The sequence below is a fragment of the Microcebus murinus genome, unplaced genomic scaffold (genome assembly GCF_040939455.1).
Source record: "Microcebus murinus isolate Inina unplaced genomic scaffold, M.murinus_Inina_mat1.0 scaf007_hap2_Mmur4.0, whole genome shotgun sequence".
Classification (NCBI taxonomy): Eukaryota; Metazoa; Chordata; class Mammalia; order Primates; family Cheirogaleidae; genus Microcebus; species Microcebus murinus.
This window is the reverse complement of record NW_027438953.1, coordinates 1-65,975: the sequence shown is the minus strand read 5'-3', so window position 1 is coordinate 65,975 and position 65,975 is coordinate 1. Positions and strand designations below refer to the sequence as shown.

Here is a 65,975-nt window from a genome sequence, read left to right as displayed (position 1 = left end):
CCCAAGAACCCGGTAGCAGGGCGGCCGCAGCGTCTCGCGCCACCCAACCGTCCGCCGGCCGGCGGCCGTCGCTAAGTGGCCTGCGGGGGACGTGCCCCCACTGTGGGGCGGGCGCCCAGCCTGGTGTCTTCTCTGAGGCCCCGTGGCTGCTTTCCCCCCCCCCGCAAGGGGAGAGCCGCGGAGGTGGGGACCGCCTCCTCGTGGGGACGTACACCCAGCTCTCCACGTCGGATTCCGGGGCTCTCTGTCCTGCCAGAAGGCCCAGCTGGCCTGCGGGTCCTTAGAGTGGCAAAAACATCCGAAAACTGAGATTGAGGGTCCGGTGGTTGTCTGCACTTTTGTGCTGGGCACCCCAGGGAGGCCCGGGGGCTGGCTGGAAAACGCGGTCTGTTGGGCAGGGGGGGGTTTGGAGGAGCAACTGATGCCCTTTGCACTTTGGGTAGCAAGTGTCTGAGGTGTCTCTGAGCCCTGCGCCATGTCGGGGGTGGGGGGTGGGAGGTCGGGGGGGTGGAGGAGCAGGAGGAGGAGGAGGAGGAGGTGGGAAGGGCCGTGGCCTGCAGTCGTCTTCCCGGGGTGGCTTCTTCCACAGGCTGCTTGGCCTGGGCTCCCTGCACCTGGGCCTTTGGAGGACTGGCCCTGTGCTTGCCAACGCTTCCCCTGCAGGGACCCAGAGCTGGGAGGTTGCATCTCTCAGCCCTGGGTCGGGCAGAGCCCCAGCGGGCCATGCCCACAACCTCTCTCAGCACGGGTCCCCCAGAAGGCCCCTTTGGGACCAGGATTCTCTTGCGGGTGACTCTTTAAGGTCTGGCCCCTGGATGGAGGGGCACCAGGAGTAGAGGAGCAGGAAGGGGAAGGGGGTGGCCATGCGAGGGGACACTTTCAGGCCAAGTCCCAGCTTCAGCCTGATCCTCCTGGGAACCCCGGGGTGTACGTCACACCTCCTGGTTGTCCCGCTCTGAGACAAGGAGCCGGGCTTCGCATTCCCCCAGCAGCCAGTCGTGGGCTGAGGACACCTGGGGCGTTGGGAACTCCCTGGCTTCTCCTTGGCTTAACATCTGGAGCTGCTTGTGAATCGTGCCGCCACACACACCCGAGTGCAGGTGTCTTCTGCACAGACTGCGGGCCTCGCTCTTCTGAATGCCGCTAGCTCGCCACCCACCCACGGGTGAACCTGGTCAGGGTACTTTCTCTCGGGGGCAGACTCTGATCCTGGCGGGCTACCGGTGTTTCTGTTTGCTCGTTTCTTTCTTCCATTTCGGGAAAGGCTTCCTTACTGGGTGTGGAAATCTCCTATGCCTTTCCTCGCCTATTCTGTCAGCTTTAAAATTCTCTTTCAGTTGCCACCCTCACAGATGGATTAGGAAACTCTTTCCGGTGCACTCATTAGTGAAATGACCTCAATGAAGCTGGAATCCAATATCTAATCGCCGATTTTTAGCGAGTCCACACGCCAGGGTGGTCGGGGTCCAATGCAGCCCCGGCCAGGCCCAGGCCCCTTGGACTGGGCCACAGGAGGACACAGAGGAGGGTCCCGGCCCCCCCGGTCGCGTTGCCGGCAGTTCTCCAAGGGCTTGGGCGTTTTCCAGAGGTAGGAGATGGAGGGGACTGATTTCTTCAGCGCCCCACAAACCACGCCACCCCACCCATGGGACACATCCCTAGAGAGAGAGAGAGACGCCCCTACACTCGCTCCCCTCCCCCATGCGCTGTGCCCCAGCCCGGGCCCGGGGGAATAGGCGGCAGCCCACCCACAGGGTGGGGGGCCCAGCTGAAAGGGGTTGTCAGGGAGGGCGGCCCCTGCCTGGGGTCAAAGGGCGGGCGATCCGCGCGTGCGCAATCGGCGGCGGCGGCGGCGGCGGGGGCGGCCACGAGCTGGGGGTGGGGGGCGGGTAGGTGAAGGAGGCCAGGCGAGGAGAGGAAGGGGGCTGGAAGGTCTCCACCTTGGCGAGTCCAGCCGTGGAGGCGCATCTTGTGTGAGTGTGAGTGTGTGTGTGTGTGTGTGTGTGTATAGAGAGACAGCCCCCCACCCCGGCCCACCGCTCCCTGCCCGCCCCGCCCCGCCCCGCCTGTCACCCCCGTCCCTCGGAGCCCGCCGGACCCGGCCGGTGAACTCAACAGGCCCGGCCCGGCGCGGGTCAGCGCCGGCGCGGGGCCTGGGGCGGGAGGAGGCGGCGGGGAAGCGCAGAGAGGCTCGGCTTCATGAGCGGGGCAGGGGCGCCCTCCGCCGTCTAGGGCCACACCACCCTGAACGCGCCCGACCTCGTCTGGTCTCGGAAGCTAAGCAGGGTCGGGCCTGGTTAGTACTTGGATGGGAGACCGCCTGGGAATACCGGGTGCCTTAGGCTTCTTCTTTTTTTTTTTTTTTTGTTTTGCCTCTTGTTCTGTCCCCTCTCTGGGAGCGAGGCGGCGGCCCGGGGTGGGGGTCACCCCCACCCTCAGCGCCCGCCGCGGTGCCTGGCGCCCCAGCCCGCACCGTGGGGCCTCCTCTTGTCCCAAGCCGCGACACCGCCGTCACGCGGCAGCATGCGTGGCTTCTGGACTGTCAGGTCTCAGACCAAAGGTCTGCTCTGTGGGAACCGACACGCTGGAGGAAACCTTGAGAGTCTGAGAGGGGAGGGAGTTCCAGAAGAAGGCCAGGATGTCATTTTGAGGGAGTATGTGACCAGAACTCGTCCCGTTGCTTTTGGGGTTCTATGGGCTACACGTAGGAATCTTTGGTGGTGGCACCTGATGTTGGGGGATCCGGAGTCACACCCAGACCTGCTCCACAGGCCTCCTTTTACTTTTCTCTTCGGATTCATTATTTTTAAAAAGTGTCTCTTATCTCTATGATTGCATTTTCTTTTCTCTCTCTTTTCAAGCAGATGATGGGAGTCCAAGTATTAAGGTGACATGTGTTGCCCGTGCCCCCCTCCCCCCTGTGTTCTTATTCATTTACCTCTGATGTCGTTCCAGCGTATTGTGGGGGTACCAATGTTAAGGTCGGGTACGTTGCCCTCTCCCAGCCTCCCCCCTCGGGTCAGAGCCTCAAGTGCGCCCATGCCCCAGTCGGTGCGCACCCACCCCATTCCTAATGGAGGTGTATGCCCATCCCCTCCCCCCACCCGCCCGACACCCACCCGATGAAGGTGATTCCTCTGTGTCCACTTAGGTGTCCATCGGTTCGTACCCATTTGCTGGTGAGCGCGAGCACGTGGTGCTCGTGTGTCCATTCTTGGGCTACCTGGCTTACTGGAACGGGTTCCAGCTCTGGCCAGGAGAACCACGAGAGGTGCCCTCTCACCGCTGCTCCTCCTAGCTGAATAGCACTCCGTGGTGTCCACGCGCCACATTTCATTTACGCACTCGTGGGTCGATGGGCACTCGGGTCGCTTCCAGGTCTTTGCGATTGTGACTTGTGCCCTGACTCTAACCCTAACCCTTACCCAGCCCGTCTCCTCCTCGGCCCCTGCCTGACTGACTCCTTCCCGCCCGGCCTGTCACCTGTCACCGTCCTCTGCCCCTGCCTGACACGCTCCTCCCCGCCCGGGCCGTCACCGTCCTCGGCCCCTGCCTGACGGGGCTCCTCCGTCGCCTGGGCCTTCCAAGGGCTTGGTGTGGACGCTGGTTCCAGGACGCCCTCCCAAGAACCCGGTAGCAGGGCGGCCGCAGCGTCTCGCGCCACCCAACCGTCCGCCGGCCGGCGGCCGTCGCTAAGTGGCCTGCGGGGGACGTGCCCCCACTGTGGGGCGGGCGCCCAGCCTGGTGTCTTCTCTGAGGCCCCGTGGCTGCTTTCCCCCCCCCCGCAAGGGGAGAGCCGCGGAGGTGGGGACCGCCTCCTCGTGGGGACGTACACCCAGCTCTCCACGTCGGATTCCGGGGCTCTCTGTCCTGCCAGAAGGCCCAGCTGGCCTGCGGGTCCTTAGAGTGGCAAAAACATCCGAAAACTGAGATTGAGGGTCCGGTGGTTGTCTGCACTTTTGTGCTGGGCACCCCAGGGAGGCCCGGGGGCTGGCTGGAAAACGCGGTCTGTTGGGCAGGGGGGGGTTTGGAGGAGCAACTGATGCCCTTTGCACTTTGGGTAGCAAGTGTCTGAGGTGTCTCTGAGCCCTGCGCCATGTCGGGGGTGGGGGGTGGGAGGTCGGGGGGGTGGAGGAGCAGGAGGAGGAGGAGGAGGAGGTGGGAAGGGCCGTGGCCTGCAGTCGTCTTCCCGGGGTGGCTTCTTCCACAGGCTGCTTGGCCTGGGCTCCCTGCACCTGGGCCTTTGGAGGACTGGCCCTGTGCTTGCCAACGCTTCCCCTGCAGGGACCCAGAGCTGGGAGGTTGCATCTCTCAGCCCTGGGTCGGGCAGAGCCCCAGCGGGCCATGCCCACAACCTCTCTCAGCACGGGTCCCCCAGAAGGCCCCTTTGGGACCAGGATTCTCTTGCGGGTGACTCTTTAAGGTCTGGCCCCTGGATGGAGGGGCACCAGGAGTAGAGGAGCAGGAAGGGGAAGGGGGTGGCCATGCGAGGGGACACTTTCAGGCCAAGTCCCAGCTTCAGCCTGATCCTCCTGGGAACCCCGGGGTGTACGTCACACCTCCTGGTTGTCCCGCTCTGAGACAAGGAGCCGGGCTTCGCATTCCCCCAGCAGCCAGTCGTGGGCTGAGGACACCTGGGGCGTTGGGAACTCCCTGGCTTCTCCTTGGCTTAACATCTGGAGCTGCTTGTGAATCGTGCCGCCACACACACCCGAGTGCAGGTGTCTTCTGCACAGACTGCGGGCCTCGCTCTTCTGAATGCCGCTAGCTCGCCACCCACCCACGGGTGAACCTGGTCAGGGTACTTTCTCTCGGGGGCAGACTCTGATCCTGGCGGGCTACCGGTGTTTCTGTTTGCTCGTTTCTTTCTTCCATTTCGGGAAAGGCTTCCTTACTGGGTGTGGAAATCTCCTATGCCTTTCCTCGCCTATTCTGTCAGCTTTAAAATTCTCTTTCAGTTGCCACCCTCACAGATGGATTAGGAAACTCTTTCCGGTGCACTCATTAGTGAAATGACCTCAATGAAGCTGGAATCCAATATCTAATCGCCGATTTTTAGCGAGTCCACACGCCAGGGTGGTCGGGGTCCAATGCAGCCCCGGCCAGGCCCAGGCCCCTTGGACTGGGCCACAGGAGGACACAGAGGAGGGTCCCGGCCCCCCCGGTCGCGTTGCCGGCAGTTCTCCAAGGGCTTGGGCGTTTTCCAGAGGTAGGAGATGGAGGGGACTGATTTCTTCAGCGCCCCACAAACCACGCCACCCCACCCATGGGACACATCCCTAGAGAGAGAGAGAGACGCCCCTACACTCGCTCCCCTCCCCCATGCGCTGTGCCCCAGCCCGGGCCCGGGGGAATAGGCGGCAGCCCACCCACAGGGTGGGGGGCCCAGCTGAAAGGGGTTGTCAGGGAGGGCGGCCCCTGCCTGGGGTCAAAGGGCGGGCGATCCGCGCGTGCGCAATCGGCGGCGGCGGCGGCGGCGGGGGCGGCCACGAGCTGGGGGTGGGGGGCGGGTAGGTGAAGGAGGCCAGGCGAGGAGAGGAAGGGGGCTGGAAGGTCTCCACCTTGGCGAGTCCAGCCGTGGAGGCGCATCTTGTGTGAGTGTGAGTGTGTGTGTGTGTGTGTGTGTGTATAGAGAGACAGCCCCCCACCCCGGCCCACCGCTCCCTGCCCGCCCCGCCCCGCCCCGCCTGTCACCCCCGTCCCTCGGAGCCCGCCGGACCCGGCCGGTGAACTCAACAGGCCCGGCCCGGCGCGGGTCAGCGCCGGCGCGGGGCCTGGGGCGGGAGGAGGCGGCGGGGAAGCGCAGAGAGGCTCGGCTTCATGAGCGGGGCAGGGGCGCCCTCCGCCGTCTAGGGCCACACCACCCTGAACGCGCCCGACCTCGTCTGGTCTCGGAAGCTAAGCAGGGTCGGGCCTGGTTAGTACTTGGATGGGAGACCGCCTGGGAATACCGGGTGCCTTAGGCTTCTTCTTTTTTTTTTTTTTTTGTTTTGCCTCTTGTTCTGTCCCCTCTCTGGGAGCGAGGCGGCGGCCCGGGGTGGGGGTCACCCCCACCCTCAGCGCCCGCCGCGGTGCCTGGCGCCCCAGCCCGCACCGTGGGGCCTCCTCTTGTCCCAAGCCGCGACACCGCCGTCACGCGGCAGCATGCGTGGCTTCTGGACTGTCAGGTCTCAGACCAAAGGTCTGCTCTGTGGGAACCGACACGCTGGAGGAAACCTTGAGAGTCTGAGAGGGGAGGGAGTTCCAGAAGAAGGCCAGGATGTCATTTTGAGGGAGTATGTGACCAGAACTCGTCCCGTTGCTTTTGGGGTTCTATGGGCTACACGTAGGAATCTTTGGTGGTGGCACCTGATGTTGGGGGATCCGGAGTCACACCCAGACCTGCTCCACAGGCCTCCTTTTACTTTTCTCTTCGGATTCATTATTTTTAAAAAGTGTCTCTTATCTCTATGATTGCATTTTCTTTTCTCTCTCTTTTCAAGCAGATGATGGGAGTCCAAGTATTAAGGTGACATGTGTTGCCCGTGCCCCCCTCCCCCCTGTGTTCTTATTCATTTACCTCTGATGTCGTTCCAGCGTATTGTGGGGGTACCAATGTTAAGGTCGGGTACGTTGCCCTCTCCCAGCCTCCCCCCTCGGGTCAGAGCCTCAAGTGCGCCCATGCCCCAGTCGGTGCGCACCCACCCCATTCCTAATGGAGGTGTATGCCCATCCCCTCCCCCCACCCGCCCGACACCCACCCGATGAAGGTGATTCCTCTGTGTCCACTTAGGTGTCCATCGGTTCGTACCCATTTGCTGGTGAGCGCGAGCACGTGGTGCTCGTGTGTCCATTCTTGGGCTACCTGGCTTACTGGAACGGGTTCCAGCTCTGGCCAGGAGAACCACGAGAGGTGCCCTCTCACCGCTGCTCCTCCTAGCTGAATAGCACTCCGTGGTGTCCACGCGCCACATTTCATTTACGCACTCGTGGGTCGATGGGCACTCGGGTCGCTTCCAGGTCTTTGCGATTGTGACTTGTGCCCTGACTCTAACCCTAACCCTTACCCAGCCCGTCTCCTCCTCGGCCCCTGCCTGACTGACTCCTTCCCGCCCGGCCTGTCACCTGTCACCGTCCTCTGCCCCTGCCTGACACGCTCCTCCCCGCCCGGGCCGTCACCGTCCTCGGCCCCTGCCTGACGGGGCTCCTCCGTCGCCTGGGCCTTCCAAGGGCTTGGTGTGGACGCTGGTTCCAGGACGCCCTCCCAAGAACCCGGTAGCAGGGCGGCCGCAGCGTCTCGCGCCACCCAACCGTCCGCCGGCCGGCGGCCGTCGCTAAGTGGCCTGCGGGGGACGTGCCCCCACTGTGGGGCGGGCGCCCAGCCTGGTGTCTTCTCTGAGGCCCCGTGGCTGCTTTCCCCCCCCCCGCAAGGGGAGAGCCGCGGAGGTGGGGACCGCCTCCTCGTGGGGACGTACACCCAGCTCTCCACGTCGGATTCCGGGGCTCTCTGTCCTGCCAGAAGGCCCAGCTGGCCTGCGGGTCCTTAGAGTGGCAAAAACATCCGAAAACTGAGATTGAGGGTCCGGTGGTTGTCTGCACTTTTGTGCTGGGCACCCCAGGGAGGCCCGGGGGCTGGCTGGACAACGCGGTCTGTTGGGCAGGGGGGGGTTTGGAGGAGCAACTGATGCCCTTTGCACTTTGGGTAGCAAGTGTCTGAGGTGTCTCTGAGCCCTGCGCCATGTCGGGGGTGGGGGGTGGGAGGTCGGGGGGGTGGAGGAGCAGGAGGAGGAGGAGGAGGAGGTGGGAAGGGCCGTGGCCTGCAGTCGTCTTCCCGGGGTGGCTTCTTCCACAGGCTGCTTGGCCTGGGCTCCCTGCACCTGGGCCTTTGGAGGACTGGCCCTGTGCTTGCCAACGCTTCCCCTGCAGGGACCCAGAGCTGGGAGGTTGCATCTCTCAGCCCTGGGTCGGGCAGAGCCCCAGCGGGCCATGCCCACAACCTCTCTCAGCACGGGTCCCCCAGAAGGCCCCTTTGGGACCAGGATTCTCTTGCGGGTGACTCTTTAAGGTCTGGCCCCTGGATGGAGGGGCACCAGGAGTAGAGGAGCAGGAAGGGGAAGGGGGTGGCCATGCGAGGGGACACTTTCAGGCCAAGTCCCAGCTTCAGCCTGATCCTCCTGGGAACCCCGGGGTGTACGTCACACCTCCTGGTTGTCCCGCTCTGAGACAAGGAGCCGGGCTTCGCATTCCCCCAGCAGCCAGTCGTGGGCTGAGGACACCTGGGGCGTTGGGAACTCCCTGGCTTCTCCTTGGCTTAACATCTGGAGCTGCTTGTGAATCGTGCCGCCACACACACCCGAGTGCAGGTGTCTTCTGCACAGACTGCGGGCCTCGCTCTTCTGAATGCCGCTAGCTCGCCACCCACCCACGGGTGAACCTGGTCAGGGTACTTTCTCTCGGGGGCAGACTCTGATCCTGGCGGGCTACCGGTGTTTCTGTTTGCTCGTTTCTTTCTTCCATTTCGGGAAAGGCTTCCTTACTGGGTGTGGAAATCTCCTATGCCTTTCCTCGCCTATTCTGTCAGCTTTAAAATTCTCTTTCAGTTGCCACCCTCACAGATGGATTAGGAAACTCTTTCCGGTGCACTCATTAGTGAAATGACCTCAATGAAGCTGGAATCCAATATCTAATCGCCGATTTTTAGCGAGTCCACACGCCAGGGTGGTCGGGGTCCAATGCAGCCCCGGCCAGGCCCAGGCCCCTTGGACTGGGCCACAGGAGGACACAGAGGAGGGTCCCGGCCCCCCCGGTCGCGTTGCCGGCAGTTCTCCAAGGGCTTGGGCGTTTTCCAGAGGTAGGAGATGGAGGGGACTGATTTCTTCAGCGCCCCACAAACCACGCCACCCCACCCATGGGACACATCCCTAGAGAGAGAGAGAGACGCCCCTACACTCGCTCCCCTCCCCCATGCGCTGTGCCCCAGCCCGGGCCCGGGGGAATAGGCGGCAGCCCACCCACAGGGTGGGGGGCCCAGCTGAAAGGGGTTGTCAGGGAGGGCGGCCCCTGCCTGGGGTCAAAGGGCGGGCGATCCGCGCGTGCGCAATCGGCGGCGGCGGGGGCGGCCACGAGCTGGGGGTGGGGGGCGGGTAGGTGAAGGAGGCCAGGCGAGGAGAGGAAGGGGGCTGGAAGGTCTCCACCTTGGCGAGTCCAGCCGTGGAGGCGCATCTTGTGTGAGTGTGAGTGTGTGTGTGTGTGTGTGTGTGTGTGTGTATAGAGAGACAGCCCCCCACCCCGGCCCACCGCTCCCTGCCCGCCCCGCCCCGCCTGTCACCCCCGTCCCTCGGAGCCCGCCGGACCCGGCCGGTGAACTCAACAGGCCCGGCCCGGCGCGGGTCAGCGCCGGCGCGGGGCCTGGGGCGGGAGGAGGCGGCGGGGAAGCGCAGAGAGGCTCGGCTTCATGAGCGGGGCAGGGGCGCCCTCCGCCGTCTAGGGCCACACCACCCTGAACGCGCCCGACCTCGTCTGGTCTCGGAAGCTAAGCAGGGTCGGGCCTGGTTAGTACTTGGATGGGAGACCGCCTGGGAATACCGGGTGCCTTAGGCTTCTTCTTTTTTTTTTTTTTTTGTTTTGCCTCTTGTTCTGTCCCCTCTCTGGGAGCGAGGCGGCGGCCCGGGGTGGGGGTCACCCCCACCCTCAGCGCCCGCCGCGGTGCCTGGCGCCCCAGCCCGCACCGTGGGGCCTCCTCTTGTCCCAAGCCGCGACACCGCCGTCACGCGGCAGCATGCGTGGCTTCTGGACTGTCAGGTCTCAGACCAAAGGTCTGCTCTGTGGGAACCGACACGCTGGAGGAAACCTTGAGAGTCTGAGAGGGGAGGGAGTTCCAGAAGAAGGCCAGGATGTCATTTTGAGGGAGTATGTGACCAGAACTCGTCCCGTTGCTTTTGGGGTTCTATGGGCTACACGTAGGAATCTTTGGTGGTGGCACCTGATGTTGGGGGATCCGGAGTCACACCCAGACCTGCTCCACAGGCCTCCTTTTACTTTTCTCTTCGGATTCATTATTTTTAAAAAGTGTCTCTTATCTCTATGATTGCATTTTCTTTTCTCTCTCTTTTCAAGCAGATGATGGGAGTCCAAGTATTAAGGTGACATGTGTTGCCCGTGCCCCCCTCCCCCCTGTGTTCTTATTCATTTACCTCTGATGTCGTTCCAGCGTATTGTGGGGGTACCAATGTTAAGGTCGGGTACGTTGCCCTCTCCCAGCCTCCCCCCTCGGGTCAGAGCCTCAAGTGCGCCCATGCCCCAGTCGGTGCGCACCCACCCCATTCCTAATGGAGGTGTATGCCCATCCCCTCCCCCCACCCGCCCGACACCCACCCGATGAAGGTGATTCCTCTGTGTCCACTTAGGTGTCCATCGGTTCGTACCCATTTGCTGGTGAGCGCGAGCACGTGGTGCTCGTGTGTCCATTCTTGGGCTACCTGGCTTACTGGAACGGGTTCCAGCTCTGGCCAGGAGAACCACGAGAGGTGCCCTCTCACCGCTGCTCCTCCTAGCTGAATAGCACTCCGTGGTGTCCACGCGCCACATTTCATTTACGCACTCGTGGGTCGATGGGCACTCGGGTCGCTTCCAGGTCTTTGCGATTGTGACTTGTGCCCTGACTCTAACCCTAACCCTTACCCAGCCCGTCTCCTCCTCGGCCCCTGCCTGACTGACTCCTTCCCGCCCGGCCTGTCACCTGTCACCGTCCTCTGCCCCTGCCTGACACGCTCCTCCCCGCCCGGGCCGTCACCGTCCTCGGCCCCTGCCTGACGGGGCTCCTCCGTCGCCTGGGCCTTCCAAGGGCTTGGTGTGGACGCTGGTTCCAGGACGCCCTCCCAAGAACCCGGTAGCAGGGCGGCCGCAGCGTCTCGCGCCACCCAACCGTCCGCCGGCCGGCGGCCGTCGCTAAGTGGCCTGCGGGGGACGTGCCCCCACTGTGGGGCGGGCGCCCAGCCTGGTGTCTTCTCTGAGGCCCCGTGGCTGCTTTCCCCCCCCCCGCAAGGGGAGAGCCGCGGAGGTGGGGACCGCCTCCTCGTGGGGACGTACACCCAGCTCTCCACGTCGGATTCCGGGGCTCTCTGTCCTGCCAGAAGGCCCAGCTGGCCTGCGGGTCCTTAGAGTGGCAAAAACATCCGAAAACTGAGATTGAGGGTCCGGTGGTTGTCTGCACTTTTGTGCTGGGCACCCCAGGGAGGCCCGGGGGCTGGCTGGAAAACGCGGTCTGTTGGGCAGGGGGGGGTTTGGAGGAGCAACTGATGCCCTTTGCACTTTGGGTAGCAAGTGTCTGAGGTGTCTCTGAGCCCTGCGCCATGTCGGGGGTGGGGGGTGGGAGGTCGGGGGGGTGGAGGAGCAGGAGGAGGAGGAGGAGGAGGTGGGAAGGGCCGTGGCCTGCAGTCGTCTTCCCGGGGTGGCTTCTTCCACAGGCTGCTTGGCCTGGGCTCCCTGCACCTGGGCCTTTGGAGGACTGGCCCTGTGCTTGCCAACGCTTCCCCTGCAGGGACCCAGAGCTGGGAGGTTGCATCTCTCAGCCCTGGGTCGGGCAGAGCCCCAGCGGGCCATGCCCACAACCTCTCTCAGCACGGGTCCCCCAGAAGGCCCCTTTGGGACCAGGATTCTCTTGCGGGTGACTCTTTAAGGTCTGGCCCCTGGATGGAGGGGCACCAGGAGTAGAGGAGCAGGAAGGGGAAGGGGGTGGCCATGCGAGGGGACACTTTCAGGCCAAGTCCCAGCTTCAGCCTGATCCTCCTGGGAACCCCGGGGTGTACGTCACACCTCCTGGTTGTCCCGCTCTGAGACAAGGAGCCGGGCTTCGCATTCCCCCAGCAGCCAGTCGTGGGCTGAGGACACCTGGGGCGTTGGGAACTCCCTGGCTTCTCCTTGGCTTAACATCTGGAGCTGCTTGTGAATCGTGCCGCCACACACACCCGAGTGCAGGTGTCTTCTGCACAGACTGCGGGCCTCGCTCTTCTGAATGCCGCTAGCTCGCCACCCACCCACGGGTGAACCTGGTCAGGGTACTTTCTCTCGGGGGCAGACTCTGATCCTGGCGGGCTACCGGTGTTTCTGTTTGCTCGTTTCTTTCTTCCATTTCGGGAAAGGCTTCCTTACTGGGTGTGGAAATCTCCTATGCCTTTCCTCGCCTATTCTGTCAGCTTTAAAATTCTCTTTCAGTTGCCACCCTCACAGATGGATTAGGAAACTCTTTCCGGTGCACTCATTAGTGAAATGACCTCAATGAAGCTGGAATCCAATATCTAATCGCCGATTTTTAGCGAGTCCACACGCCAGGGTGGTCGGGGTCCAATGCAGCCCCGGCCAGGCCCAGGCCCCTTGGACTGGGCCACAGGAGGACACAGAGGAGGGTCCCGGCCCCCCCGGTCGCGTTGCCGGCAGTTCTCCAAGGGCTTGGGCGTTTTCCAGAGGTAGGAGATGGAGGGGACTGATTTCTTCAGCGCCCCACAAACCACGCCACCCCACCCATGGGACACATCCCTAGAGAGAGAGAGAGACGCCCCATACACTCGCTCCCCTCCCCCATGCGCTGTGCCCCAGCCCGGGCCCGGGGGAATAGGCGGCAGCCCACCCACAGGGTGGGGGGCCCAGCTGAAAGGGGTTGTCAGGGAGGGCGGCCCCTGCCTGGGGTCAAAGGGCGGGCGATCCGCGCGTGCGCAATCGGCGGCGGCGGCGGCGGCGGCGGCGGGGGCGGCCACGAGCTGGGGGTGGGGGGCGGGTAGGTGAAGGAGGCCAGGCGAGGAGAGGAAGGGGGCTGGAAGGTCTCCACCTTGGCGAGTCCAGCCGTGGAGGCGCATCTTGTGTGAGTGTGAGTGTGTGTGTGTGTGTGTGTGTGTGTGTGTGTGTATAGAGAGACAGCCCCCCACCCCGGCCCACCGCTCCCTGCCCGCCCCGCCCCGCCTGTCACCCCCGTCCCTCGGAGCCCGCCGGACCCGGCCGGTGAACTCAACAGGCCCGGCCCGGCGCGGGTCAGCGCCGGCGCGGGGCCTGGGGCGGGAGGAGGCGGCGGGGAAGCGCAGAGAGGCTCGGCTTCATGAGCGGGGCAGGGGCGCCCTCCGCCGTCTAGGGCCACACCACCCTGAACGCGCCCGACCTCGTCTGGTCTCGGAAGCTAAGCAGGGTCGGGCCTGGTTAGTACTTGGATGGGAGACCGCCTGGGAATACCGGGTGCCTTAGGCTTCTTCTTTTTTTTTTTTTTTTGTTTTGCCTCTTGTTCTGTCCCCTCTCTGGGAGCGAGGCGGCGGCCCGGGGTGGGGGTCACCCCCACCCTCAGCGCCCGCCGCGGTGCCTGGCGCCCCAGCCCGCACCGTGGGGCCTCCTCTTGTCCCAAGCCGCGACACCGCCGTCACGCGGCAGCATGCGTGGCTTCTGGACTGTCAGGTCTCAGACCAAAGGTCTGCTCTGTGGGAACCGACACGCTGGAGGAAACCTTGAGAGTCTGAGAGGGGAGGGAGTTCCAGAAGAAGGCCAGGATGTCATTTTGAGGGAGTATGTGACCAGAACTCGTCCCGTTGCTTTTGGGGTTCTATGGGCTACACGTAGGAATCTTTGGTGGTGGCACCTGATGTTGGGGGATCCGGAGTCACACCCAGACCTGCTCCACAGGCCTCCTTTTACTTTTCTCTTCGGATTCATTATTTTTAAAAAGTGTCTCTTATCTCTATGATTGCATTTTCTTTTCTCTCTCTTTTCAAGCAGATGATGGGAGTCCAAGTATTAAGGTGACATGTGTTGCCCGTGCCCCCCTCCCCCCTGTGTTCTTATTCATTTACCTCTGATGTCGTTCCAGCGTATTGTGGGGGTACCAATGTTAAGGTCGGGTACGTTGCCCTCTCCCAGCCTCCCCCCTCGGGTCAGAGCCTCAAGTGCGCCCATGCCCCAGTCGGTGCGCACCCACCCCATTCCTAATGGAGGTGTATGCCCATCCCCTCCCCCCACCCGCCCGACACCCACCCGATGAAGGTGATTCCTCTGTGTCCACTTAGGTGTCCATCGGTTCGTACCCATTTGCTGGTGAGCGCGAGCACGTGGTGCTCGTGTGTCCATTCTTGGGCTACCTGGCTTACTGGAACGGGTTCCAGCTCTGGCCAGGAGAACCACGAGAGGTGCCCTCTCACCGCTGCTCCTCCTAGCTGAATAGCACTCCGTGGTGTCCACGCGCCACATTTCATTTACGCACTCGTGGGTCGATGGGCACTCGGGTCGCTTCCAGGTCTTTGCGATTGTGACTTGTGCCCTGACTCTAACCCTAACCCTTACCCAGCCCGTCTCCTCCTCGGCCCCTGCCTGACTGACTCCTTCCCGCCCGGCCTGTCACCTGTCACCGTCCTCTGCCCCTGCCTGACACGCTCCTCCCCGCCCGGGCCGTCACCGTCCTCGGCCCCTGCCTGACGGGGCTCCTCCGTCGCCTGGGCCTTCCAAGGGCTTGGTGTGGACGCTGGTTCCAGGACGCCCTCCCAGGAACCCGGTAGCAGGGCGGCCGCAGCGTCTCGCGCCACCCAACCGTCCGCCGGCCGGCGGCCGTCGCTAAGTGGCCTGCGGGGGACGTGCCCCCACTGTGGGGCGGGCGCCCAGCCTGGTGTCTTCTCTGAGGCCCCGTGGCTGCTTTCCCCCCCCCCGCAAGGGGAGAGCCGCGGAGGTGGGGACCGCCTCCTCGTGGGGACGTACACCCAGCTCTCCACGTCGGATTCCGGGGCTCTCTGTCCTGCCAGAAGGCCCAGCTGGCCTGCGGGTCCTTAGAGTGGCAAAAACATCCGAAAACTGAGATTGAGGGTCCGGTGGTTGTCTGCACTTTTGTGCTGGGCACCCCAGGGAGGCCCGGGGGCTGGCTGGACAACGCGGTCTGTTGGGCAGGGGGGGGTTTGGAGGAGCAACTGATGCCCTTTGCACTTTGGGTAGCAAGTGTCTGAGGTGTCTCTGAGCCCTGCGCCATGTCGGGGGTGGGGGGTGGGAGGTCGGGGGGGTGGAGGAGCAGGAGGAGGAGGAGGAGGAGGTGGGAAGGGCCGTGGCCTGCAGTCGTCTTCCCGGGGTGGCTTCTTCCACAGGCTGCTTGGCCTGGGCTCCCTGCACCTGGGCCTTTGGAGGACTGGCCCTGTGCTTGCCAACGCTTCCCCTGCAGGGACCCAGAGCTGGGAGGTTGCATCTCTCAGCCCTGGGTCGGGCAGAGCCCCAGCGGGCCATGCCCACAACCTCTCTCAGCACGGGTCCCCCAGAAGGCCCCTTTGGGACCAGGATTCTCTTGCGGGTGACTCTTTAAGGTCTGGCCCCTGGATGGAGGGGCACCAGGAGTAGAGGAGCAGGAAGGGGAAGGGGGTGGCCATGCGAGGGGACACTTTCAGGCCAAGTCCCAGCTTCAGCCTGATCCTCCTGGGAACCCCGGGGTGTACGTCACACCTCCTGGTTGTCCCGCTCTGAGACAAGGAGCCGGGCTTCGCATTCCCCCAGCAGCCAGTCGTGGGCTGAGGACACCTGGGGCGTTGGGAACTCCCTGGCTTCTCCTTGGCTTAACATCTGGAGCTGCTTGTGAATCGTGCCGCCACACACACCCGAGTGCAGGTGTCTTCTGCACAGACTGCGGGCCTCGCTCTTCTGAATGCCGCTAGCTCGCCACCCACCCACGGGTGAACCTGGTCAGGGTACTTTCTCTCGGGGGCAGACTCTGATCCTGGCGGGCTACCGGTGTTTCTGTTTGCTCGTTTCTTTCTTCCATTTCGGGAAAGGCTTCCTTACTGGGTGTGGAAATCTCCTATGCCTTTCCTCGCCTATTCTGTCAGCTTTAAAATTCTCTTTCAGTTGCCACCCTCACAGATGGATTAGGAAACTCTTTCCGGTGCACTCATTAGTGAAATGACCTCAATGAAGCTGGAATCCAATATCTAATCGCCGATTTTTAGCGAGTCCACACGCCAGGGTGGTCGGGGTCCAATGCAGCCCCGGCCAGGCCCAGGCCCCTTGGACTGGGCCACAGGAGGACACAGAGGAGGGTCCCGGCCCCCCCGGTCGCGTTGCCGGCAGTTCTCCAAGGGCTTGGGCGTTTTCCAGAGGTAGGAGATGGAGGGGACTGATTTCTTCAGCGCCCCACAAACCACGCCACCCCACCCATGGGACACATCCCTAGAGAGAGAGAGAGACGCCCCTACACTCGCTCCCCTCCCCCATGCGCTGTGCCCCAGCCCGGGCCCGGGGGAATAGGCGGCAGCCCACCCACAGGGTGGGGGGCCCAGCTGAAAGGGGTTGTCAGGGAGGGCGGCCCCTGCCTGGGGTCAAAGGGCGGGCGATCCGCGCGTGCGCAATCGGCGGCGGCGGGGGCGGCCACGAGCTGGGGGTGGGGGGCGGGTAGGTGAAGGAGGCCAGGCGAGGAGAGGAAGGGGGCTGGAAGGTCTCCACCTTGGCGAGTCCAGCCGTGGAGGCGCATCTTGTGTGAGTGTGAGTGTGTGTGTGTGTGTGTGTGTGTGTGTGTATAGAGAGACAGCCCCCCACCCCGGCCCACCGCTCCCTGCCCGCCCCGCCCCGCCTGTCACCCCCGTCCCTCGGAGCCCGCCGGACCCGGCCGGTGAACTCAACAGGCCCGGCCCGGCGCGGGTCAGCGCCGGCGCGGGGCCTGGGGCGGGAGGAGGCGGCGGGGAAGCGCAGAGAGGCTCGGCTTCATGAGCGGGGCAGGGGCGCCCTCCGCCGTCTAGGGCCACACCACCCTGAACGCGCCCGACCTCGTCTGGTCTCGGAAGCTAAGCAGGGTCGGGCCTGGTTAGTACTTGGATGGGAGACCGCCTGGGAATACCGGGTGCCTTAGGCTTCTTCTTTTTTTTTTTTTTTTGTTTTGCCTCTTGTTCTGTCCCCTCTCTGGGAGCGAGGCGGCGGCCCGGGGTGGGGGTCACCCCCACCCTCAGCGCCCGCCGCGGTGCCTGGCGCCCCAGCCCGCACCGTGGGGCCTCCTCTTGTCCCAAGCCGCGACACCGCCGTCACGCGGCAGCATGCGTGGCTTCTGGACTGTCAGGTCTCAGACCAAAGGTCTGCTCTGTGGGAACCGACACGCTGGAGGAAACCTTGAGAGTCTGAGAGGGGAGGGAGTTCCAGAAGAAGGCCAGGATGTCATTTTGAGGGAGTATGTGACCAGAACTCGTCCCGTTGCTTTTGGGGTTCTATGGGCTACACGTAGGAATCTTTGGTGGTGGCACCTGATGTTGGGGGATCCGGAGTCACACCCAGACCTGCTCCACAGGCCTCCTTTTACTTTTCTCTTCGGATTCATTATTTTTAAAAAGTGTCTCTTATCTCTATGATTGCATTTTCTTTTCTCTCTCTTTTCAAGCAGATGATGGGAGTCCAAGTATTAAGGTGACATGTGTTGCCCGTGCCCCCCTCCCCCCTGTGTTCTTATTCATTTACCTCTGATGTCGTTCCAGCGTATTGTGGGGGTACCAATGTTAAGGTCGGGTACGTTGCCCTCTCCCAGCCTCCCCCCTCGGGTCAGAGCCTCAAGTGCGCCCATGCCCCAGTCGGTGCGCACCCACCCCATTCCTAATGGAGGTGTATGCCCATCCCCTCCCCCCACCCGCCCGACACCCACCCGATGAAGGTGATTCCTCTGTGTCCACTTAGGTGTCCATCGGTTCGTACCCATTTGCTGGTGAGCGCGAGCACGTGGTGCTCGTGTGTCCATTCTTGGGCTACCTGGCTTACTGGAACGGGTTCCAGCTCTGGCCAGGAGAACCACGAGAGGTGCCCTCTCACCGCTGCTCCTCCTAGCTGAATAGCACTCCGTGGTGTCCACGCGCCACATTTCATTTACGCACTCGTGGGTCGATGGGCACTCGGGTCGCTTCCAGGTCTTTGCGATTGTGACTTGTGCCCTGACTCTAACCCTAACCCTTACCCAGCCCGTCTCCTCCTCGGCCCCTGCCTGACTGACTCCTTCCCGCCCGGCCTGTCACCTGTCACCGTCCTCTGCCCCTGCCTGACACGCTCCTCCCCGCCCGGGCCGTCACCGTCCTCGGCCCCTGCCTGACGGGGCTCCTCCGTCGCCTGGGCCTTCCAAGGGCTTGGTGTGGACGCTGGTTCCAGGACGCCCTCCCAAGAACCCGGTAGCAGGGCGGCCGCAGCGTCTCGCGCCACCCAACCGTCCGCCGGCCGGCGGCCGTCGCTAAGTGGCCTGCGGGGGACGTGCCCCCACTGTGGGGCGGGCGCCCAGCCTGGTGTCTTCTCTGAGGCCCCGTGGCTGCTTTCCCCCCCCCCGCAAGGGGAGAGCCGCGGAGGTGGGGACCGCCTCCTCGTGGGGACGTACACCCAGCTCTCCACGTCGGATTCCGGGGCTCTCTGTCCTGCCAGAAGGCCCAGCTGGCCTGCGGGTCCTTAGAGTGGCAAAAACATCCGAAAACTGAGATTGAGGGTCCGGTGGTTGTCTGCACTTTTGTGCTGGGCACCCCAGGGAGGCCCGGGGGCTGGCTGGACAACGCGGTCTGTTGGGCAGGGGGGGGTTTGGAGGAGCAACTGATGCCCTTTGCACTTTGGGTAGCAAGTGTCTGAGGTGTCTCTGAGCCCTGCGCCATGTCGGGGGTGGGGGGTGGGAGGTCGGGGGGGTGGAGGAGCAGGAGGAGGAGGAGGAGGAGGTGGGAAGGGCCGTGGCCTGCAGTCGTCTTCCCGGGGTGGCTTCTTCCACAGGCTGCTTGGCCTGGGCTCCCTGCACCTGGGCCTTTGGAGGACTGGCCCTGTGCTTGCCAACGCTTCCCCTGCAGGGACCCAGAGCTGGGAGGTTGCATCTCTCAGCCCTGGGTCGGGCAGAGCCCCAGCGGGCCATGCCCACAACCTCTCTCAGCACGGGTCCCCCAGAAGGCCCCTTTGGGACCAGGATTCTCTTGCGGGTGACTCTTTAAGGTCTGGCCCCTGGATGGAGGGGCACCAGGAGTAGAGGAGCAGGAAGGGGAAGGGGGTGGCCATGCGAGGGGACACTTTCAGGCCAAGTCCCAGCTTCAGCCTGATCCTCCTGGGAACCCCGGGGTGTACGTCACACCTCCTGGTTGTCCCGCTCTGAGACAAGGAGCCGGGCTTCGCATTCCCCCAGCAGCCAGTCGTGGGCTGAGGACACCTGGGGCGTTGGGAACTCCCTGGCTTCTCCTTGGCTTAACATCTGGAGCTGCTTGTGAATCGTGCCGCCACACACACCCGAGTGCAGGTGTCTTCTGCACAGACTGCGGGCCTCGCTCTTCTGAATGCCGCTAGCTCGCCACCCACCCACGGGTGAACCTGGTCAGGGTACTTTCTCTCGGGGGCAGACTCTGATCCTGGCGGGCTACCGGTGTTTCTGTTTGCTCGTTTCTTTCTTCCATTTCGGGAAAGGCTTCCTTACTGGGTGTGGAAATCTCCTATGCCTTTCCTCGCCTATTCTGTCAGCTTTAAAATTCTCTTTCAGTTGCCACCCTCACAGATGGATTAGGAAACTCTTTCCGGTGCACTCATTAGTGAAATGACCTCAATGAAGCTGGAATCCAATATCTAATCGCCGATTTTTAGCGAGTCCACACGCCAGGGTGGTCGGGGTCCAATGCAGCCCCGGCCAGGCCCAGGCCCCTTGGACTGGGCCACAGGAGGACACAGAGGAGGGTCCCGGCCCCCCCGGTCGCGTTGCCGGCAGTTCTCCAAGGGCTTGGGCGTTTTCCAGAGGTAGGAGATGGAGGGGACTGATTTCTTCAGCGCCCCACAAACCACGCCACCCCACCCATGGGACACATCCCTAGAGAGAGAGAGAGACGCCCCTACACTCGCTCCCCTCCCCCATGCGCTGTGCCCCAGCCCGGGCCCGGGGGAATAGGCGGCAGCCCACCCACAGGGTGGGGGGCCCAGCTGAAAGGGGTTGTCAGGGAGGGCGGCCCCTGCCTGGGGTCAAAGGGCGGGCGATCCGCGCGTGCGCAATCGGCGGCGGCGGGGGCGGCCACGAGCTGGGGGTGGGGGGCGGGTAGGTGAAGGAGGCCAGGCGAGGAGAGGAAGGGGGCTGGAAGGTCTCCACCTTGGCGAGTCCAGCCGTGGAGGCGCATCTTGTGTGAGTGTGAGTGTGTGTGTGTGTGTGTGTGTGTGTGTGTATAGAGAGACAGCCCCCCACCCCGGCCCACCGCTCCCTGCCCGCCCCGCCCCGCCTGTCACCCCCGTCCCTCGGAGCCCGCCGGACCCGGCCGGTGAACTCAACAGGCCCGGCCCGGCGCGGGTCAGCGCCGGCGCGGGGCCTGGGGCGGGAGGAGGCGGCGGGGAAGCGCAGAGAGGCTCGGCTTCATGAGCGGGGCAGGGGCGCCCTCCGCCGTCTAGGGCCACACCACCCTGAACGCGCCCGACCTCGTCTGGTCTCGGAAGCTAAGCAGGGTCGGGCCTGGTTAGTACTTGGATGGGAGACCGCCTGGGAATACCGGGTGCCTTAGGCTTCTTCTTTTTTTTTTTTTTTTGTTTTGCCTCTTGTTCTGTCCCCTCTCTGGGAGCGAGGCGGCGGCCCGGGGTGGGGGTCACCCCCACCCTCAGCGCCCGCCGCGGTGCCTGGCGCCCCAGCCCGCACCGTGGGGCCTCCTCTTGTCCCAAGCCGCGACACCGCCGTCACGCGGCAGCATGCGTGGCTTCTGGACTGTCAGGTCTCAGACCAAAGGTCTGCTCTGTGGGAACCGACACGCTGGAGGAAACCTTGAGAGTCTGAGAGGGGAGGGAGTTCCAGAAGAAGGCCAGGATGTCATTTTGAGGGAGTATGTGACCAGAACTCGTCCCGTTGCTTTTGGGGTTCTATGGGCTACACGTAGGAATCTTTGGTGGTGGCACCTGATGTTGGGGGATCCGGAGTCACACCCAGACCTGCTCCACAGGCCTCCTTTTACTTTTCTCTTCGGATTCATTATTTTTAAAAAGTGTCTCTTATCTCTATGATTGCATTTTCTTTTCTCTCTCTTTTCAAGCAGATGATGGGAGTCCAAGTATTAAGGTGACATGTGTTGCCCGTGCCCCCCTCCCCCCTGTGTTCTTATTCATTTACCTCTGATGTCGTTCCAGCGTATTGTGGGGGTACCAATGTTAAGGTCGGGTACGTTGCCCTCTCCCAGCCTCCCCCCTCGGGTCAGAGCCTCAAGTGCGCCCATGCCCCAGTCGGTGCGCACCCACCCCATTCCTAATGGAGGTGTATGCCCATCCCCTCCCCCCACCCGCCCGACACCCACCCGATGAAGGTGATTCCTCTGTGTCCACTTAGGTGTCCATCGGTTCGTACCCATTTGCTGGTGAGCGCGAGCACGTGGTGCTCGTGTGTCCATTCTTGGGCTACCTGGCTTACTGGAACGGGTTCCAGCTCTGGCCAGGAGAACCACGAGAGGTGCCCTCTCACCGCTGCTCCTCCTAGCTGAATAGCACTCCGTGGTGTCCACGCGCCACATTTCATTTACGCACTCGTGGGTCGATGGGCACTCGGGTCGCTTCCAGGTCTTTGCGATTGTGACTTGTGCCCTGACTCTAACCCTAACCCTTACCCAGCCCGTCTCCTCCTCGGCCCCTGCCTGACTGACTCCTTCCCGCCCGGCCTGTCACCTGTCACCGTCCTCTGCCCCTGCCTGACACGCTCCTCCCCGCCCGGGCCGTCACCGTCCTCGGCCCCTGCCTGACGGGGCTCCTCCGTCGCCTGGGCCTTCCAAGGGCTTGGTGTGGACGCTGGTTCCAGGACGCCCTCCCAGGAACCCGGTAGCAGGGCGGCCGCAGCGTCTCGCGCCACCCAACCGTCCGCCGGCCGGCGGCCGTCGCTAAGTGGCCTGCGGGGGACGTGCCCCCACTGTGGGGCGGGCGCCCAGCCTGGTGTCTTCTCTGAGGCCCCGTGGCTGCTTTCCCCCCCCCCGCAAGGGGAGAGCCGCGGAGGTGGGGACCGCCTCCTCGTGGGGACGTACACCCAGCTCTCCACGTCGGATTCCGGGGCTCTCTGTCCTGCCAGAAGGCCCAGCTGGCCTGCGGGTCCTTAGAGTGGCAAAAACATCCGAAAACTGAGATTGAGGGTCCGGTGGTTGTCTGCACTTTTGTGCTGGGCACCCCAGGGAGGCCCGGGGGCTGGCTGGACAACGCGGTCTGTTGGGCAGGGGGGGGTTTGGAGGAGCAACTGATGCCCTTTGCACTTTGGGTAGCAAGTGTCTGAGGTGTCTCTGAGCCCTGCGCCATGTCGGGGGTGGGGGGTGGGAGGTCGGGGGGGTGGAGGAGCAGGAGGAGGAGGAGGAGGAGGTGGGAAGGGCCGTGGCCTGCAGTCGTCTTCCCGGGGTGGCTTCTTCCACAGGCTGCTTGGCCTGGGCTCCCTGCACCTGGGCCTTTGGAGGACTGGCCCTGTGCTTGCCAACGCTTCCCCTGCAGGGACCCAGAGCTGGGAGGTTGCATCTCTCAGCCCTGGGTCGGGCAGAGCCCCAGCGGGCCATGCCCACAACCTCTCTCAGCACGGGTCCCCCAGAAGGCCCCTTTGGGACCAGGATTCTCTTGCGGGTGACTCTTTAAGGTCTGGCCCCTGGATGGAGGGGCACCAGGAGTAGAGGAGCAGGAAGGGGAAGGGGGTGGCCATGCGAGGGGACACTTTCAGGCCAAGTCCCAGCTTCAGCCTGATCCTCCTGGGAACCCCGGGGTGTACGTCACACCTCCTGGTTGTCCCGCTCTGAGACAAGGAGCCGGGCTTCGCATTCCCCCAGCAGCCAGTCGTGGGCTGAGGACACCTGGGGCGTTGGGAACTCCCTGGCTTCTCCTTGGCTTAACATCTGGAGCTGCTTGTGAATCGTGCCGCCACACACACCCGAGTGCAGGTGTCTTCTGCACAGACTGCGGGCCTCGCTCTTCTGAATGCCGCTAGCTCGCCACCCACCCACGGGTGAACCTGGTCAGGGTACTTTCTCTCGGGGGCAGACTCTGATCCTGGCGGGCTACCGGTGTTTCTGTTTGCTCGTTTCTTTCTTCCATTTCGGGAAAGGCTTCCTTACTGGGTGTGGAAATCTCCTATGCCTTTCCTCGCCTATTCTGTCAGCTTTAAAATTCTCTTTCAGTTGCCACCCTCACAGATGGATTAGGAAACTCTTTCCGGTGCACTCATTAGTGAAATGACCTCAATGAAGCTGGAATCCAATATCTAATCGCCGATTTTTAGCGAGTCCACACGCCAGGGTGGTCGGGGTCCAATGCAGCCCCGGCCAGGCCCAGGCCCCTTGGACTGGGCCACAGGAGGACACAGAGGAGGGTCCCGGCCCCCCCGGTCGCGTTGCCGGCAGTTCTCCAAGGGCTTGGGCGTTTTCCAGAGGTAGGAGATGGAGGGGACTGATTTCTTCAGCGCCCCACAAACCACGCCACCCCACCCATGGGACACATCCCTAGAGAGAGAGAGAGACGCCCCTACACTCGCTCCCCTCCCCCATGCGCTGTGCCCCAGCCCGGGCCCGGGGGAATAGGCGGCAGCCCACCCACAGGGTGGGGGGCCCAGCTGAAAGGGGTTGTCAGGGAGGGCGGCCCCTGCCTGGGGTCAAAGGGCGGGCGATCCGCGCGTGCGCAATCGGCGGCGGCGGGGGCGGCCACGAGCTGGGGGTGGGGGGCGGGTAGGTGAAGGAGGCCAGGCGAGGAGAGGAAGGGGGCTGGAAGGTCTCCACCTTGGCGAGTCCAGCCGTGGAGGCGCATCTTGTGTGAGTGTGAGTGTGTGTGTGTGTGTGTGTGTGTGTGTGTATAGAGAGACAGCCCCCCACCCCGGCCCACCGCTCCCTGCCCGCCCCGCCCCGCCTGTCACCCCCGTCCCTCGGAGCCCGCCGGACCCGGCCGGTGAACTCAACAGGCCCGGCCCGGCGCGGGTCAGCGCCGGCGCGGGGCCTGGGGCGGGAGGAGGCGGCGGGGAAGCGCAGAGAGGCTCGGCTTCATGAGCGGGGCAGGGGCGCCCTCCGCCGTCTAGGGCCACACCACCCTGAACGCGCCCGACCTCGTCTGGTCTCGGAAGCTAAGCAGGGTCGGGCCTGGTTAGTACTTGGATGGGAGACCGCCTGGGAATACCGGGTGCCTTAGGCTTCTTCTTTTTTTTTTTTTTTTGTTTTGCCTCTTGTTCTGTCCCCTCTCTGGGAGCGAGGCGGCGGCCCGGGGTGGGGGTCACCCCCACCCTCAGCGCCCGCCGCGGTGCCTGGCGCCCCAGCCCGCACCGTGGGGCCTCCTCTTGTCCCAAGCCGCGACACCGCCGTCACGCGGCAGCATGCGTGGCTTCTGGACTGTCAGGTCTCAGACCAAAGGTCTGCTCTGTGGGAACCGACACGCTGGAGGAAACCTTGAGAGTCTGAGAGGGGAGGGAGTTCCAGAAGAAGGCCAGGATGTCATTTTGAGGGAGTATGTGACCAGAACTCGTCCCGTTGCTTTTGGGGTTCTATGGGCTACACGTAGGAATCTTTGGTGGTGGCACCTGATGTTGGGGGATCCGGAGTCACACCCAGACCTGCTCCACAGGCCTCCTTTTACTTTTCTCTTCGGATTCATTATTTTTAAAAAGTGTCTCTTATCTCTATGATTGCATTTTCTTTTCTCTCTCTTTTCAAGCAGATGATGGGAGTCCAAGTATTAAGGTGACATGTGTTGCCCGTGCCCCCCTCCCCCCTGTGTTCTTATTCATTTACCTCTGATGTCGTTCCAGCGTATTGTGGGGGTACCAATGTTAAGGTCGGGTACGTTGCCCTCTCCCAGCCTCCCCCCTCGGGTCAGAGCCTCAAGTGCGCCCATGCCCCAGTCGGTGCGCACCCACCCCATTCCTAATGGAGGTGTATGCCCATCCCCTCCCCCCACCCGCCCGACACCCACCCGATGAAGGTGATTCCTCTGTGTCCACTTAGGTGTCCATCGGTTCGTACCCATTTGCTGGTGAGCGCGAGCACGTGGTGCTCGTGTGTCCATTCTTGGGCTACCTGGCTTACTGGAACGGGTTCCAGCTCTGGCCAGGAGAACCACGAGAGGTGCCCTCTCACCGCTGCTCCTCCTAGCTGAATAGCACTCCGTGGTGTCCACGCGCCACATTTCATTTACGCACTCGTGGGTCGATGGGCACTCGGGTCGCTTCCAGGTCTTTGCGATTGTGACTTGTGCCCTGACTCTAACCCTAACCCTTACCCAGCCCGTCTCCTCCTCGGCCCCTGCCTGACTGACTCCTTCCCGCCCGGCCTGTCACCTGTCACCGTCCTCTGCCCCTGCCTGACACGCTCCTCCCCGCCCGGGCCGTCACCGTCCTCGGCCCCTGCCTGACGGGGCTCCTCCGTCGCCTGGGCCTTCCAAGGGCTTGGTGTGGACGCTGGTTCCAGGACGCCCTCCCAGGAACCCGGTAGCAGGGCGGCCGCAGCGTCTCGCGCCACCCAACCGTCCGCCGGCCGGCGGCCGTCGCTAAGTGGCCTGCGGGGGACGTGCCCCCACTGTGGGGCGGGCGCCCAGCCTGGTGTCTTCTCTGAGGCCCCGTGGCTGCTTTCCCCCCCCCCCGCAAGGGGAGAGCCGCGGAGGTGGGGACCGCCTCCTCGTGGGGACGTACACCCAGCTCTCCACGTCGGATTCCGGGGCTCTCTGTCCTGCCAGAAGGCCCAGCTGGCCTGCGGGTCCTTAGAGTGGCAAAAACATCCGAAAACTGAGATTGAGGGTCCGGTGGTTGTCTGCACTTTTGTGCTGGGCACCCCAGGGAGGCCCGGGGGCTGGCTGGACAACGCGGTCTGTTGGGCAGGGGGGGGTTTGGAGGAGCAACTGATGCCCTTTGCACTTTGGGTAGCAAGTGTCTGAGGTGTCTCTGAGCCCTGCGCCATGTCGGGGGTGGGGGGTGGGAGGTCGGGGGGGTGGAGGAGCAGGAGGAGGAGGAGGAGGAGGTGGGAAGGGCCGTGGCCTGCAGTCGTCTTCCCGGGGTGGCTTCTTCCACAGGCTGCTTGGCCTGGGCTCCCTGCACCTGGGCCTTTGGAGGACTGGCCCTGTGCTTGCCAACGCTTCCCCTGCAGGGACCCAGAGCTGGGAGGTTGCATCTCTCAGCCCTGGGTCGGGCAGAGCCCCAGCGGGCCATGCCCACAACCTCTCTCAGCACGGGTCCCCCAGAAGGCCCCTTTGGGACCAGGATTCTCTTGCGGGTGACTCTTTAAGGTCTGGCCCCTGGATGGAGGGGCACCAGGAGTAGAGGAGCAGGAAGGGGAAGGGGGTGGCCATGCGAGGGGACACTTTCAGGCCAAGTCCCAGCTTCAGCCTGATCCTCCTGGGAACCCCGGGGTGTACGTCACACCTCCTGGTTGTCCCGCTCTGAGACAAGGAGCCGGGCTTCGCATTCCCCCAGCAGCCAGTCGTGGGCTGAGGACACCTGGGGCGTTGGGAACTCCCTGGCTTCTCCTTGGCTTAACATCTGGAGCTGCTTGTGAATCGTGCCGCCACACACACCCGAGTGCAGGTGTCTTCTGCACAGACTGCGGGCCTCGCTCTTCTGAATGCCGCTAGCTCGCCACCCACCCACGGGTGAACCTGGTCAGGGTACTTTCTCTCGGGGGCAGACTCTGATCCTGGCGGGCTACCGGTGTTTCTGTTTGCTCGTTTCTTTCTTCCATTTCGGGAAAGGCTTCCTTACTGGGTGTGGAAATCTCCTATGCCTTTCCTCGCCTATTCTGTCAGCTTTAAAATTCTCTTTCAGTTGCCACCCTCACAGATGGATTAGGAAACTCTTTCCGGTGCACTCATTAGTGAAATGACCTCAATGAAGCTGGAATCCAATATCTAATCGCCGATTTTTAGCGAGTCCACACGCCAGGGTGGTCGGGGTCCAATGCAGCCCCGGCCAGGCCCAGGCCCCTTGGACTGGGCCACAGGAGGACACAGAGGAGGGTCCCGGCCCCCCCGGTCGCGTTGCCGGCAGTTCTCCAAGGGCTTGGGCGTTTTCCAGAGGTAGGAGATGGAGGGGACTGATTTCTTCAGCGCCCCACAAACCACGCCACCCCACCCATGGGACACATCCCTAGAGAGAGAGAGAGACGCCCCTACACTCGCTCCCCTCCCCCATGCGCTGTGCCCCAGCCCGGGCCCGGGGGAATAGGCGGCAGCCCACCCACAGGGTGGGGGGCCCAGCTGAAAGGGGTTGTCAGGGAGGGCGGCCCCTGCCTGGGGTCAAAGGGCGGGCGATCCGCGCGTGCGCAATCGGCGGCGGCGGGGGCGGCCACGAGCTGGGGGTGGGGGGCGGGTAGGTGAAGGAGGCCAGGCGAGGAGAGGAAGGGGGCTGGAAGGTCTCCACCTTGGCGAGTCCAGCCGTGGAGGCGCATCTTGTGTGAGTGTGAGTGTGTGTGTGTGTGTGTGTGTGTGTGTGTATAGAGAGACAGCCCCCCACCCCGGCCCACCGCTCCCTGCCCGCCCCGCCCCGCCCCGCCTGTCACCCCCGTCCCTCGGAGCCCGCCGGACCCGGCCGGTGAACTCAACAGGCCCGGCCCGGCGCGGGTCAGCGCCGGCGCGGGGCCTGGGGCGGGAGGAGGCGGCGGGGAAGCGCAGAGAGGCTCGGCTTCATGAGCGGGGCAGGGGCGCCCTCCGCCGTCTAGGGCCACACCACCCTGAACGCGCCCGACCTCGTCTGGTCTCGGAAGCTAAGCAGGGTCGGGCCTGGTTAGTACTTGGATGGGAGACCGCCTGGGAATACCGGGTGCCTTAGGCTTCTTCTTTTTTTTTTTTTTTTGTTTTGCCTCTTGTTCTGTCCCCTCTCTGGGAGCGAGGCGGCGGCCCGGGGTGGGGGTCACCCCCACCCTCAGCGCCCGCCGCGGTGCCTGGCGCCCCAGCCCGCACCGTGGGGCCTCCTCTTGTCCCAAGCCGCGACACCGCCGTCACGCGGCAGCATGCGTGGCTTCTGGACTGTCAGGTCTCAGACCAAAGGTCTGCTCTGTGGGAACCGACACGCTGGAGGAAACCTTGAGAGTCTGAGAGGGGAGGGAGTTCCAGAAGAAGGCCAGGATGTCATTTTGAGGGAGTATGTGACCAGAACTCGTCCCGTTGCTTTTGGGGTTCTATGGGCTACACGTAGGAATCTTTGGTGGTGGCACCTGATGTTGGGGGATCCGGAGTCACACCCAGACCTGCTCCACAGGCCTCCTTTTACTTTTCTCTTCGGATTCATTATTTTTAAAAAGTGTCTCTTATCTCTATGATTGCATTTTCTTTTCTCTCTCTTTTCAAGCAGATGATGGGAGTCCAAGTATTAAGGTGACATGTGTTGCCCGTGCCCCCCTCCCCCCTGTGTTCTTATTCATTTACCTCTGATGTCGTTCCAGCGTATTGTGGGGGTACCAATGTTAAGGTCGGGTACGTTGCCCTCTCCCAGCCTCCCCCCTCGGGTCAGAGCCTCAAGTGCGCCCATGCCCCAGTCGGTGCGCACCCACCCCATTCCTAATGGAGGTGTATGCCCATCCCCTCCCCCCACCCGCCCGACACCCACCCGATGAAGGTGATTCCTCTGTGTCCACTTAGGTGTCCATCGGTTCGTACCCATTTGCTGGTGAGCGCGAGCACGTGGTGCTCGTGTGTCCATTCTTGGGCTACCTGGCTTACTGGAACGGGTTCCAGCTCTGGCCAGGAGAACCACGAGAGGTGCCCTCTCACCGCTGCTCCTCCTAGCTGAATAGCACTCCGTGGTGTCCACGCGCCACATTTCATTTACGCACTCGTGGGTCGATGGGCACTCGGGTCGCTTCCAGGTCTTTGCGATTGTGACTTGTGCCCTGACTCTAACCCTAACCCTTACCCAGCCCGTCTCCTCCTCGGCCCCTGCCTGACTGACTCCTTCCCGCCCGGCCTGTCACCTGTCACCGTCCTCTGCCCCTGCCTGACACGCTCCTCCCCGCCCGGGCCGTCACCGTCCTCGGCCCCTGCCTGACGGGGCTCCTCCGTCGCCTGGGCCTTCCAAGGGCTTGGTGTGGACGCTGGTTCCAGGACGCCCTCCCAAGAACCCGGTAGCAGGGCGGCCGCAGCGTCTCGCGCCACCCAACCGTCCGCCGGCCGGCGGCCGTCGCTAAGTGGCCTGCGGGGGACGTGCCCCCACTGTGGGGCGGGCGCCCAGCCTGGTGTCTTCTCTGAGGCCCCGTGGCTGCTTTCCCCCCCCCCGCAAGGGGAGAGCCGCGGAGGTGGGGACCGCCTCCTCGTGGGGACGTACACCCAGCTCTCCACGTCGGATTCCGGGGCTCTCTGTCCTGCCAGAAGGCCCAGCTGGCCTGCGGGTCCTTAGAGTGGCAAAAACATCCGAAAACTGAGATTGAGGGTCCGGTGGTTGTCTGCACTTTTGTGCTGGGCACCCCAGGGAGGCCCGGGGGCTGGCTGGACAACGCGGTCTGTTGGGCAGGGGGGGGTTTGGAGGAGCAACTGATGCCCTTTGCACTTTGGGTAGCAAGTGTCTGAGGTGTCTCTGAGCCCTGCGCCATGTCGGGGGTGGGGGGTGGGAGGTCGGGGGGGTGGAGGAGCAGGAGGAGGAGGAGGAGGAGGTGGGAAGGGCCGTGGCCTGCAGTCGTCTTCCCGGGGTGGCTTCTTCCACAGGCTGCTTGGCCTGGGCTCCCTGCACCTGGGCCTTTGGAGGACTGGCCCTGTGCTTGCCAACGCTTCCCCTGCAGGGACCCAGAGCTGGGAGGTTGCATCTCTCAGCCCTGGGTCGGGCAGAGCCCCAGCGGGCCATGCCCACAACCTCTCTCAGCACGGGTCCCCCAGAAGGCCCCTTTGGGACCAGGATTCTCTTGCGGGTGACTCTTTAAGGTCTGGCCCCTGGATGGAGGGGCACCAGGAGTAGAGGAGCAGGAAGGGGAAGGGGGTGGCCATGCGAGGGGACACTTTCAGGCCAAGTCCCAGCTTCAGCCTGATCCTCCTGGGAACCCCGGGGTGTACGTCACACCTCCTGGTTGTCCCGCTCTGAGACAAGGAGCCGGGCTTCGCATTCCCCCAGCAGCCAGTCGTGGGCTGAGGACACCTGGGGCGTTGGGAACTCCCTGGCTTCTCCTTGGCTTAACATCTGGAGCTGCTTGTGAATCGTGCCGCCACACACACCCGAGTGCAGGTGTCTTCTGCACAGACTGCGGGCCTCGCTCTTCTGAATGCCGCTAGCTCGCCACCCACCCACGGGTGAACCTGGTCAGGGTACTTTCTCTCGGGGGCAGACTCTGATCCTGGCGGGCTACCGGTGTTTCTGTTTGCTCGTTTCTTTCTTCCATTTCGGGAAAGGCTTCCTTACTGGGTGTGGAAATCTCCTATGCCTTTCCTCGCCTATTCTGTCAGCTTTAAAATTCTCTTTCAGTTGCCACCCTCACAGATGGATTAGGAAACTCTTTCCGGTGCACTCATTAGTGAAATGACCTCAATGAAGCTGGAATCCAATATCTAATCGCCGATTTTTAGCGAGTCCACACGCCAGGGTGGTCGGGGTCCAATGCAGCCCCGGCCAGGCCCAGGCCCCTTGGACTGGGCCACAGGAGGACACAGAGGAGGGTCCCGGCCCCCCCGGTCGCGTTGCCGGCAGTTCTCCAAGGGCTTGGGCGTTTTCCAGAGGTAGGAGATGGAGGGGACTGATTTCTTCAGCGCCCCACAAACCACGCCACCCCACCCATGGGACACATCCCTAGAGAGAGAGAGAGACGCCCCTACACTCGCTCCCCTCCCCCATGCGCTGTGCCCCAGCCCGGGCCCGGGGGAATAGGCGGCAGCCCACCCACAGGGTGGGGGGCCCAGCTGAAAGGGGTTGTCAGGGAGGGCGGCCCCTGCCTGGGGTCAAAGGGCGGGCGATCCGCGCGTGCGCAATCGGCGGCGGCGGGGGCGGCCACGAGCTGGGGGTGGGGGGCGGGTAGGTGAAGGAGGCCAGGCGAGGAGAGGAAGGGGGCTGGAAGGTCTCCACCTTGGCGAGTCCAGCCGTGGAGGCGCATCTTGTGTGAGTGTGAGTGTGTGTGTGTGTGTGTGTGTGTGTGTGTATAGAGAGACAGCCCCCCACCCCGGCCCACCGCTCCCTGCCCGCCCCGCCCCGCCCCGCCTGTCACCCCCGTCCCTCGGAGCCCGCCGGACCCGGCCGGTGAACTCAACAGGCCCGGCCCGGCGCGGGTCAGCGCCGGCGCGGGGCCTGGGGCGGGAGGAGGCGGCGGGGAAGCGCAGAGAGGCTCGGCTTCATGAGCGGGGCAGGGGCGCCCTCCGCCGTCTAGGGCCACACCACCCTGAACGCGCCCGACCTCGTCTGGTCTCGGAAGCTAAGCAGGGTCGGGCCTGGTTAGTACTTGGATGGGAGACCGCCTGGGAATACCGGGTGCCTTAGGCTTCTTCTTTTTTTTTTTTTTTTGTTTTGCCTCTTGTTCTGTCCCCTCTCTGGGAGCGAGGCGGCGGCCCGGGGTGGGGGTCACCCCCACCCTCAGCGCCCGCCGCGGTGCCTGGCGCCCCAGCCCGCACCGTGGGGCCTCCTCTTGTCCCAAGCCGCGACACCGCCGTCACGCGGCAGCATGCGTGGCTTCTGGACTGTCAGGTCTCAGACCAAAGGTCTGCTCTGTGGGAACCGACACGCTGGAGGAAACCTTGAGAGTCTGAGAGGGGAGGGAGTTCCAGAAGAAGGCCAGGATGTCATTTTGAGGGAGTATGTGACCAGAACTCGTCCCGTTGCTTTTGGGGTTCTATGGGCTACACGTAGGAATCTTTGGTGGTGGCACCTGATGTTGGGGGATCCGGAGTCACACCCAGACCTGCTCCACAGGCCTCCTTTTACTTTTCTCTTCGGATTCATTATTTTTAAAAAGTGTCTCTTATCTCTATGATTGCATTTTCTTTTCTCTCTCTTTTCAAGCAGATGATGGGAGTCCAAGTATTAAGGTGACATGTGTTGCCCGTGCCCCCCTCCCCCCTGTGTTCTTATTCATTTACCTCTGATGTCGTTCCAGCGTATTGTGGGGGTACCAATGTTAAGGTCGGGTACGTTGCCCTCTCCCAGCCTCCCCCCTCGGGTCAGAGCCTCAAGTGCGCCCATGCCCCAGTCGGTGCGCACCCACCCCATTCCTAATGGAGGTGTATGCCCATCCCCTCCCCCCACCCGCCCGACACCCACCCGATGAAGGTGATTCCTCTGTGTCCACTTAGGTGTCCATCGGTTCGTACCCATTTGCTGGTGAGCGCGAGCACGTGGTGCTCGTGTGTCCATTCTTGGGCTACCTGGCTTACTGGAACGGGTTCCAGCTCTGGCCAGGAGAACCACGAGAGGTGCCCTCTCACCGCTGCTCCTCCTAGCTGAATAGCACTCCGTGGTGTCCACGCGCCACATTTCATTTACGCACTCGTGGGTCGATGGGCACTCGGGTCGCTTCCAGGTCTTTGCGATTGTGACTTGTGCCCTGACTCTAACCCTAACCCTTACCCAGCCCGTCTCCTCCTCGGCCCCTGCCTGACTGACTCCTTCCCGCCCGGCCTGTCACCTGTCACCGTCCTCTGCCCCTGCCTGACACGCTCCTCCCCGCCCGGGCCGTCACCGTCCTCGGCCCCTGCCTGACGGGGCTCCTCCGTCGCCTGGGCCTTCCAAGGGCTTGGTGTGGACGCTGGTTCCAGGACGCCCTCCCAGGAACCCGGTAGCAGGGCGGCCGCAGCGTCTCGCGCCACCCAACCGTCCGCCGGCCGGCGGCCGTCGCTAAGTGGCCTGCGGGGGACGTGCCCCCACTGTGGGGCGGGCGCCCAGCCTGGTGTCTTCTCTGAGGCCCCGTGGCTGCTTCCCCCCCCCCCGCAAGGGGAGAGCCGCGGAGGTGGGGACCGCCTCCTCGTGGGGACGTACACCCAGCTCTCCACGTCGGATTCCGGGGCTCTCTGTCCTGCCAGAAGGCCCAGCTGGCCTGCGGGTCCTTAGAGTGGCAAAAACATCCGAAAACTGAGATTGAGGGTCCGGTGGTTGTCTGCACTTTTGTGCTGGGCACCCCAGGGAGGCCCGGGGGCTGGCTGGACAACGCGGTCTGTTGGGCAGGGGGGGGTTTGGAGGAGCAACTGATGCCCTTTGCACTTTGGGTAGCAAGTGTCTGAGGTGTCTCTGAGCCCTGCGCCATGTCGGGGGTGGGGGGTGGGAGGTCGGGGGGGTGGAGGAGCAGGAGGAGGAGGAGGAGGAGGTGGGAAGGGCCGTGGCCTGCAGTCGTCTTCCCGGGGTGGCTTCTTCCACAGGCTGCTTGGCCTGGGCTCCCTGCACCTGGGCCTTTGGAGGACTGGCCCTGTGCTTGCCAACGCTTCCCCTGCAGGGACCCAGAGCTGGGAGGTTGCATCTCTCAGCCCTGGGTCGGGCAGAGCCCCAGCGGGCCATGCCCACAACCTCTCTCAGCACGGGTCCCCCAGAAGGCCCCTTTGGGACCAGGATTCTCTTGCGGGTGACTCTTTAAGGTCTGGCCCCTGGATGGAGGGGCACCAGGAGTAGAGGAGCAGGAAGGGGAAGGGGGTGGCCATGCGAGGGGACACTTTCAGGCCAAGTCCCAGCTTCAGCCTGATCCTCCTGGGAACCCCGGGGTGTACGTCACACCTCCTGGTTGTCCCGCTCTGAGACAAGGAGCCGGGCTTCGCATTCCCCCAGCAGCCAGTCGTGGGCTGAGGACACCTGGGGCGTTGGGAACTCCCTGGCTTCTCCTTGGCTTAACATCTGGAGCTGCTTGTGAATCGTGCCGCCACACACACCCGAGTGCAGGTGTCTTCTGCACAGACTGCGGGCCTCGCTCTTCTGAATGCCGCTAGCTCGCCACCCACCCACGGGTGAACCTGGTCAGGGTACTTTCTCTCGGGGGCAGACTCTGATCCTGGCGGGCTACCGGTGTTTCTGTTTGCTCGTTTCTTTCTTCCATTTCGGGAAAGGCTTCCTTACTGGGTGTGGAAATCTCCTATGCCTTTCCTCGCCTATTCTGTCAGCTTTAAAATTCTCTTTCAGTTGCCACCCTCACAGATGGATTAGGAAACTCTTTCCGGTGCACTCATTAGTGAAATGACCTCAATGAAGCTGGAATCCAATATCTAATCGCCGATTTTTAGCGAGTCCACACGCCAGGGTGGTCGGGGTCCAATGCAGCCCCGGCCAGGCCCAGGCCCCTTGGACTGGGCCACAGGAGGACACAGAGGAGGGTCCCGGCCCCCCCGGTCGCGTTGCCGGCAGTTCTCCAAGGGCTTGGGCGTTTTCCAGAGGTAGGAGATGGAGGGGACTGATTTCTTCAGCGCCCCACAAACCACGCCACCCCACCCATGGGACACATCCCTAGAGAGAGAGAGAGACGCCCCTACACTCGCTCCCCTCCCCCATGCGCTGTGCCCCAGCCCGGGCCCGGGGGAATAGGCGGCAGCCCACCCACAGGGTGGGGGGCCCAGCTGAAAGGGGTTGTCAGGGAGGGCGGCCCCTGCCTGGGGTCAAAGGGCGGGCGATCCGCGCGTGCGCAATCGGCGGCGGCGGGGGCGGCCACGAGCTGGGGGTGGGGGGCGGGTAGGTGAAGGAGGCCAGGCGAGGAGAGGAAGGGGGCTGGAAGGTCTCCACCTTGGCGAGTCCAGCCGTGGAGGCGCATCTTGTGTGAGTGTGAGTGTGTGTGTGTGTGTGTGTGTGTGTGTGTATAGAGAGACAGCCCCCCACCCCGGCCCACCGCTCCCTGCCCGCCCCGCCCCGCCTGTCACCCCCGTCCCTCGGAGCCCGCCGGACCCGGCCGGTGAACTCAACAGGCCCGGCCCGGCGCGGGTCAGCGCCGGCGCGGGGCCTGGGGCGGGAGGAGGCGGCGGGGAAGCGCAGAGAGGCTCGGCTTCATGAGCGGGGCAGGGGCGCCCTCCGCCGTCTAGGGCCACACCACCCTGAACGCGCCCGACCTCGTCTGGTCTCGGAAGCTAAGCAGGGTCGGGCCTGGTTAGTACTTGGATGGGAGACCGCCTGGGAATACCGGGTGCCTTAGGCTTCTTCTTTTTTTTTTTTTTTTGTTTTGCCTCTTGTTCTGTCCCCTCTCTGGGAGCGAGGCGGCGGCCCGGGGTGGGGGTCACCCCCACCCTCAGCGCCCGCCGCGGTGCCTGGCGCCCCAGCCCGCACCGTGGGGCCTCCTCTTGTCCCAAGCCGCGACACCGCCGTCACGCGGCAGCATGCGTGGCTTCTGGACTGTCAGGTCTCAGACCAAAGGTCTGCTCTGTGGGAACCGACACGCTGGAGGAAACCTTGAGAGTCTGAGAGGGGAGGGAGTTCCAGAAGAAGGCCAGGATGTCATTTTGAGGGAGTATGTGACCAGAACTCGTCCCGTTGCTTTTGGGGTTCTATGGGCTACACGTAGGAATCTTTGGTGGTGGCACCTGATGTTGGGGGATCCGGAGTCACACCCAGACCTGCTCCACAGGCCTCCTTTTACTTTTCTCTTCGGATTCATTATTTTTAAAAAGTGTCTCTTATCTCTATGATTGCATTTTCTTTTCTCTCTCTTTTCAAGCAGATGATGGGAGTCCAAGTATTAAGGTGACATGTGTTGCCCGTGCCCCCCTCCCCCCTGTGTTCTTATTCATTTACCTCTGATGTCGTTCCAGCGTATTGTGGGGGTACCAATGTTAAGGTCGGGTACGTTGCCCTCTCCCAGCCTCCCCCCTCGGGTCAGAGCCTCAAGTGCGCCCATGCCCCAGTCGGTGCGCACCCACCCCATTCCTAATGGAGGTGTATGCCCATCCCCTCCCCCCACCCGCCCGACACCCACCCGATGAAGGTGATTCCTCTGTGTCCACTTAGGTGTCCATCGGTTCGTACCCATTTGCTGGTGAGCGCGAGCACGTGGTGCTCGTGTGTCCATTCTTGGGCTACCTGGCTTACTGGAACGGGTTCCAGCTCTGGCCAGGAGAACCACGAGAGGTGCCCTCTCACCGCTGCTCCTCCTAGCTGAATAGCACTCCGTGGTGTCCACGCGCCACATTTCATTTACGCACTCGTGGGTCGATGGGCACTCGGGTCGCTTCCAGGTCTTTGCGATTGTGACTTGTGCCCTGACTCTAACCCTAACCCTTACCCAGCCCGTCTCCTCCTCGGCCCCTGCCTGACTGACTCCTTCCCGCCCGGCCTGTCACCTGTCACCGTCCTCTGCCCCTGCCTGACACGCTCCTCCCCGCCCGGGCCGTCACCGTCCTCGGCCCCTGCCTGACGGGGCTCCTCCGTCGCCTGGGCCTTCCAAGGGCTTGGTGTGGACGCTGGTTCCAGGACGCCCTCCCAGGAACCCGGTAGCAGGGCGGCCGCAGCGTCTCGCGCCACCCAACCGTCCGCCGGCCGGCGGCCGTCGCTAAGTGGCCTGCGGGGGACGTGCCCCCACTGTGGGGCGGGCGCCCAGCCTGGTGTCTTCTCTGAGGCCCCGTGGCTGCTTTCCCCCCCCCCCGCAAGGGGAGAGCCGCGGAGGTGGGGACCGCCTCCTCGTGGGGACGTACACCCAGCTCTCCACGTCGGATTCCGGGGCTCTCTGTCCTGCCAGAAGGCCCAGCTGGCCTGCGGGTCCTTAGAGTGGCAAAAACATCCGAAAACTGAGATTGAGGGTCCGGTGGTTGTCTGCACTTTTGTGCTGGGCACCCCAGGGAGGCCCGGGGGCTGGCTGGACAACGCGGTCTGTTGGGCAGGGGGGGGTTTGGAGGAGCAACTGATGCCCTTTGCACTTTGGGTAGCAAGTGTCTGAGGTGTCTCTGAGCCCTGCGCCATGTCGGGGGTGGGGGGTGGGAGGTCGGGGGGGTGGAGGAGCAGGAGGAGGAGGAGGAGGAGGTGGGAAGGGCCGTGGCCTGCAGTCGTCTTCCCGGGGTGGCTTCTTCCACAGGCTGCTTGGCCTGGGCTCCCTGCACCTGGGCCTTTGGAGGACTGGCCCTGTGCTTGCCAACGCTTCCCCTGCAGGGACCCAGAGCTGGGAGGTTGCATCTCTCAGCCCTGGGTCGGGCAGAGCCCCAGCGGGCCATGCCCACAACCTCTCTCAGCACGGGTCCCCCAGAAGGCCCCTTTGGGACCAGGATTCTCTTGCGGGTGACTCTTTAAGGTCTGGCCCCTGGATGGAGGGGCACCAGGAGTAGAGGAGCAGGAAGGGGAAGGGGGTGGCCATGCGAGGGGACACTTTCAGGCCAAGTCCCAGCTTCAGCCTGATCCTCCTGGGAACCCCGGGGTGTACGTCACACCTCCTGGTTGTCCCGCTCTGAGACAAGGAGCCGGGCTTCGCATTCCCCCAGCAGCCAGTCGTGGGCTGAGGACACCTGGGGCGTTGGGAACTCCCTGGCTTCTCCTTGGCTTAACATCTGGAGCTGCTTGTGAATCGTGCCGCCACACACACCCGAGTGCAGGTGTCTTCTGCACAGACTGCGGGCCTCGCTCTTCTGAATGCCGCTAGCTCGCCACCCACCCACGGGTGAACCTGGTCAGGGTACTTTCTCTCGGGGGCAGACTCTGATCCTGGCGGGCTACCGGTGTTTCTGTTTGCTCGTTTCTTTCTTCCATTTCGGGAAAGGCTTCCTTACTGGGTGTGGAAATCTCCTATGCCTTTCCTCGCCTATTCTGTCAGCTTTAAAATTCTCTTTCAGTTGCCACCCTCACAGATGGATTAGGAAACTCTTTCCGGTGCACTCATTAGTGAAATGACCTCAATGAAGCTGGAATCCAATATCTAATCGCCGATTTTTAGCGAGTCCACACGCCAGGGTGGTCGGGGTCCAATGCAGCCCCGGCCAGGCCCAGGCCCCTTGGACTGGGCCACAGGAGGACACAGAGGAGGGTCCCGGCCCCCCCGGTCGCGTTGCCGGCAGTTCTCCAAGGGCTTGGGCGTTTTCCAGAGGTAGGAGATGGAGGGGACTGATTTCTTCAGCGCCCCACAAACCACGCCACCCCACCCATGGGACACATCCCTAGAGAGAGAGAGAGACGCCCCTACACTCGCTCCCCTCCCCCATGCGCTGTGCCCCAGCCCGGGCCCGGGGGAATAGGCGGCAGCCCACCCACAGGGTGGGGGGCCCAGCTGAAAGGGGTTGTCAGGGAGGGCGGCCCCTGCCTGGGGTCAAAGGGCGGGCGATCCGCGCGTGCGCAATCGGCGGCGGCGGGGGCGGCCACGAGCTGGGGGTGGGGGGCGGGTAGGTGAAGGAGGCCAGGCGAGGAGAGGAAGGGGGCTGGAAGGTCTCCACCTTGGCGAGTCCAGCCGTGGAGGCGCATCTTGTGTGAGTGTGAGTGTGTGTGTGTGTGTGTGTGTGTGTGTGTATAGAGAGACAGCCCCCCACCCCGGCCCACCGCTCCCTGCCCGCCCCGCCCCGCCTGTCACCCCCGTCCCTCGGAGCCCGCCGGACCCGGCCGGTGAACTCAACAGGCCCGGCCCGGCGCGGGTCAGCGCCGGCGCGGGGCCTGGGGCGGGAGGAGGCGGCGGGGAAGCGCAGAGAGGCTCGGCTTCATGAGCGGGGCAGGGGCGCCCTCCGCCGTCTAGGGCCACACCACCCTGAACGCGCCCGACCTCGTCTGGTCTCGGAAGCTAAGCAGGGTCGGGCCTGGTTAGTACTTGGATGGGAGACCGCCTGGGAATACCGGGTGCCTTAGGCTTCTTCTTTTTTTTTTTTTTTTGTTTTGCCTCTTGTTCTGTCCCCTCTCTGGGAGCGAGGCGGCGGCCCGGGGTGGGGGTCACCCCCACCCTCAGCGCCCGCCGCGGTGCCTGGCGCCCCAGCCCGCACCGTGGGGCCTCCTCTTGTCCCAAGCCGCGACACCGCCGTCACGCGGCAGCATGCGTGGCTTCTGGACTGTCAGGTCTCAGACCAAAGGTCTGCTCTGTGGGAACCGACACGCTGGAGGAAACCTTGAGAGTCTGAGAGGGGAGGGAGTTCCAGAAGAAGGCCAGGATGTCATTTTGAGGGAGTATGTGACCAGAACTCGTCCCGTTGCTTTTGGGGTTCTATGGGCTACACGTAGGAATCTTTGGTGGTGGCACCTGATGTTGGGGGATCCGGAGTCACACCCAGACCTGCTCCACAGGCCTCCTTTTACTTTTCTCTTCGGATTCATTATTTTTAAAAAGTGTCTCTTATCTCTATGATTGCATTTTCTTTTCTCTCTCTTTTCAAGCAGATGATGGGAGTCCAAGTATTAAGGTGACATGTGTTGCCCGTGCCCCCCTCCCCCCTGTGTTCTTATTCATTTACCTCTGATGTCGTTCCAGCGTATTGTGGGGGTACCAATGTTAAGGTCGGGTACGTTGCCCTCTCCCAGCCTCCCCCCTCGGGTCAGAGCCTCAAGTGCGCCCATGCCCCAGTCGGTGCGCACCCACCCCATTCCTAATGGAGGTGTATGCCCATCCCCTCCCCCCACCCGCCCGACACCCACCCGATGAAGGTGATTCCTCTGTGTCCACTTAGGTGTCCATCGGTTCGTACCCATTTGCTGGTGAGCGCGAGCACGTGGTGCTCGTGTGTCCATTCTTGGGCTACCTGGCTTACTGGAACGGGTTCCAGCTCTGGCCAGGAGAACCACGAGAGGTGCCCTCTCACCGCTGCTCCTCCTAGCTGAATAGCACTCCGTGGTGTCCACGCGCCACATTTCATTTACGCACTCGTGGGTCGATGGGCACTCGGGTCGCTTCCAGGTCTTTGCGATTGTGACTTGTGCCCTGACTCTAACCCTAACCCTTACCCAGCCCGTCTCCTCCTCGGCCCCTGCCTGACTGACTCCTTCCCGCCCGGCCTGTCACCTGTCACCGTCCTCTGCCCCTGCCTGACACGCTCCTCCCCGCCCGGGCCGTCACCGTCCTCGGCCCCTGCCTGACGGGGCTCCTCCGTCGCCTGGGCCTTCCAAGGGCTTGGTGTGGACGCTGGTTCCAGGACGCCCTCCCAGGAACCCGGTAGCAGGGCGGCCGCAGCGTCTCGCGCCACCCAACCGTCCGCCGGCCGGCGGCCGTCGCTAAGTGGCCTGCGGGGGACGTGCCCCCACTGTGGGGCGGGCGCCCAGCCTGGTGTCTTCTCTGAGGCCCCGTGGCTGCTTTCCCCCCCCCCCCGCAAGGGGAGAGCCGCGGAGGTGGGGACCGCCTCCTCGTGGGGACGTACACCCAGCTCTCCACGTCGGATTCCGGGGCTCTCTGTCCTGCCAGAAGGCCCAGCTGGCCTGCGGGTCCTTAGAGTGGCAAAAACATCCGAAAACTGAGATTGAGGGTCCGGTGGTTGTCTGCACTTTTGTGCTGGGCACCCCAGGGAGGCCCGGGGGCTGGCTGGACAACGCGGTCTGTTGGGCAGGGGGGGGTTTGGAGGAGCAACTGATGCCCTTTGCACTTTGGGTAGCAAGTGTCTGAGGTGTCTCTGAGCCCTGCGCCATGTCGGGGGTGGGGGGTGGGAGGTCGGGGGGGTGGAGGAGCAGGAGGAGGAGGAGGAGGAGGTGGGAAGGGCCGTGGCCTGCAGTCGTCTTCCCGGGGTGGCTTCTTCCACAGGCTGCTTGGCCTGGGCTCCCTGCACCTGGGCCTTTGGAGGACTGGCCCTGTGCTTGCCAACGCTTCCCCTGCAGGGACCCAGAGCTGGGAGGTTGCATCTCTCAGCCCTGGGTCGGGCAGAGCCCCAGCGGGCCATGCCCACAACCTCTCTCAGCACGGGTCCCCCAGAAGGCCCCTTTGGGACCAGGATTCTCTTGCGGGTGACTCTTTAAGGTCTGGCCCCTGGATGGAGGGGCACCAGGAGTAGAGGAGCAGGAAGGGGAAGGGGGTGGCCATGCGAGGGGACACTTTCAGGCCAAGTCCCAGCTTCAGCCTGATCCTCCTGGGAACCCCGGGGTGTACGTCACACCTCCTGGTTGTCCCGCTCTGAGACAAGGAGCCGGGCTTCGCATTCCCCCAGCAGCCAGTCGTGGGCTGAGGACACCTGGGGCGTTGGGAACTCCCTGGCTTCTCCTTGGCTTAACATCTGGAGCTGCTTGTGAATCGTGCCGCCACACACACCCGAGTGCAGGTGTCTTCTGCACAGACTGCGGGCCTCGCTCTTCTGAATGCCGCTAGCTCGCCACCCACCCACGGGTGAACCTGGTCAGGGTACTTTCTCTCGGGGGCAGACTCTGATCCTGGCGGGCTACCGGTGTTTCTGTTTGCTCGTTTCTTTCTTCCATTTCGGGAAAGGCTTCCTTACTGGGTGTGGAAATCTCCTATGCCTTTCCTCGCCTATTCTGTCAGCTTTAAAATTCTCTTTCAGTTGCCACCCTCACAGATGGATTAGGAAACTCTTTCCGGTGCACTCATTAGTGAAATGACCTCAATGAAGCTGGAATCCAATATCTAATCGCCGATTTTTAGCGAGTCCACACGCCAGGGTGGTCGGGGTCCAATGCAGCCCCGGCCAGGCCCAGGCCCCTTGGACTGGGCCACAGGAGGACACAGAGGAGGGTCCCGGCCCCCCCGGTCGCGTTGCCGGCAGTTCTCCAAGGGCTTGGGCGTTTTCCAGAGGTAGGAGATGGAGGGGACTGATTTCTTCAGCGCCCCACAAACCACGCCACCCCACCCATGGGACACATCCCTAGAGAGAGAGAGAGACGCCCCTACACTCGCTCCCCTCCCCCATGCGCTGTGCCCCAGCCCGGGCCCGGGGGAATAGGCGGCAGCCCACCCACAGGGTGGGGGGCCCAGCTGAAAGGGGTTGTCAGGGAGGGCGGCCCCTGCCTGGGGTCAAAGGGCGGGCGATCCGCGCGTGCGCAATCGGCGGCGGCGGGGGCGGCCACGAGCTGGGGGTGGGGGGCGGGTAGGTGAAGGAGGCCAGGCGAGGAGAGGAAGGGGGCTGGAAGGTCTCCACCTTGGCGAGTCCAGCCGTGGAGGCGCATCTTGTGTGAGTGTGAGTGTGTGTGTGTGTGTGTGTGTGTGTGTGTATAGAGAGACAGCCCCCCACCCCGGCCCACCGCTCCCTGCCCGCCCCGCCCCGCCTGTCACCCCCGTCCCTCGGAGCCCGCCGGACCCGGCCGGTGAACTCAACAGGCCCGGCCCGGCGCGGGTCAGCGCCGGCGCGGGGCCTGGGGCGGGAGGAGGCGGCGGGGAAGCGCAGAGAGGCTCGGCTTCATGAGCGGGGCAGGGGCGCCCTCCGCCGTCTAGGGCCACACCACCCTGAACGCGCCCGACCTCGTCTGGTCTCGGAAGCTAAGCAGGGTCGGGCCTGGTTAGTACTTGGATGGGAGACCGCCTGGGAATACCGGGTGCCTTAGGCTTCTTCTTTTTTTTTTTTTTTTGTTTTGCCTCTTGTTCTGTCCCCTCTCTGGGAGCGAGGCGGCGGCCCGGGGTGGGGGTCACCCCCACCCTCAGCGCCCGCCGCGGTGCCTGGCGCCCCAGCCCGCACCGTGGGGCCTCCTCTTGTCCCAAGCCGCGACACCGCCGTCACGCGGCAGCATGCGTGGCTTCTGGACTGTCAGGTCTCAGACCAAAGGTCTGCTCTGTGGGAACCGACACGCTGGAGGAAACCTTGAGAGTCTGAGAGGGGAGGGAGTTCCAGAAGAAGGCCAGGATGTCATTTTGAGGGAGTATGTGACCAGAACTCGTCCCGTTGCTTTTGGGGTTCTATGGGCTACACGTAGGAATCTTTGGTGGTGGCACCTGATGTTGGGGGATCCGGAGTCACACCCAGACCTGCTCCACAGGCCTCCTTTTACTTTTCTCTTCGGATTCATTATTTTTAAAAAGTGTCTCTTATCTCTATGATTGCATTTTCTTTTCTCTCTCTTTTCAAGCAGATGATGGGAGTCCAAGTATTAAGGTGACATGTGTTGCCCGTGCCCCCCTCCCCCCTGTGTTCTTATTCATTTACCTCTGATGTCGTTCCAGCGTATTGTGGGGGTACCAATGTTAAGGTCGGGTACGTTGCCCTCTCCCAGCCTCCCCCCTCGGGTCAGAGCCTCAAGTGCGCCCATGCCCCAGTCGGTGCGCACCCACCCCATTCCTAATGGAGGTGTATGCCCATCCCCTCCCCCCACCCGCCCGACACCCACCCGATGAAGGTGATTCCTCTGTGTCCACTTAGGTGTCCATCGGTTCGTACCCATTTGCTGGTGAGCGCGAGCACGTGGTGCTCGTGTGTCCATTCTTGGGCTACCTGGCTTACTGGAACGGGTTCCAGCTCTGGCCAGGAGAACCACGAGAGGTGCCCTCTCACCGCTGCTCCTCCTAGCTGAATAGCACTCCGTGGTGTCCACGCGCCACATTTCATTTACGCACTCGTGGGTCGATGGGCACTCGGGTCGCTTCCAGGTCTTTGCGATTGTGACTTGTGCCCTGACTCTAACCCTAACCCTTACCCAGCCCGTCTCCTCCTCGGCCCCTGCCTGACTGACTCCTTCCCGCCCGGCCTGTCACCTGTCACCGTCCTCTGCCCCTGCCTGACACGCTCCTCCCCGCCCGGGCCGTCACCGTCCTCGGCCCCTGCCTGACGGGGCTCCTCCGTCGCCTGGGCCTTCCAAGGGCTTGGTGTGGACGCTGGTTCCAGGACGCCCTCCCAAGAACCCGGTAGCAGGGCGGCCGCAGCGTCTCGCGCCACCCAACCGTCCGCCGGCCGGCGGCCGTCGCTAAGTGGCCTGCGGGGGACGTGCCCCCACTGTGGGGCGGGCGCCCAGCCTGGTGTCTTCTCTGAGGCCCCGTGGCTGCTTTCCCCCCCCCCGCAAGGGGAGAGCCGCGGAGGTGGGGACCGCCTCCTCGTGGGGACGTACACCCAGCTCTCCACGTCGGATTCCGGGGCTCTCTGTCCTGCCAGAAGGCCCAGCTGGCCTGCGGGTCCTTAGAGTGGCAAAAACATCCGAAAACTGAGATTGAGGGTCCGGTGGTTGTCTGCACTTTTGTGCTGGGCACCCCAGGGAGGCCCGGGGGCTGGCTGGACAACGCGGTCTGTTGGGCAGGGGGGGGTTTGGAGGAGCAACTGATGCCCTTTGCACTTTGGGTAGCAAGTGTCTGAGGTGTCTCTGAGCCCTGCGCCATGTCGGGGGTGGGGGGTGGGAGGTCGGGGGGGTGGAGGAGCAGGAGGAGGAGGAGGAGGAGGTGGGAAGGGCCGTGGCCTGCAGTCGTCTTCCCGGGGTGGCTTCTTCCACAGGCTGCTTGGCCTGGGCTCCCTGCACCTGGGCCTTTGGAGGACTGGCCCTGTGCTTGCCAACGCTTCCCCTGCAGGGACCCAGAGCTGGGAGGTTGCATCTCTCAGCCCTGGGTCGGGCAGAGCCCCAGCGGGCCATGCCCACAACCTCTCTCAGCACGGGTCCCCCAGAAGGCCCCTTTGGGACCAGGATTCTCTTGCGGGTGACTCTTTAAGGTCTGGCCCCTGGATGGAGGGGCACCAGGAGTAGAGGAGCAGGAAGGGGAAGGGGGTGGCCATGCGAGGGGACACTTTCAGGCCAAGTCCCAGCTTCAGCCTGATCCTCCTGGGAACCCCGGGGTGTACGTCACACCTCCTGGTTGTCCCGCTCTGAGACAAGGAGCCGGGCTTCGCATTCCCCCAGCAGCCAGTCGTGGGCTGAGGACACCTGGGGCGTTGGGAACTCCCTGGCTTCTCCTTGGCTTAACATCTGGAGCTGCTTGTGAATCGTGCCGCCACACACACCCGAGTGCAGGTGTCTTCTGCACAGACTGCGGGCCTCGCTCTTCTGAATGCCGCTAGCTCGCCACCCACCCACGGGTGAACCTGGTCAGGGTACTTTCTCTCGGGGGCAGACTCTGATCCTGGCGGGCTACCGGTGTTTCTGTTTGCTCGTTTCTTTCTTCCATTTCGGGAAAGGCTTCCTTACTGGGTGTGGAAATCTCCTATGCCTTTCCTCGCCTATTCTGTCAGCTTTAAAATTCTCTTTCAGTTGCCACCCTCACAGATGGATTAGGAAACTCTTTCCGGTGCACTCATTAGTGAAATGACCTCAATGAAGCTGGAATCCAATATCTAATCGCCGATTTTTAGCGAGTCCACACGCCAGGGTGGTCGGGGTCCAATGCAGCCCCGGCCAGGCCCAGGCCCCTTGGACTGGGCCACAGGAGGACACAGAGGAGGGTCCCGGCCCCCCCGGTCGCGTTGCCGGCAGTTCTCCAAGGGCTTGGGCGTTTTCCAGAGGTAGGAGATGGAGGGGACTGATTTCTTCAGCGCCCCACAAACCACGCCACCCCACCCATGGGACACATCCCTAGAGAGAGAGAGAGACGCCCCTACACTCGCTCCCCTCCCCCATGCGCTGTGCCCCAGCCCGGGCCCGGGGGAATAGGCGGCAGCCCACCCACAGGGTGGGGGGCCCAGCTGAAAGGGGTTGTCAGGGAGGGCGGCCCCTGCCTGGGGTCAAAGGGCGGGCGATCCGCGCGTGCGCAATCGGCGGCGGCGGGGGCGGCCACGAGCTGGGGGTGGGGGGCGGGTAGGTGAAGGAGGCCAGGCGAGGAGAGGAAGGGGGCTGGAAGGTCTCCACCTTGGCGAGTCCAGCCGTGGAGGCGCATCTTGTGTGAGTGTGAGTGTGTGTGTGTGTGTGTGTGTGTGTGTGTATAGAGAGACAGCCCCCCACCCCGGCCCACCGCTCCCTGCCCGCCCCGCCCCGCCTGTCACCCCCGTCCCTCGGAGCCCGCCGGACCCGGCCGGTGAACTCAACAGGCCCGGCCCGGCGCGGGTCAGCGCCGGCGCGGGGCCTGGGGCGGGAGGAGGCGGCGGGGAAGCGCAGAGAGGCTCGGCTTCATGAGCGGGGCAGGGGCGCCCTCCGCCGTCTAGGGCCACACCACCCTGAACGCGCCCGACCTCGTCTGGTCTCGGAAGCTAAGCAGGGTCGGGCCTGGTTAGTACTTGGATGGGAGACCGCCTGGGAATACCGGGTGCCTTAGGCTTCTTCTTTTTTTTTTTTTTTTGTTTTGCCTCTTGTTCTGTCCCCTCTCTGGGAGCGAGGCGGCGGCCCGGGGTGGGGGTCACCCCCACCCTCAGCGCCCGCCGCGGTGCCTGGCGCCCCAGCCCGCACCGTGGGGCCTCCTCTTGTCCCAAGCCGCGACACCGCCGTCACGCGGCAGCATGCGTGGCTTCTGGACTGTCAGGTCTCAGACCAAAGGTCTGCTCTGTGGGAACCGACACGCTGGAGGAAACCTTGAGAGTCTGAGAGGGGAGGGAGTTCCAGAAGAAGGCCAGGATGTCATTTTGAGGGAGTATGTGACCAGAACTCGTCCCGTTGCTTTTGGGGTTCTATGGGCTACACGTAGGAATCTTTGGTGGTGGCACCTGATGTTGGGGGATCCGGAGTCACACCCAGACCTGCTCCACAGGCCTCCTTTTACTTTTCTCTTCGGATTCATTATTTTTAAAAAGTGTCTCTTATCTCTATGATTGCATTTTCTTTTCTCTCTCTTTTCAAGCAGATGATGGGAGTCCAAGTATTAAGGTGACATGTGTTGCCCGTGCCCCCCTCCCCCCTGTGTTCTTATTCATTTACCTCTGATGTCGTTCCAGCGTATTGTGGGGGTACCAATGTTAAGGTCGGGTACGTTGCCCTCTCCCAGCCTCCCCCCTCGGGTCAGAGCCTCAAGTGCGCCCATGCCCCAGTCGGTGCGCACCCACCCCATTCCTAATGGAGGTGTATGCCCATCCCCTCCCCCCACCCGCCCGACACCCACCCGATGAAGGTGATTCCTCTGTGTCCACTTAGGTGTCCATCGGTTCGTACCCATTTGCTGGTGAGCGCGAGCACGTGGTGCTCGTGTGTCCATTCTTGGGCTACCTGGCTTACTGGAACGGGTTCCAGCTCTGGCCAGGAGAACCACGAGAGGTGCCCTCTCACCGCTGCTCCTCCTAGCTGAATAGCACTCCGTGGTGTCCACGCGCCACATTTCATTTACGCACTCGTGGGTCGATGGGCACTCGGGTCGCTTCCAGGTCTTTGCGATTGTGACTTGTGCCCTGACTCTAACCCTAACCCTTACCCAGCCCGTCTCCTCCTCGGCCCCTGCCTGACTGACTCCTTCCCGCCCGGCCTGTCACCTGTCACCGTCCTCTGCCCCTGCCTGACACGCTCCTCCCCGCCCGGGCCGTCACCGTCCTCGGCCCCTGCCTGACGGGGCTCCTCCGTCGCCTGGGCCTTCCAAGGGCTTGGTGTGGACGCTGGTTCCAGGACGCCCTCCCAAGAACCCGGTAGCAGGGCGGCCGCAGCGTCTCGCGCCACCCAACCGTCCGCCGGCCGGCGGCCGTCGCTAAGTGGCCTGCGGGGGACGTGCCCCCACTGTGGGGCGGGCGCCCAGCCTGGTGTCTTCTCTGAGGCCCCGTGGCTGCTTTCCCCCCCCCCGCAAGGGGAGAGCCGCGGAGGTGGGGACCGCCTCCTCGTGGGGACGTACACCCAGCTCTCCACGTCGGATTCCGGGGCTCTCTGTCCTGCCAGAAGGCCCAGCTGGCCTGCGGGTCCTTAGAGTGGCAAAAACATCCGAAAACTGAGATTGAGGGTCCGGTGGTTGTCTGCACTTTTGTGCTGGGCACCCCAGGGAGGCCCGGGGGCTGGCTGGACAACGCGGTCTGTTGGGCAGGGGGGGGTTTGGAGGAGCAACTGATGCCCTTTGCACTTTGGGTAGCAAGTGTCTGAGGTGTCTCTGAGCCCTGCGCCATGTCGGGGGTGGGGGGTGGGAGGTCGGGGGGGTGGAGGAGCAGGAGGAGGAGGAGGAGGAGGTGGGAAGGGCCGTGGCCTGCAGTCGTCTTCCCGGGGTGGCTTCTTCCACAGGCTGCTTGGCCTGGGCTCCCTGCACCTGGGCCTTTGGAGGACTGGCCCTGTGCTTGCCAACGCTTCCCCTGCAGGGACCCAGAGCTGGGAGGTTGCATCTCTCAGCCCTGGGTCGGGCAGAGCCCCAGCGGGCCATGCCCACAACCTCTCTCAGCACGGGTCCCCCAGAAGGCCCCTTTGGGACCAGGATTCTCTTGCGGGTGACTCTTTAAGGTCTGGCCCCTGGATGGAGGGGCACCAGGAGTAGAGGAGCAGGAAGGGGAAGGGGGTGGCCATGCGAGGGGACACTTTCAGGCCAAGTCCCAGCTTCAGCCTGATCCTCCTGGGAACCCCGGGGTGTACGTCACACCTCCTGGTTGTCCCGCTCTGAGACAAGGAGCCGGGCTTCGCATTCCCCCAGCAGCCAGTCGTGGGCTGAGGACACCTGGGGCGTTGGGAACTCCCTGGCTTCTCCTTGGCTTAACATCTGGAGCTGCTTGTGAATCGTGCCGCCACACACACCCGAGTGCAGGTGTCTTCTGCACAGACTGCGGGCCTCGCTCTTCTGAATGCCGCTAGCTCGCCACCCACCCACGGGTGAACCTGGTCAGGGTACTTTCTCTCGGGGGCAGACTCTGATCCTGGCGGGCTACCGGTGTTTCTGTTTGCTCGTTTCTTTCTTCCATTTCGGGAAAGGCTTCCTTACTGGGTGTGGAAATCTCCTATGCCTTTCCTCGCCTATTCTGTCAGCTTTAAAATTCTCTTTCAGTTGCCACCCTCACAGATGGATTAGGAAACTCTTTCCGGTGCACTCATTAGTGAAATGACCTCAATGAAGCTGGAATCCAATATCTAATCGCCGATTTTTAGCGAGTCCACACGCCAGGGTGGTCGGGGTCCAATGCAGCCCCGGCCAGGCCCAGGCCCCTTGGACTGGGCCACAGGAGGACACAGAGGAGGGTCCCGGCCCCCCCGGTCGCGTTGCCGGCAGTTCTCCAAGGGCTTGGGCGTTTTCCAGAGGTAGGAGATGGAGGGGACTGATTTCTTCAGCGCCCCACAAACCACGCCACCCCACCCATGGGACACATCCCTAGAGAGAGAGAGAGACGCCCCTACACTCGCTCCCCTCCCCCATGCGCTGTGCCCCAGCCCGGGCCCGGGGGAATAGGCGGCAGCCCACCCACAGGGTGGGGGGCCCAGCTGAAAGGGGTTGTCAGGGAGGGCGGCCCCTGCCTGGGGTCAAAGGGCGGGCGATCCGCGCGTGCGCAATCGGCGGCGGCGGGGGCGGCCACGAGCTGGGGGTGGGGGGCGGGTAGGTGAAGGAGGCCAGGCGAGGAGAGGAAGGGGGCTGGAAGGTCTCCACCTTGGCGAGTCCAGCCGTGGAGGCGCATCTTGTGTGAGTGTGAGTGTGTGTGTGTGTGTGTGTGTGTGTGTGTATAGAGAGACAGCCCCCCACCCCGGCCCACCGCTCCCTGCCCGCCCCGCCCCGCCCCGCCTGTCACCCCCGTCCCTCGGAGCCCGCCGGACCCGGCCGGTGAACTCAACAGGCCCGGCCCGGCGCGGGTCAGCGCCGGCGCGGGGCCTGGGGCGGGAGGAGGCGGCGGGGAAGCGCAGAGAGGCTCGGCTTCATGAGCGGGGCAGGGGCGCCCTCCGCCGTCTAGGGCCACACCACCCTGAACGCGCCCGACCTCGTCTGGTCTCGGAAGCTAAGCAGGGTCGGGCCTGGTTAGTACTTGGATGGGAGACCGCCTGGGAATACCGGGTGCCTTAGGCTTCTTCTTTTTTTTTTTTTTTTGTTTTGCCTCTTGTTCTGTCCCCTCTCTGGGAGCGAGGCGGCGGCCCGGGGTGGGGGTCACCCCCACCCTCAGCGCCCGCCGCGGTGCCTGGCGCCCCAGCCCGCACCGTGGGGCCTCCTCTTGTCCCAAGCCGCGACACCGCCGTCACGCGGCAGCATGCGTGGCTTCTGGACTGTCAGGTCTCAGACCAAAGGTCTGCTCTGTGGGAACCGACACGCTGGAGGAAACCTTGAGAGTCTGAGAGGGGAGGGAGTTCCAGAAGAAGGCCAGGATGTCATTTTGAGGGAGTATGTGACCAGAACTCGTCCCGTTGCTTTTGGGGTTCTATGGGCTACACGTAGGAATCTTTGGTGGTGGCACCTGATGTTGGGGGATCCGGAGTCACACCCAGACCTGCTCCACAGGCCTCCTTTTACTTTTCTCTTCGGATTCATTATTTTTAAAAAGTGTCTCTTATCTCTATGATTGCATTTTCTTTTCTCTCTCTTTTCAAGCAGATGATGGGAGTCCAAGTATTAAGGTGACATGTGTTGCCCATGCCCCCCTCCCCCCTGTGTTCTTATTCATTTACCTCTGATGTCGTTCCAGCGTATTGTGGGGGTACCAATGTTAAGGTCGGGTACGTTGCCCTCTCCCAGCCTCCCCCCTCGGGTCAGAGCCTCAAGTGCGCCCATGCCCCAGTCGGTGCGCACCCACCCCATTCCTAATGGAGGTGTATGCCCATCCCCTCCCCCCACCCGCCCGACACCCACCCGATGAAGGTGATTCCTCTGTGTCCACTTAGGTGTCCATCGGTTCGTACCCATTTGCTGGTGAGCGCGAGCACGTGGTGCTCGTGTGTCCATTCTTGGGCTACCTGGCTTACTGGAACGGGTTCCAGCTCTGGCCAGGAGAACCACGAGAGGTGCCCTCTCACCGCTGCTCCTCCTAGCTGAATAGCACTCCGTGGTGTCCACGCGCCACATTTCATTTACGCACTCGTGGGTCGATGGGCACTCGGGTCGCTTCCAGGTCTTTGCGATTGTGACTTGTGCCCTGACTCTAACCCTAACCCTTACCCAGCCCGTCTCCTCCTCGGCCCCTGCCTGACTGACTCCTTCCCGCCCGGCCTGTCACCTGTCACCGTCCTCTGCCCCTGCCTGACACGCTCCTCCCCGCCCGGGCCGTCACCGTCCTCGGCCCCTGCCTGACGGGGCTCCTCCGTCGCCTGGGCCTTCCAAGGGCTTGGTGTGGACGCTGGTTCCAGGACGCCCTCCCAAGAACCCGGTAGCAGGGCGGCCGCAGCGTCTCGCGCCACCCAACCGTCCGCCGGCCGGCGGCCGTCGCTAAGTGGCCTGCGGGGGACGTGCCCCCACTGTGGGGCGGGCGCCCAGCCTGGTGTCTTCTCTGAGGCCCCGTGGCTGCTTTCCCCCCCCCCCGCAAGGGGAGAGCCGCGGAGGTGGGGACCGCCTCCTCGTGGGGACGTACACCCAGCTCTCCACGTCGGATTCCGGGGCTCTCTGTCCTGCCAGAAGGCCCAGCTGGCCTGCGGGTCCTTAGAGTGGCAAAAACATCCGAAAACTGAGATTGAGGGTCCGGTGGTTGTCTGCACTTTTGTGCTGGGCACCCCAGGGAGGCCCGGGGGCTGGCTGGACAACGCGGTCTGTTGGGCAGGGGGGGGTTTGGAGGAGCAACTGATGCCCTTTGCACTTTGGGTAGCAAGTGTCTGAGGTGTCTCTGAGCCCTGCGCCATGTCGGGGGTGGGGGGTGGGAGGTCGGGGGGGTGGAGGAGCAGGAGGAGGAGGAGGAGGAGGTGGGAAGGGCCGTGGCCTGCAGTCGTCTTCCCGGGGTGGCTTCTTCCACAGGCTGCTTGGCCTGGGCTCCCTGCACCTGGGCCTTTGGAGGACTGGCCCTGTGCTTGCCAACGCTTCCCCTGCAGGGACCCAGAGCTGGGAGGTTGCATCTCTCAGCCCTGGGTCGGGCAGAGCCCCAGCGGGCCATGCCCACAACCTCTCTCAGCACGGGTCCCCCAGAAGGCCCCTTTGGGACCAGGATTCTCTTGCGGGTGACTCTTTAAGGTCTGGCCCCTGGATGGAGGGGCACCAGGAGTAGAGGAGCAGGAAGGGGAAGGGGGTGGCCATGCGAGGGGACACTTTCAGGCCAAGTCCCAGCTTCAGCCTGATCCTCCTGGGAACCCCGGGGTGTACGTCACACCTCCTGGTTGTCCCGCTCTGAGACAAGGAGCCGGGCTTCGCATTCCCCCAGCAGCCAGTCGTGGGCTGAGGACACCTGGGGCGTTGGGAACTCCCTGGCTTCTCCTTGGCTTAACATCTGGAGCTGCTTGTGAATCGTGCCGCCACACACACCCGAGTGCAGGTGTCTTCTGCACAGACTGCGGGCCTCGCTCTTCTGAATGCCGCTAGCTCGCCACCCACCCACGGGTGAACCTGGTCAGGGTACTTTCTCTCGGGGGCAGACTCTGATCCTGGCGGGCTACCGGTGTTTCTGTTTGCTCGTTTCTTTCTTCCATTTCGGGAAAGGCTTCCTTACTGGGTGTGGAAATCTCCTATGCCTTTCCTCGCCTATTCTGTCAGCTTTAAAATTCTCTTTCAGTTGCCACCCTCACAGATGGATTAGGAAACTCTTTCCGGTGCACTCATTAGTGAAATGACCTCAATGAAGCTGGAATCCAATATCTAATCGCCGATTTTTAGCGAGTCCACACGCCAGGGTGGTCGGGGTCCAATGCAGCCCCGGCCAGGCCCAGGCCCCTTGGACTGGGCCACAGGAGGACACAGAGGAGGGTCCCGGCCCCCCCGGTCGCGTTGCCGGCAGTTCTCCAAGGGCTTGGGCGTTTTCCAGAGGTAGGAGATGGAGGGGACTGATTTCTTCAGCGCCCCACAAACCACGCCACCCCACCCATGGGACACATCCCTAGAGAGAGAGAGAGACGCCCCTACACTCGCTCCCCTCCCCCATGCGCTGTGCCCCAGCCCGGGCCCGGGGGAATAGGCGGCAGCCCACCCACAGGGTGGGGGGCCCAGCTGAAAGGGGTTGTCAGGGAGGGCGGCCCCTGCCTGGGGTCAAAGGGCGGGCGATCCGCGCGTGCGCAATCGGCGGCGGCGGGGGCGGCCACGAGCTGGGGGTGGGGGGCGGGTAGGTGAAGGAGGCCAGGCGAGGAGAGGAAGGGGGCTGGAAGGTCTCCACCTTGGCGAGTCCAGCCGTGGAGGCGCATCTTGTGTGAGTGTGAGTGTGTGTGTGTGTGTGTGTGTGTGTGTGTATAGAGAGACAGCCCCCCACCCCGGCCCACCGCTCCCTGCCCGCCCCGCCCCGCCCCGCCTGTCACCCCCGTCCCTCGGAGCCCGCCGGACCCGGCCGGTGAACTCAACAGGCCCGGCCCGGCGCGGGTCAGCGCCGGCGCGGGGCCTGGGGCGGGAGGAGGCGGCGGGGAAGCGCAGAGAGGCTCGGCTTCATGAGCGGGGCAGGGGCGCCCTCCGCCGTCTAGGGCCACACCACCCTGAACGCGCCCGACCTCGTCTGGTCTCGGAAGCTAAGCAGGGTCGGGCCTGGTTAGTACTTGGATGGGAGACCGCCTGGGAATACCGGGTGCCTTAGGCTTCTTCTTTTTTTTTTTTTTTTGTTTTGCCTCTTGTTCTGTCCCCTCTCTGGGAGCGAGGCGGCGGCCCGGGGTGGGGGTCACCCCCACCCTCAGCGCCCGCCGCGGTGCCTGGCGCCCCAGCCCGCACCGTGGGGCCTCCTCTTGTCCCAAGCCGCGACACCGCCGTCACGCGGCAGCATGCGTGGCTTCTGGACTGTCAGGTCTCAGACCAAAGGTCTGCTCTGTGGGAACCGACACGCTGGAGGAAACCTTGAGAGTCTGAGAGGGGAGGGAGTTCCAGAAGAAGGCCAGGATGTCATTTTGAGGGAGTATGTGACCAGAACTCGTCCCGTTGCTTTTGGGGTTCTATGGGCTACACGTAGGAATCTTTGGTGGTGGCACCTGATGTTGGGGGATCCGGAGTCACACCCAGACCTGCTCCACAGGCCTCCTTTTACTTTTCTCTTCGGATTCATTATTTTTAAAAAGTGTCTCTTATCTCTATGATTGCATTTTCTTTTCTCTCTCTTTTCAAGCAGATGATGGGAGTCCAAGTATTAAGGTGACATGTGTTGCCCGTGCCCCCCTCCCCCCTGTGTTCTTATTCATTTACCTCTGATGTCGTTCCAGCGTATTGTGGGGGTACCAATGTTAAGGTCGGGTACGTTGCCCTCTCCCAGCCTCCCCCCTCGGGTCAGAGCCTCAAGTGCGCCCATGCCCCAGTCGGTGCGCACCCACCCCATTCCTAATGGAGGTGTATGCCCATCCCCTCCCCCCACCCGCCCGACACCCACCCGATGAAGGTGATTCCTCTGTGTCCACTTAGGTGTCCATCGGTTCGTACCCATTTGCTGGTGAGCGCGAGCACGTGGTGCTCGTGTGTCCATTCTTGGGCTACCTGGCTTACTGGAACGGGTTCCAGCTCTGGCCAGGAGAACCACGAGAGGTGCCCTCTCACCGCTGCTCCTCCTAGCTGAATAGCACTCCGTGGTGTCCACGCGCCACATTTCATTTACGCACTCGTGGGTCGATGGGCACTCGGGTCGCTTCCAGGTCTTTGCGATTGTGACTTGTGCCCTGACTCTAACCCTAACCCTTACCCAGCCCGTCTCCTCCTCGGCCCCTGCCTGACTGACTCCTTCCCGCCCGGCCTGTCACCTGTCACCGTCCTCTGCCCCTGCCTGACACGCTCCTCCCCGCCCGGGCCGTCACCGTCCTCGGCCCCTGCCTGACGGGGCTCCTCCGTCGCCTGGGCCTTCCAAGGGCTTGGTGTGGACGCTGGTTCCAGGACGCCCTCCCAAGAACCCGGTAGCAGGGCGGCCGCAGCGTCTCGCGCCACCCAACCGTCCGCCGGCCGGCGGCCGTCGCTAAGTGGCCTGCGGGGGACGTGCCCCCACTGTGGGGCGGGCGCCCAGCCTGGTGTCTTCTCTGAGGCCCCGTGGCTGCTTTCCCCCCCCCCGCAAGGGGAGAGCCGCGGAGGTGGGGACCGCCTCCTCGTGGGGACGTACACCCAGCTCTCCACGTCGGATTCCGGGGCTCTCTGTCCTGCCAGAAGGCCCAGCTGGCCTGCGGGTCCTTAGAGTGGCAAAAACATCCGAAAACTGAGATTGAGGGTCCGGTGGTTGTCTGCACTTTTGTGCTGGGCACCCCAGGGAGGCCCGGGGGCTGGCTGGACAACGCGGTCTGTTGGGCAGGGGGGGGTTTGGAGGAGCAACTGATGCCCTTTGCACTTTGGGTAGCAAGTGTCTGAGGTGTCTCTGAGCCCTGCGCCATGTCGGGGGTGGGGGGTGGGAGGTCGGGGGGGTGGAGGAGCAGGAGGAGGAGGAGGAGGAGGTGGGAAGGGCCGTGGCCTGCAGTCGTCTTCCCGGGGTGGCTTCTTCCACAGGCTGCTTGGCCTGGGCTCCCTGCACCTGGGCCTTTGGAGGACTGGCCCTGTGCTTGCCAACGCTTCCCCTGCAGGGACCCAGAGCTGGGAGGTTGCATCTCTCAGCCCTGGGTCGGGCAGAGCCCCAGCGGGCCATGCCCACAACCTCTCTCAGCACGGGTCCCCCAGAAGGCCCCTTTGGGACCAGGATTCTCTTGCGGGTGACTCTTTAAGGTCTGGCCCCTGGATGGAGGGGCACCAGGAGTAGAGGAGCAGGAAGGGGAAGGGGGTGGCCATGCGAGGGGACACTTTCAGGCCAAGTCCCAGCTTCAGCCTGATCCTCCTGGGAACCCCGGGGTGTACGTCACACCTCCTGGTTGTCCCGCTCTGAGACAAGGAGCCGGGCTTCGCATTCCCCCAGCAGCCAGTCGTGGGCTGAGGACACCTGGGGCGTTGGGAACTCCCTGGCTTCTCCTTGGCTTAACATCTGGAGCTGCTTGTGAATCGTGCCGCCACACACACCCGAGTGCAGGTGTCTTCTGCACAGACTGCGGGCCTCGCTCTTCTGAATGCCGCTAGCTCGCCACCCACCCACGGGTGAACCTGGTCAGGGTACTTTCTCTCGGGGGCAGACTCTGATCCTGGCGGGCTACCGGTGTTTCTGTTTGCTCGTTTCTTTCTTCCATTTCGGGAAAGGCTTCCTTACTGGGTGTGGAAATCTCCTATGCCTTTCCTCGCCTATTCTGTCAGCTTTAAAATTCTCTTTCAGTTGCCACCCTCACAGATGGATTAGGAAACTCTTTCCGGTGCACTCATTAGTGAAATGACCTCAATGAAGCTGGAATCCAATATCTAATCGCCGATTTTTAGCGAGTCCACACGCCAGGGTGGTCGGGGTCCAATGCAGCCCCGGCCAGGCCCAGGCCCCTTGGACTGGGCCACAGGAGGACACAGAGGAGGGTCCCGGCCCCCCCGGTCGCGTTGCCGGCAGTTCTCCAAGGGCTTGGGCGTTTTCCAGAGGTAGGAGATGGAGGGGACTGATTTCTTCAGCGCCCCACAAACCACGCCACCCCACCCATGGGACACATCCCTAGAGAGAGAGAGAGACGCCCCTACACTCGCTCCCCTCCCCCATGCGCTGTGCCCCAGCCCGGGCCCGGGGGAATAGGCGGCAGCCCACCCACAGGGTGGGGGGCCCAGCTGAAAGGGGTTGTCAGGGAGGGCGGCCCCTGCCTGGGGTCAAAGGGCGGGCGATCCGCGCGTGCGCAATCGGCGGCGGCGGGGGCGGCCACGAGCTGGGGGTGGGGGGCGGGTAGGTGAAGGAGGCCAGGCGAGGAGAGGAAGGGGGCTGGAAGGTCTCCACCTTGGCGAGTCCAGCCGTGGAGGCGCATCTTGTGTGAGTGTGAGTGTGTGTGTGTGTGTGTGTGTGTGTGTGTATAGAGAGACAGCCCCCCACCCCGGCCCACCGCTCCCTGCCCGCCCCGCCCCGCCCCGCCTGTCACCCCCGTCCCTCGGAGCCCGCCGGACCCGGCCGGTGAACTCAACAGGCCCGGCCCGGCGCGGGTCAGCGCCGGCGCGGGGCCTGGGGCGGGAGGAGGCGGCGGGGAAGCGCAGAGAGGCTCGGCTTCATGAGCGGGGCAGGGGCGCCCTCCGCCGTCTAGGGCCACACCACCCTGAACGCGCCCGACCTCGTCTGGTCTCGGAAGCTAAGCAGGGTCGGGCCTGGTTAGTACTTGGATGGGAGACCGCCTGGGAATACCGGGTGCCTTAGGCTTCTTCTTTTTTTTTTTTTTTTGTTTTGCCTCTTGTTCTGTCCCCTCTCTGGGAGCGAGGCGGCGGCCCGGGGTGGGGGTCACCCCCACCCTCAGCGCCCGCCGCGGTGCCTGGCGCCCCAGCCCGCACCGTGGGGCCTCCTCTTGTCCCAAGCCGCGACACCGCCGTCACGCGGCAGCATGCGTGGCTTCTGGACTGTCAGGTCTCAGACCAAAGGTCTGCTCTGTGGGAACCGACACGCTGGAGGAAACCTTGAGAGTCTGAGAGGGGAGGGAGTTCCAGAAGAAGGCCAGGATGTCATTTTGAGGGAGTATGTGACCAGAACTCGTCCCGTTGCTTTTGGGGTTCTATGGGCTACACGTAGGAATCTTTGGTGGTGGCACCTGATGTTGGGGGATCCGGAGTCACACCCAGACCTGCTCCACAGGCCTCCTTTTACTTTTCTCTTCGGATTCATTATTTTTAAAAAGTGTCTCTTATCTCTATGATTGCATTTTCTTTTCTCTCTCTTTTCAAGCAGATGATGGGAGTCCAAGTATTAAGGTGACATGTGTTGCCCGTGCCCCCCTCCCCCCTGTGTTCTTATTCATTTACCTCTGATGTCGTTCCAGCGTATTGTGGGGGTACCAATGTTAAGGTCGGGTACGTTGCCCTCTCCCAGCCTCCCCCCTCGGGTCAGAGCCTCAAGTGCGCCCATGCCCCAGTCGGTGCGCACCCACCCCATTCCTAATGGAGGTGTATGCCCATCCCCTCCCCCCACCCGCCCGACACCCACCCGATGAAGGTGATTCCTCTGTGTCCACTTAGGTGTCCATCGGTTCGTACCCATTTGCTGGTGAGCGCGAGCACGTGGTGCTCGTGTGTCCATTCTTGGGCTACCTGGCTTACTGGAACGGGTTCCAGCTCTGGCCAGGAGAACCACGAGAGGTGCCCTCTCACCGCTGCTCCTCCTAGCTGAATAGCACTCCGTGGTGTCCACGCGCCACATTTCATTTACGCACTCGTGGGTCGATGGGCACTCGGGTCGCTTCCAGGTCTTTGCGATTGTGACTTGTGCCCTGACTCTAACCCTAACCCTTACCCAGCCCGTCTCCTCCTCGGCCCCTGCCTGACTGACTCCTTCCCGCCCGGCCTGTCACCTGTCACCGTCCTCTGCCCCTGCCTGACACGCTCCTCCCCGCCCGGGCCGTCACCGTCCTCGGCCCCTGCCTGACGGGGCTCCTCCGTCGCCTGGGCCTTCCAAGGGCTTGGTGTGGACGCTGGTTCCAGGACGCCCTCCCAAGAACCCGGTAGCAGGGCGGCCGCAGCGTCTCGCGCCACCCAACCGTCCGCCGGCCGGCGGCCGTCGCTAAGTGGCCTGCGGGGGACGTGCCCCCACTGTGGGGCGGGCGCCCAGCCTGGTGTCTTCTCTGAGGCCCCGTGGCTGCTTTCCCCCCCCCCGCAAGGGGAGAGCCGCGGAGGTGGGGACCGCCTCCTCGTGGGGACGTACACCCAGCTCTCCACGTCGGATTCCGGGGCTCTCTGTCCTGCCAGAAGGCCCAGCTGGCCTGCGGGTCCTTAGAGTGGCAAAAACATCCGAAAACTGAGATTGAGGGTCCGGTGGTTGTCTGCACTTTTGTGCTGGGCACCCCAGGGAGGCCCGGGGGCTGGCTGGACAACGCGGTCTGTTGGGCAGGGGGGGGTTTGGAGGAGCAACTGATGCCCTTTGCACTTTGGGTAGCAAGTGTCTGAGGTGTCTCTGAGCCCTGCGCCATGTCGGGGGTGGGGGGTGGGAGGTCGGGGGGGTGGAGGAGCAGGAGGAGGAGGAGGAGGAGGTGGGAAGGGCCGTGGCCTGCAGTCGTCTTCCCGGGGTGGCTTCTTCCACAGGCTGCTTGGCCTGGGCTCCCTGCACCTGGGCCTTTGGAGGACTGGCCCTGTGCTTGCCAACGCTTCCCCTGCAGGGACCCAGAGCTGGGAGGTTGCATCTCTCAGCCCTGGGTCGGGCAGAGCCCCAGCGGGCCATGCCCACAACCTCTCTCAGCACGGGTCCCCCAGAAGGCCCCTTTGGGACCAGGATTCTCTTGCGGGTGACTCTTTAAGGTCTGGCCCCTGGATGGAGGGGCACCAGGAGTAGAGGAGCAGGAAGGGGAAGGGGGTGGCCATGCGAGGGGACACTTTCAGGCCAAGTCCCAGCTTCAGCCTGATCCTCCTGGGAACCCCGGGGTGTACGTCACACCTCCTGGTTGTCCCGCTCTGAGACAAGGAGCCGGGCTTCGCATTCCCCCAGCAGCCAGTCGTGGGCTGAGGACACCTGGGGCGTTGGGAACTCCCTGGCTTCTCCTTGGCTTAACATCTGGAGCTGCTTGTGAATCGTGCCGCCACACACACCCGAGTGCAGGTGTCTTCTGCACAGACTGCGGGCCTCGCTCTTCTGAATGCCGCTAGCTCGCCACCCACCCACGGGTGAACCTGGTCAGGGTACTTTCTCTCGGGGGCAGACTCTGATCCTGGCGGGCTACCGGTGTTTCTGTTTGCTCGTTTCTTTCTTCCATTTCGGGAAAGGCTTCCTTACTGGGTGTGGAAATCTCCTATGCCTTTCCTCGCCTATTCTGTCAGCTTTAAAATTCTCTTTCAGTTGCCACCCTCACAGATGGATTAGGAAACTCTTTCCGGTGCACTCATTAGTGAAATGACCTCAATGAAGCTGGAATCCAATATCTAATCGCCGATTTTTAGCGAGTCCACACGCCAGGGTGGTCGGGGTCCAATGCAGCCCCGGCCAGGCCCAGGCCCCTTGGACTGGGCCACAGGAGGACACAGAGGAGGGTCCCGGCCCCCCCGGTCGCGTTGCCGGCAGTTCTCCAAGGGCTTGGGCGTTTTCCAGAGGTAGGAGATGGAGGGGACTGATTTCTTCAGCGCCCCACAAACCACGCCACCCCACCCATGGGACACATCCCTAGAGAGAGAGAGAGACGCCCCTACACTCGCTCCCCTCCCCCATGCGCTGTGCCCCAGCCCGGGCCCGGGGGAATAGGCGGCAGCCCACCCACAGGGTGGGGGGCCCAGCTGAAAGGGGTTGTCAGGGAGGGCGGCCCCTGCCTGGGGTCAAAGGGCGGGCGATCCGCGCGTGCGCAATCGGCGGCGGCGGGGGCGGCCACGAGCTGGGGGTGGGGGGCGGGTAGGTGAAGGAGGCCAGGCGAGGAGAGGAAGGGGGCTGGAAGGTCTCCACCTTGGCGAGTCCAGCCGTGGAGGCGCATCTTGTGTGAGTGTGAGTGTGTGTGTGTGTGTGTGTGTGTGTGTGTATAGAGAGACAGCCCCCCACCCCGGCCCACCGCTCCCTGCCCGCCCCGCCCCGCCCCGCCTGTCACCCCCGTCCCTCGGAGCCCGCCGGACCCGGCCGGTGAACTCAACAGGCCCGGCCCGGCGCGGGTCAGCGCCGGCGCGGGGCCTGGGGCGGGAGGAGGCGGCGGGGAAGCGCAGAGAGGCTCGGCTTCATGAGCGGGGCAGGGGCGCCCTCCGCCGTCTAGGGCCACACCACCCTGAACGCGCCCGACCTCGTCTGGTCTCGGAAGCTAAGCAGGGTCGGGCCTGGTTAGTACTTGGATGGGAGACCGCCTGGGAATACCGGGTGCCTTAGGCTTCTTCTTTTTTTTTTTTTTTTGTTTTGCCTCTTGTTCTGTCCCCTCTCTGGGAGCGAGGCGGCGGCCCGGGGTGGGGGTCACCCCCACCCTCAGCGCCCGCCGCGGTGCCTGGCGCCCCAGCCCGCACCGTGGGGCCTCCTCTTGTCCCAAGCCGCGACACCGCCGTCACGCGGCAGCATGCGTGGCTTCTGGACTGTCAGGTCTCAGACCAAAGGTCTGCTCTGTGGGAACCGACACGCTGGAGGAAACCTTGAGAGTCTGAGAGGGGAGGGAGTTCCAGAAGAAGGCCAGGATGTCATTTTGAGGGAGTATGTGACCAGAACTCGTCCCGTTGCTTTTGGGGTTCTATGGGCTACACGTAGGAATCTTTGGTGGTGGCACCTGATGTTGGGGGATCCGGAGTCACACCCAGACCTGCTCCACAGGCCTCCTTTTACTTTTCTCTTCGGATTCATTATTTTTAAAAAGTGTCTCTTATCTCTATGATTGCATTTTCTTTTCTCTCTCTTTTCAAGCAGATGATGGGAGTCCAAGTATTAAGGTGACATGTGTTGCCCGTGCCCCCCTCCCCCCTGTGTTCTTATTCATTTACCTCTGATGTCGTTCCAGCGTATTGTGGGGGTACCAATGTTAAGGTCGGGTACGTTGCCCTCTCCCAGCCTCCCCCCTCGGGTCAGAGCCTCAAGTGCGCCCATGCCCCAGTCGGTGCGCACCCACCCCATTCCTAATGGAGGTGTATGCCCATCCCCTCCCCCCACCCGCCCGACACCCACCCGATGAAGGTGATTCCTCTGTGTCCACTTAGGTGTCCATCGGTTCGTACCCATTTGCTGGTGAGCGCGAGCACGTGGTGCTCGTGTGTCCATTCTTGGGCTACCTGGCTTACTGGAACGGGTTCCAGCTCTGGCCAGGAGAACCACGAGAGGTGCCCTCTCACCGCTGCTCCTCCTAGCTGAATAGCACTCCGTGGTGTCCACGCGCCACATTTCATTTACGCACTCGTGGGTCGATGGGCACTCGGGTCGCTTCCAGGTCTTTGCGATTGTGACTTGTGCCCTGACTCTAACCCTAACCCTTACCCAGCCCGTCTCCTCCTCGGCCCCTGCCTGACTGACTCCTTCCCGCCCGGCCTGTCACCTGTCACCGTCCTCTGCCCCTGCCTGACACGCTCCTCCCCGCCCGGGCCGTCACCGTCCTCGGCCCCTGCCTGACGGGGCTCCTCCGTCGCCTGGGCCTTCCAAGGGCTTGGTGTGGACGCTGGTTCCAGGACGCCCTCCCAAGAACCCGGTAGCAGGGCGGCCGCAGCGTCTCGCGCCACCCAACCGTCCGCCGGCCGGCGGCCGTCGCTAAGTGGCCTGCGGGGGACGTGCCCCCACTGTGGGGCGGGCGCCCAGCCTGGTGTCTTCTCTGAGGCCCCGTGGCTGCTTTCCCCCCCCCCCGCAAGGGGAGAGCCGCGGAGGTGGGGACCGCCTCCTCGTGGGGACGTACACCCAGCTCTCCACGTCGGATTCCGGGGCTCTCTGTCCTGCCAGAAGGCCCAGCTGGCCTGCGGGTCCTTAGAGTGGCAAAAACATCCGAAAACTGAGATTGAGGGTCCGGTGGTTGTCTGCACTTTTGTGCTGGGCACCCCAGGGAGGCCCGGGGGCTGGCTGGACAACGCGGTCTGTTGGGCAGGGGGGGGTTTGGAGGAGCAACTGATGCCCTTTGCACTTTGGGTAGCAAGTGTCTGAGGTGTCTCTGAGCCCTGCGCCATGTCGGGGGTGGGGGGTGGGAGGTCGGGGGGGTGGAGGAGCAGGAGGAGGAGGAGGAGGAGGTGGGAAGGGCCGTGGCCTGCAGTCGTCTTCCCGGGGTGGCTTCTTCCACAGGCTGCTTGGCCTGGGCTCCCTGCACCTGGGCCTTTGGAGGACTGGCCCTGTGCTTGCCAACGCTTCCCCTGCAGGGACCCAGAGCTGGGAGGTTGCATCTCTCAGCCCTGGGTCGGGCAGAGCCCCAGCGGGCCATGCCCACAACCTCTCTCAGCACGGGTCCCCCAGAAGGCCCCTTTGGGACCAGGATTCTCTTGCGGGTGACTCTTTAAGGTCTGGCCCCTGGATGGAGGGGCACCAGGAGTAGAGGAGCAGGAAGGGGAAGGGGGTGGCCATGCGAGGGGACACTTTCAGGCCAAGTCCCAGCTTCAGCCTGATCCTCCTGGGAACCCCGGGGTGTACGTCACACCTCCTGGTTGTCCCGCTCTGAGACAAGGAGCCGGGCTTCGCATTCCCCCAGCAGCCAGTCGTGGGCTGAGGACACCTGGGGCGTTGGGAACTCCCTGGCTTCTCCTTGGCTTAACATCTGGAGCTGCTTGTGAATCGTGCCGCCACACACACCCGAGTGCAGGTGTCTTCTGCACAGACTGCGGGCCTCGCTCTTCTGAATGCCGCTAGCTCGCCACCCACCCACGGGTGAACCTGGTCAGGGTACTTTCTCTCGGGGGCAGACTCTGATCCTGGCGGGCTACCGGTGTTTCTGTTTGCTCGTTTCTTTCTTCCATTTCGGGAAAGGCTTCCTTACTGGGTGTGGAAATCTCCTATGCCTTTCCTCGCCTATTCTGTCAGCTTTAAAATTCTCTTTCAGTTGCCACCCTCACAGATGGATTAGGAAACTCTTTCCGGTGCACTCATTAGTGAAATGACCTCAATGAAGCTGGAATCCAATATCTAATCGCCGATTTTTAGCGAGTCCACACGCCAGGGTGGTCGGGGTCCAATGCAGCCCCGGCCAGGCCCAGGCCCCTTGGACTGGGCCACAGGAGGACACAGAGGAGGGTCCCGGCCCCCCCGGTCGCGTTGCCGGCAGTTCTCCAAGGGCTTGGGCGTTTTCCAGAGGTAGGAGATGGAGGGGACTGATTTCTTCAGCGCCCCACAAACCACGCCACCCCACCCATGGGACACATCCCTAGAGAGAGAGAGAGACGCCCCTACACTCGCTCCCCTCCCCCATGCGCTGTGCCCCAGCCCGGGCCCGGGGGAATAGGCGGCAGCCCACCCACAGGGTGGGGGGCCCAGCTGAAAGGGGTTGTCAGGGAGGGCGGCCCCTGCCTGGGGTCAAAGGGCGGGCGATCCGCGCGTGCGCAATCGGCGGCGGCGGCGGCGGCGGCGGCACGAGCTGGGGGTGGGGGGCGGGTAGGTGAAGGAGGCCAGGCGAGGAGAGGAAGGGGGCTGGAAGGTCTCCACCTTGGCGAGTCCAGCCGTGGAGGCGCATCTTGTGTGAGTGTGAGTGTGTGTGTGTGTGTGTGTGTGTGTGTGTGTGTATAGAGAGACAGCCCCCCACCCCGGCCCACCGCTCCCTGCCCGCCCCGCCCCGCCTGTCACCCCCGTCCCTCGGAGCCCGCCGGACCCGGCCGGTGAACTCAACAGGCCCGGCCCGGCGCGGGTCAGCGCCGGCGCGGGGCCTGGGGCGGGAGGAGGCGGCGGGGAAGCGCAGAGAGGCTCGGCTTCATGAGCGGGGCAGGGGCGCCCTCCGCCGTCTAGGGCCACACCACCCTGAACGCGCCCGACCTCGTCTGGTCTCGGAAGCTAAGCAGGGTCGGGCCTGGTTAGTACTTGGATGGGAGACCGCCTGGGAATACCGGGTGCCTTAGGCTTCTTCTTTTTTTTTTTTTTTTGTTTTGCCTCTTGTTCTGTCCCCTCTCTGGGAGCGAGGCGGCGGCCCGGGGTGGGGGTCACCCCCACCCTCAGCGCCCGCCGCGGTGCCTGGCGCCCCAGCCCGCACCGTGGGGCCTCCTCTTGTCCCAAGCCGCGACACCGCCGTCACGCGGCAGCATGCGTGGCTTCTGGACTGTCAGGTCTCAGACCAAAGGTCTGCTCTGTGGGAACCGACACGCTGGAGGAAACCTTGAGAGTCTGAGAGGGGAGGGAGTTCCAGAAGAAGGCCAGGATGTCATTTTGAGGGAGTATGTGACCAGAACTCGTCCCGTTGCTTTTGGGGTTCTATGGGCTACACGTAGGAATCTTTGGTGGTGGCACCTGATGTTGGGGGATCCGGAGTCACACCCAGACCTGCTCCACAGGCCTCCTTTTACTTTTCTCTTCGGATTCATTATTTTTAAAAAGTGTCTCTTATCTCTATGATTGCATTTTCTTTTCTCTCTCTTTTCAAGCAGATGATGGGAGTCCAAGTATTAAGGTGACATGTGTTGCCCGTGCCCCCCTCCCCCCTGTGTTCTTATTCATTTACCTCTGATGTCGTTCCAGCGTATTGTGGGGGTACCAATGTTAAGGTCGGGTACGTTGCCCTCTCCCAGCCTCCCCCCTCGGGTCAGAGCCTCAAGTGCGCCCATGCCCCAGTCGGTGCGCACCCACCCCATTCCTAATGGAGGTGTATGCCCATCCCCTCCCCCCACCCGCCCGACACCCACCCGATGAAGGTGATTCCTCTGTGTCCACTTAGGTGTCCATCGGTTCGTACCCATTTGCTGGTGAGCGCGAGCACGTGGTGCTCGTGTGTCCATTCTTGGGCTACCTGGCTTACTGGAACGGGTTCCAGCTCTGGCCAGGAGAACCACGAGAGGTGCCCTCTCACCGCTGCTCCTCCTAGCTGAATAGCACTCCGTGGTGTCCACGCGCCACATTTCATTTACGCACTCGTGGGTCGATGGGCACTCGGGTCGCTTCCAGGTCTTTGCGATTGTGACTTGTGCCCTGACTCTAACCCTAACCCTTACCCAGCCCGTCTCCTCCTCGGCCCCTGCCTGACTGACTCCTTCCCGCCCGGCCTGTCACCTGTCACCGTCCTCTGCCCCTGCCTGACACGCTCCTCCCCGCCCGGGCCGTCACCGTCCTCGGCCCCTGCCTGACGGGGCTCCTCCGTCGCCTGGGCCTTCCAAGGGCTTGGTGTGGACGCTGGTTCCAGGACGCCCTCCCAAGAACCCGGTAGCAGGGCGGCCGCAGCGTCTCGCGCCACCCAACCGTCCGCCGGCCGGCGGCCGTCGCTAAGTGGCCTGCGGGGGACGTGCCCCCACTGTGGGGCGGGCGCCCAGCCTGGTGTCTTCTCTGAGGCCCCGTGGCTGCTTTCCCCCCCCCCCGCAAGGGGAGAGCCGCGGAGGTGGGGACCGCCTCCTCGTGGGGACGTACACCCAGCTCTCCACGTCGGATTCCGGGGCTCTCTGTCCTGCCAGAAGGCCCAGCTGGCCTGCGGGTCCTTAGAGTGGCAAAAACATCCGAAAACTGAGATTGAGGGTCCGGTGGTTGTCTGCACTTTTGTGCTGGGCACCCCAGGGAGGCCCGGGGGCTGGCTGGACAACGCGGTCTGTTGGGCAGGGGGGGGTTTGGAGGAGCAACTGATGCCCTTTGCACTTTGGGTAGCAAGTGTCTGAGGTGTCTCTGAGCCCTGCGCCATGTCGGGGGTGGGGGGTGGGAGGTCGGGGGGGTGGAGGAGCAGGAGGAGGAGGAGGAGGAGGTGGGAAGGGCCGTGGCCTGCAGTCGTCTTCCCGGGGTGGCTTCTTCCACAGGCTGCTTGGCCTGGGCTCCCTGCACCTGGGCCTTTGGAGGACTGGCCCTGTGCTTGCCAACGCTTCCCCTGCAGGGACCCAGAGCTGGGAGGTTGCATCTCTCAGCCCTGGGTCGGGCAGAGCCCCAGCGGGCCATGCCCACAACCTCTCTCAGCACGGGTCCCCCAGAAGGCCCCTTTGGGACCAGGATTCTCTTGCGGGTGACTCTTTAAGGTCTGGCCCCTGGATGGAGGGGCACCAGGAGTAGAGGAGCAGGAAGGGGAAGGGGGT

The 65,975-nt window shown here is 63.6% G+C and overlaps 18 non-coding genes across 18 annotated transcripts; all 18 read left to right on the top strand.

Moving 5' to 3' along the window:
- Positions 1-2,226: 2,226 nt before the first annotated feature.
- On the top strand, positions 2,227-2,345 carry LOC142866960 (5S ribosomal RNA). The gene has a single exon (XR_012916693.1). It is a non-coding gene; the product is annotated as a 5S ribosomal RNA (ribosomal RNA).
- Positions 2,346-5,847: 3,502 nt separating this feature from the next.
- LOC142866959 (5S ribosomal RNA) lies at positions 5,848-5,966 on the top strand. The gene has a single exon (XR_012916692.1). It is a non-coding gene; the product is annotated as a 5S ribosomal RNA (ribosomal RNA).
- Positions 5,967-9,460: 3,494 nt separating this feature from the next.
- On the top strand, positions 9,461-9,579 carry LOC142866958 (5S ribosomal RNA). Its single transcript, XR_012916691.1, has one exon. It is a non-coding gene; the product is annotated as a 5S ribosomal RNA (ribosomal RNA).
- Positions 9,580-13,093: 3,514 nt separating this feature from the next.
- Positions 13,094-13,212, top strand: LOC142866957 (5S ribosomal RNA). The gene has a single exon (XR_012916690.1). It is a non-coding gene; the product is annotated as a 5S ribosomal RNA (ribosomal RNA).
- A 3,494-nt stretch (positions 13,213-16,706) lies between these two features.
- On the top strand, positions 16,707-16,825 carry LOC142866956 (5S ribosomal RNA). Its single transcript, XR_012916689.1, has one exon. It is a non-coding gene; the product is annotated as a 5S ribosomal RNA (ribosomal RNA).
- Positions 16,826-20,319: 3,494 nt separating this feature from the next.
- LOC142866955 (5S ribosomal RNA) lies at positions 20,320-20,438 on the top strand. The gene has a single exon (XR_012916688.1). It is a non-coding gene; the product is annotated as a 5S ribosomal RNA (ribosomal RNA).
- Positions 20,439-23,932: 3,494 nt separating this feature from the next.
- Positions 23,933-24,051, top strand: LOC142866954 (5S ribosomal RNA). Its single transcript, XR_012916687.1, has one exon. It is a non-coding gene; the product is annotated as a 5S ribosomal RNA (ribosomal RNA).
- Positions 24,052-27,551: 3,500 nt separating this feature from the next.
- On the top strand, positions 27,552-27,670 carry LOC142866953 (5S ribosomal RNA). Its single transcript, XR_012916686.1, has one exon. It is a non-coding gene; the product is annotated as a 5S ribosomal RNA (ribosomal RNA).
- A 3,499-nt stretch (positions 27,671-31,169) lies between these two features.
- On the top strand, positions 31,170-31,288 carry LOC142866952 (5S ribosomal RNA). Its single transcript, XR_012916685.1, has one exon. It is a non-coding gene; the product is annotated as a 5S ribosomal RNA (ribosomal RNA).
- A 3,494-nt stretch (positions 31,289-34,782) lies between these two features.
- Positions 34,783-34,901, top strand: LOC142866950 (5S ribosomal RNA). The gene has a single exon (XR_012916683.1). It is a non-coding gene; the product is annotated as a 5S ribosomal RNA (ribosomal RNA).
- A 3,495-nt stretch (positions 34,902-38,396) lies between these two features.
- Positions 38,397-38,515, top strand: LOC142866949 (5S ribosomal RNA). Its single transcript, XR_012916682.1, has one exon. It is a non-coding gene; the product is annotated as a 5S ribosomal RNA (ribosomal RNA).
- A 3,496-nt stretch (positions 38,516-42,011) lies between these two features.
- On the top strand, positions 42,012-42,130 carry LOC142866948 (5S ribosomal RNA). The gene has a single exon (XR_012916681.1). It is a non-coding gene; the product is annotated as a 5S ribosomal RNA (ribosomal RNA).
- Positions 42,131-45,624: 3,494 nt separating this feature from the next.
- LOC142866947 (5S ribosomal RNA) lies at positions 45,625-45,743 on the top strand. Its single transcript, XR_012916680.1, has one exon. It is a non-coding gene; the product is annotated as a 5S ribosomal RNA (ribosomal RNA).
- A 3,499-nt stretch (positions 45,744-49,242) lies between these two features.
- Positions 49,243-49,361, top strand: LOC142866946 (5S ribosomal RNA). The gene has a single exon (XR_012916679.1). It is a non-coding gene; the product is annotated as a 5S ribosomal RNA (ribosomal RNA).
- A 3,500-nt stretch (positions 49,362-52,861) lies between these two features.
- LOC142866945 (5S ribosomal RNA) lies at positions 52,862-52,980 on the top strand. The gene has a single exon (XR_012916678.1). It is a non-coding gene; the product is annotated as a 5S ribosomal RNA (ribosomal RNA).
- Positions 52,981-56,479: 3,499 nt separating this feature from the next.
- On the top strand, positions 56,480-56,598 carry LOC142866944 (5S ribosomal RNA). The gene has a single exon (XR_012916677.1). It is a non-coding gene; the product is annotated as a 5S ribosomal RNA (ribosomal RNA).
- A 3,499-nt stretch (positions 56,599-60,097) lies between these two features.
- LOC142866943 (5S ribosomal RNA) lies at positions 60,098-60,216 on the top strand. The gene has a single exon (XR_012916676.1). It is a non-coding gene; the product is annotated as a 5S ribosomal RNA (ribosomal RNA).
- A 3,504-nt stretch (positions 60,217-63,720) lies between these two features.
- On the top strand, positions 63,721-63,839 carry LOC142866942 (5S ribosomal RNA). Its single transcript, XR_012916675.1, has one exon. It is a non-coding gene; the product is annotated as a 5S ribosomal RNA (ribosomal RNA).
- Positions 63,840-65,975: the final 2,136 nt, after the last annotated feature.